At 39.1% G+C, this 71628-nt stretch overlaps 6 protein-coding genes across 14 annotated transcripts in view; 2 read left to right on the forward strand and 4 right to left on the reverse strand.

Annotated features, from left to right (window-relative positions):
• Positions 1-13720: 13720 nt before the first annotated feature.
• On the reverse strand, positions 13721-15961 carry LOC143851250 (uncharacterized). Its single transcript, XM_077360601.1, has 2 exons — positions 14419-15961; positions 13721-14136 (listed from the first exon to the last, which is right to left on the reverse strand). Exons 1-2 carry the CDS (start codon positions 15392-15394, stop codon positions 14099-14101), a joined length of 1014 nt encoding a protein of 337 aa, XP_077216716.1. The 5' UTR covers positions 15395-15961; the 3' UTR covers positions 13721-14098.
• A 152-nt stretch (positions 15962-16113) lies between these two features.
• LOC143851251 (17.8 kDa class I heat shock protein-like) lies at positions 16114-16772 on the reverse strand. The gene has a single exon (XM_077360602.1). The coding sequence runs from the start codon at positions 16678-16680 to the stop codon at positions 16267-16269; it is 414 nt and encodes a 137-aa protein (XP_077216717.1). The 5' UTR covers positions 16681-16772; the 3' UTR covers positions 16114-16266.
• Positions 16773-18845: 2073 nt separating this feature from the next.
• On the forward strand, positions 18846-19574 carry LOC143851418 (18.2 kDa class I heat shock protein-like). Its single transcript, XM_077360846.1, has one exon. It carries the CDS (start codon positions 18931-18933, stop codon positions 19414-19416), a length of 486 nt encoding a protein of 161 aa, XP_077216961.1. The 5' UTR covers positions 18846-18930; the 3' UTR covers positions 19417-19574.
• Positions 19575-27738: 8164 nt separating this feature from the next.
• LOC143851248 (TPR repeat-containing thioredoxin TTL1-like) lies at positions 27739-39929 on the forward strand. 2 transcript variants are annotated; one of them, XM_077360598.1, is made up of 8 exons: positions 27739-28077; positions 28424-30206; positions 35090-35285; positions 35363-35529; positions 35864-36194; positions 38510-38708; positions 38913-39019; positions 39566-39929. In XM_077360598.1, exons 1-8 carry the CDS (start codon positions 28038-28040, stop codon positions 39716-39718), a joined length of 2976 nt encoding a protein of 991 aa, XP_077216713.1. In that variant the 5' UTR covers positions 27739-28037; the 3' UTR covers positions 39719-39929. The 2 variants fall into 2 exon arrangements, with proteins under 2 accessions (XP_077216713.1, XP_077216712.1); XM_077360597.1 differs by having other exon boundaries at positions 27739-30206.
• An 11306-nt stretch (positions 39930-51235) lies between these two features.
• On the reverse strand, positions 51236-53985 carry LOC143851155 (uncharacterized). Of its 2 annotated transcripts, none has more exons than XM_077360498.1 (5): positions 53446-53985; positions 53077-53340; positions 52655-52937; positions 51937-52047; positions 51236-51852 (listed from the first exon to the last, which is right to left on the reverse strand). In XM_077360498.1, exons 1-5 carry the CDS (start codon positions 53758-53760, stop codon positions 51731-51733), a joined length of 1095 nt encoding a protein of 364 aa, XP_077216613.1. In that variant the 5' UTR covers positions 53761-53985; the 3' UTR covers positions 51236-51730. The 2 variants fall into 2 exon arrangements, with proteins under 2 accessions (XP_077216613.1, XP_077216612.1); XM_077360497.1 differs by having other exon boundaries at positions 53023-53340; positions 53446-53980.
• A 12057-nt stretch (positions 53986-66042) lies between these two features.
• LOC143849640 (guanylyl cyclase 1) overlaps positions 66043-71628 on the reverse strand; it is a 21932-nt gene continuing 16346 nt past the window's right edge. For 5 of the 7 annotated variants that reach the window (XM_077358745.1, XM_077358740.1, XM_077358746.1 and 2 more), the window contains exons 9-10: positions 70469-70544; positions 68285-68571 (exon numbers count right to left, since the gene is read on the reverse strand). In XM_077358745.1, the coding sequence (XP_077214860.1) occupies positions 68527-68571; positions 70469-70544 (121 nt within the window). In that variant the 3' untranslated portion in view covers positions 68285-68526. Of the gene's footprint in view, positions 66468-66497; positions 67604-68284; positions 68572-70468; positions 70545-71628 lie in introns of those variants that run through there. The other 2 variants (XM_077358741.1, XM_077358742.1) reach the window with 2 other exon arrangements.

The following is a 71628-nucleotide window of genomic DNA, read 5'->3' on the forward strand; positions in this document are numbered from 1 at the left end:
ATGACAATAAGCCATGAAGAGCCCAACATGCAGAAACAAATGACATGTAAAAGATATGAATGGAATGACTATGAATAGTGGGTCCATGATATTTCTGGAAGGACATATCACGAAGAGCCAATCGGGGAGCATGGGTCCGTAGTATACCTGAATGGTAGACCATGAAGAGCCAAGAAGTAATCGAGGGTCCACGGCAACAAACCGTGAAGAGCCACGCAATGAATCTAAGGTCCATGGCAAGAAACCATGAAGAGCCCAGCAGAAAGGAATCAAGGGTCCACGGCAATACTCCGTGAAGAGCCAAACATTGAATTTGGGGTCCATGACAATAAGCCATGAAGAGCCCAACATGCAGAAACAAATGACATGTAAAAGATATGAATGGAATGACTATGAATAGTGGGTCCATGATATTTCTGGAAGGACATATCACGAAGAGCCAATCGGGGAGCATGGGTCCGTAGTATACCTGAATGGTAGACCATGAAGAGCCAAGAAGTAATCGAGGGTCCACGGCAACAAACCGTGAAGAGCCACGCAATGAATCTAAGGTCCATGGCAAGAAACCATGAAGAGCCCAGCAGAAAGGAATCAAGGGTCCACGGCAATACTCCGTGAAGAGCCAAACATTGAATTTGGGGTCCATGACAATAAGCCATGAAGAGCCCAACATGCAGAAACAAATGACATGTAAAAGATATGAATGGAATGACTATGAATAGTGGGTCCATGATATTTCTGGAAGGACATATCACGAAGAGCCAATCGGGGAGCATGGGTCCGTAGTATACCTGAATGGTAGACCATGAAGAGCCAAGAAGTAATCGAGGGTCCACGGCAACAAACCGTGAAGAGCCACGCAATGAATCTAAGGTCCATGGCAATAAGCCACGAAGAGCCTAGAATGAAATTTGGGGTCCATGACAATAAGCCACGAAGAGCCCAACAAGAATAACAAGTAATGGAGATGAATGAAATGAGCATGGAGAGCGGGTCCATGATATATCCTAAAGGACAGATCACGAAGAGCCATTCAGGGAGCAAGGGTCCATGATGTGCCTGCCTGACAAACCACGAAGAGCCTTGGAAGGACAGTGATATTGCTGAGAATTGATTGATTTCGAATGATGATTTTTTTTTTTAGACTGATTGCCTCTTGCCGAGGAAATTGGGAGTATGAGTTCCTTGCTGAGAATTGGACTCAGATAACTTGCAGGGATTTGGATATTGACCATTTTTTCTGATTTTGCCGGGGATTGAAGGCTGCGCGAGCAAATTCTAGACTCCGCTTGGGAAACTGATTTTCTTAGAGAATTGACCTTTCAGAGAGTGCACTTGTCTGAGAAGTTTGAAGTTTGGCTCGAGATATACTCGTACATCTCTTATCTCAACTTACTGAAGACATTGGCACTGATTGCCTTTGTGCGCTTGACATCTTTTATGACGCAAGTCATAAAAGATGCCCCTAGTATATTGTGTTTCCATGACAGGAGTTTTAAGAAGGCAAGACAATGATGGTTGAAGAAAAGATGTTTCGTTTCATGAAGGCTTGAGGATGCAAAGTTTTTTTTTTTTTTTTTTTTGTATGGAGAGAATAGGACAATAACCATGATGGCTGAGTCTGAAAATCTCTTCTTTCGCATGGCTCACTTTTGGAGGCTTAAGGTCTCGGGTAGGTTTGAACAAGATGTCTCCCGCCCCTTCTGATACCTAAACCAGAATTTACTCTGAATTTTCTTCGCAATTTGGAGGACACGCTCCCATTCTTCTAGCACCCGACAGTTTGGACTTTGCAAGGAAAGGGAACACAAATATGAAGGAGGAATAGATTTCCAAGGACTCGGTCAAAGAAGATTCTTGTTGTTCGGAGGACTCGACTCGCTTTCGACTCACTCTTGGATCTGATGTGTTATTTTTCAAGGGTATGGCTTAGCCACTCTTAGAGTATTTCGAAGACCGTGTCAAGAGGCACTACTCTCCTTTTTCGGTGTTTAGGTCATGGTTATTATCCCTTTTGGATTGCTCGGTTTCAATGCCCCAGTTTAGAGGAATGTTAAAGTAAGCTTGCTGGCACTACTTGGACCCCGAGATTTTACCCTGGTTGAAGACTGTTTCTCCACCTCGATGATTCGCTTTTTTGTTGGAAGTCATTGCCATTGACCAGATTGCCTTTTCAGGTTTTCAATCTGACGGACCGCCTGCCCTAACTTTTGCCTGGTTCGCCCTTTCGGGTTTTCAATCCAGCGGGCCTGCTACCCTAACTTTTGCCTAAGCTGACTTTTCAGTTGTCAACTTAGCGGGTGAATGACCCTAAATTTTGCCTAGACCGCCCTCCCGGGTTTTCAGCCTAGCGGGTCTTCAGACTCCATCGTTTTTTTTTCTTTCATTTCTTTCTGTTTTTGCTTTCAATTGCCTTGAACCTTTGCTCGTTTCACCAGAAGAACTTTATAGGTAGGCTCGGGTTCAAAAGGGGTAGATATCAAAAGTTCAAACGATTTGGACCGAATCTGGTCTTGCCAGACTACCTACGTACCCCAAAAATGGAGGATCAGATCCGCGTAGTTCGTTTTGGGTTTACAATGAATGGTTTATCTTTTTAGCTTCAAAAGTTTGAAAAAGGGGACGATTTAGCTTTTATCCCCAAGGATTTGACCGAACCTAAGTTGATCAGGTTGCCTACGTACCCCCGAAGAGTTGGGGATCAGGTCCGCGTAGTTCGGGTCGAAATGCCCCTGGTTTGCGGGTGTTTGAAAAGAATGTTTGATTCGGTTGAGGCTCAAAGGTGTTTGTAAAAGGATTCTTCAAACTTGGGATTTTTGGCGTTTAAGGCTCTGGCGTCCAAGGATGGCCTTCTGATGTTTTGGCATACAAGCTTCTTGAATGGCTAAGGTTCAATGGCTTTGAACTTTTTTTTTTTTTTAGGAGTCTGGCGGCATTTCCTGGCAAGACTTCATCTGCACTGTGCAAGCTAGACTGATTGAATTCCCACTTTGTCTTTAGGATCTTGCACTGATATTCGGGATTCTACGACTCTGGGTCTTCTCTGAATGCTGAAGATTTTGAAATTTTCAATCTACTTATCGACTCCGCTTCCTGCGATTCTGACTTTCTTGAGAAGTTGACGCGGGGCATGCTCCCTTCTCCTTTCTTCTCTGGATTCTATTTTTTCTTTGTTCATTCCGATTTTTTTTTTTTTGCTTGGATGTGGGGAATGCCCCTACGCCTTGAATGCTTTAACTTGAAATTCCATCGCAATGTATAGCCCAAGTATTCTTTTTGGGGTTCATGCTCTATGCTCATGACTTTGTTGTCCGAAAGTCTTCTCTCAATTTTTCATTCACTGCATTTGATGTTGGGTATCCTTCATTCGAAATTTTTGCTCTTTCGACCTGATGTCTGAAGCTGAGGGTGACTCACGTTGAACAGTGCTAAGGCACGCTTCTGATTTATCCTCATAGGACCAAGCAACACTTCCTTGAACCCTCTAAATAGGTTTATCGACTCTTTGCGCTCTTCGGGAGATTTTGCTAATCCTTATTTCCCGAGTTTCGAATTTCGATAACACTATCCACGGTATCGATTTCATCTTCAAGTGGCTTTGCTCAACACTCTTCCTCTCGTTTGATCATCTTTCAAATCTCGAGGAGAATTTCATCGGCATCCTCGTCCGAGGAGGGTGTCTTAATTTGTTTATTAACATTAGATCCAAGAGTGAACATATACAAGAATACTGACGACACTGGAATCAAATGTTCGTTGCATTGAATGTTTGAAGTACATACAATGATTCTTGACGCGCCACGATAGGCTCTCCATCAAATTCAACAAAAGATTGGATATTGGCTTACAATGAGAGAGACCAATAAACACAACATAGTTAGAATTGATATTGACATGGTTAGACTTACCAACTTTGACAGGAGGGTTGGTATACACACTTCAAAACAAATTTCAAAGATGTGACACTTCATCAGAGGCAACGGATTGGCGCTGAAAGTTCAAGGACAACGTGCCTTCATTAATGATGATGATGATTGGAGAGAGCAATCCTGGAGTTAGAATCTCAGAAGGGAGGGCCTCTCAAATTGTTCTTTAGCACCTGACAATGGCAAGGCTTTCTCTGGTATGATGTTTTCAAGGAGTTCAAGCTCTGACATTTATTTTTATTTTAATTTTTTTTTTCAATCATTTTTCAGCCCAGATGTGGTACAGGTAAAGGTGGCGAGATCCATGAAGGGTTGAAAGGGTAGAGTGGTTCCCATGGTGGGTGTAGAAGGTGCAACATGGTTATGTGCAGGGTTCTCAGAAGCATTTGAGTTCAAGAAGAATGAGGGAATCCCTGTCTACCAGGTAGCGGGCTAGACCAAGCGAGTTTAGAGATGAAAGCTTTTTTGGGGTTGATGGTAGACGAGTCACTAAGACTCCTGTCATGGACATCATAAACACTAGGCTCAATGAGAATTAATCGCATGACAATGTAATGTGCAAGTTGAAGCAAAAGGTAGCACAAACACATCCTCCCCTTGGATAAAAATCCGACAGCATAACAACTGTACATGAAGATGTGGTACGGCAAGTACATGGTTCGTCAACAAGCCTAAAAGGATGATGACCACACTTAAGGTATTTGGAAAAAATTCGGCAGCATAACGGCTATACCAGGAGATGTGGTAAGGTAAGCACATGGTTGTCAACGAACCCAAAAGGAGAATGATTGCGCTCAAGGGTTCTGAAAAAAAATCGGCAGCATAACGGCTATACTAGGAGGGTCTCAGCAACTAAACATGAAGAGTATGGCGTCATGGTCAAGATAAAGCAGGGCTCTCAGCAAGAACACACTCCGATAATGATAATGGCAAGATAGACTCATAATCGACATGCGGAGTACACCTGATCAGGATCAATCAAATGATCAAGCACATGGGAGATAGATCATGGCTAAAAGAGCCAAGCATCTGATGATAATCCATAGAATGGAGAGAGGAATAATTGATTAGATTATGAAGGAAAACTTAACTAGGAAGTAAACCCTAATCTAATAACAAATATGTACACATATATACATCCTAACCAGGGGCACCAACCCTAGTCTAATCTAGCGGAGCTAAGGAGGTCTCGACTCGTGACAGACTGATGAGTGTACTAGGACCGCGCTGTAGCCACGCAAGGTGAGCTACCCTAGTCTACAAATTGGACAAGGCTCCTAACTCTAGGCTTCACATGTGTAAGCAACATATGTTCGTCCTATATGAGTACATATATATAGTGTCCTAGCAAGGGTTCCCTAATTATGGTTCTAAAGGGAGCAACTAATATATATACATAATATAATGAAATGAAAGTAGGGCCCAGGCATTTCTGCAGGGTACTATGCTTATGACCATACCCTTGATGTATAACGCCAGCACACCCAGCATTATACAGAGTATGTTCATTGCTCATCGGCTGCTGTAGAACACCAGCACACCCAGTGTCTACGGCTGCAGCTCTGGCGCATAGCTCGGAAATAGATACAACGGCTCCCATCTGGTGCGCGTCATATCTATTCCCTGAGGCCAATAATGAAAATAATGAAAGAAATAAAGAATATGACAATGCATGATGTGCAGTGTGTGAATCCCTTGTTTTATTTACGCACCTAATTGGTGCCCCTGGATTTCTAACGATAAAGTTCCCATTTAACTTGGTTTTGACCCAAATTTCTTCAAAATTAATAAAAATGGCATTTTTACAGAGTTAGGCAATGTTCCAAGAAATCCCCAGCAGAGTCGCCAGCCTGTGGACCCCGATCCGGGACGGGCGTGAGGGGACGGGCCCCCGCGCGAGTCTCTCTAGATCGTCCACGTGAAGGAGAGCCCCACCAAGGAACTCTCGAAAGAGTGCCCCTCACAGCATGAGCGGCGATGTAAGGGAGATACCTCTCGATTCGAGGACTAGCCCGGATTCGAGACGCACCTCGAACAAAGAAAGAGTCGCCATCCAAGGAAGTGGGCCCTGGATCCCATGCTGTGCTCTGTTGCAACGGATAACCAGAGATATAAAATAGGGTTCGTGCCTGATGACGAATGGGGAAGGGATTAGGCGCCCCCAATTCGCCCAAGTGCTAGCACCTGGTCTCTTATGCCATTTATTATTAATTTTGAAGAGTTTTGGGCGAAAATCATGCGAAATGAGAACGGATATCCCCGAGATAACGTCTAGCTAATCATGCATGTCTCGGAGATGAATAAGAAGCACACACAAAAGAAATGAAAGATATGTCGCCTAAGAATAGTTAGATTATATGTGACATGCCTAATTGGTGTCTAAGTTCTGGTGGACAAGCACATGCATGCTACAGCTAAAGGTATAGGATCTGTACATGAAAATAAGAAAACACATCAAAATACGCAACACACGACTCAACAAGACAAATCCTAAAATTCTAATGTAGGACTTGACTCGGACCAGGATGGCCATCCATCCTAGCTGCACTACGTATCCCGGCCTCGGGAAGAATCAGAGCCAACGTATTTCGGTGTCCTATGCTAAACTACGATGCCTAAAACTCTAGGACCGCTATCCTAGACTCGATCCACTAGACTCGACTGATGTTTAAAGCTTTTTGTGCGATTGCTTAAATTCAAGTGGATTGTAATTTTTAGGACTCTATATGCCCTAACTAATGCAAGTTGATTAGCCTTAAGCTAATGCAGGTGGGCCCTATATCCTATGTGTATCTAGGCTGTGCATTCTAAGGAAAACCATGGGTTGACTATATGCTTCCTAGTCTAGCCATCGGTTCGACTAAATGTCTAACCGATCGACTTGAGGCCTCCTAACTCTAGGGACACTCACACGACAGGACACACCACATCAATACAAATCAAGACCGACTCCTAACTCTAAAACACCCTAAATATCTAGGACAGACTCCTAACTCTAGGGGAAGATCTTTTTGAAAAGGTTTTGAAGTTTTTTGTATTTTTGGGAGGTTTTGAAGTTATGAAAAATGGTGAAAGTTGTGAGAAATATTTACAAAAATGGTGACTGAAAATGGTGAAAGGGTGTAAAAATGGTGACTGAACTCAGGGTGCCAGCAGCACGCCTGAGCTGCCTACGTACCCCTCAGCTAGGGATCAAGCCATCCGTAGTTCGGACCAGAATTCCTAACTACTCTGCACATGACTCAAGATTTTTTTTGAAATTTTGATTTTTAAAATGTTTTTGGATTTTGAATTGTTTTTGAGATGTTTTTGAATTTTCAAGTGTTTTTTGGAATGTTTTTGTTGTTTTCAAGTATTTTTGAAATGTTTTTATTGTTTTTTTTTTTACACCAGAGAATAAAATCCTATCATCATAAGGGTAGGGAGACTCCTGATATCCCGCAAAGGTTGGACAGCATCCTATGCTTTGCGGGGGGGATGAACAGAATAACAACTCTGCAAGGGTTGGACAGCATCCTATACCTTGCAGGAGTGAATAAAATCACGTGATTGGATGAGGGGATGGACAGAATCCTAACCCCTATGATGATAGGACAGACCCCTGAAAGACTGAAGGACTGACTCCTATGCTGAAGACTGACTCTGAAAGATGGAAGGACGGAATCCTAAACTCTCTATGACAGACTCTAAAAAAAGAAGAAATCCACACAAACGGGCCCCACACAAACGGGTCCCACATCAGCGGGCCCCACACACAGCGGGCCCCACATCAGCGGCGGGCCCCACATCAGCGGCGGGCCCCACACATCAGCGGGTCCCACACATCAGCGGGCCCCACATCAGTGGGCCCCACACGTCAGCGGGTCCCACACCAGCGGGTCCCACACCAGCGGGACCCACACACAACGGGTCCCACACCAGCGGGTCCCACACCAGCGGGCCCCACACACATCAGCGGGCCCCACACACAGCGGCGGGCCACACACAGCAGCGGGCCCCACACACAGCGGCGGGCCACACACAGCAGCGGGCCCCACACAGCAGCGGGCCCCACACAGCAGCGGGCCCCACACAGCAGCGGGCCCCACACACAGCGGGCCCCACACATCAGCGGGTCACACATCAGCGGGCCCCACACATCAGCGGGGTGTCTACAATCACAAGCAACTCAAGCCTCCAAATAAAACTCAAGAACAAAAACAAACATTCAAGAGAAACTACTTACATGGACTGCTAATCGAGTTTAAAAAAAAATGATCAAAGCTCGGAAAGATTTGAAATCAGCAGCTTGATCCTCTCTCCTTTCAGATTTGCAGACCTCGGATCTTGGCCGGAGATGGAATCATTGCAGGAGGTAGTAAAAATCGACGGAATCCGATGATACTGACCGAAGAAGGGAGAAATTTGCCGGAGATCCGCCGGATCAATATAAAACCACCGGATCTGAGACGCTTGTGGCGTAGATGGAGATGAAGAAGGTGACTGGTAATGAGAGATGTGCGATCGGATTCCGGCAAGGAATTCGCCGGAGAAGATGACTGGCCGGATCTCTCTCTCTGCCGATTTTCTTTTTTTCTTCTCTCTTGTTTTTTCTTCTGCCTCGTTATTCCTTTTTTTTTCTTTTTTTTTCTCTGGTTTTCTCTTTTTTTTCCACTGTGTTTTTTTTTCTTTTTTTTCCACTGTCTTTCTTTTTCTTTTTTGCTCCTCCCTTTTCTCTCTGGTTCTTCCCCTCTGCGAGAGAACCGAGCTCTCCTCTTGAGTGGGGAGACTCATCATGAGGAGAGCAATCATCATTTATTTTTTGTCCCCCTCTTGTCCCCCCCCATTTCCCATTTCTTTGCAAAATAATAAATAACAAAATAAAAAATAATTTTCAAATGGCATTGGATGCCATGCGAAAACCAAAACCACTCATTACGCCCACTTTAAAAACAAAGAAAATGATGACGGTCCTTATTCTCTCTTTGACCACATAAGCGGGTCCCACAACAGCGGGCCCCACACAAGCGGGTCCCACATCAGCGGGCCCCACATCAGCAGGTCCCACACAAACGGGCCCCACAAAAGCGGGCCCCACAAAAGCGGGTCCCACACAGGCGGGTCCCACACAAACGGGTCCCACACAAACGGGCCCCACATTCTCTTTTGCTCGGATTAATTTCATTCATTTTCCGTCTGACCTCGGGATTTTATTCGAATATGCGGGTTTAGGGCCTTGTCAAAATGGGGTGTCTACAATACTCCGATTATTTAAACAGCCTAGAATGATTCTAGAGTTTAGGGTTGATATTTCATAGCCAAAGATACCACATCTCGTAATTTCTTATTTGTCATGACATTTAGTCACAGAAGCATCGCCCTCTGCATTATTCGGCTCATGTGTGCTTGCTTTTTTAGTCACAACCCACTCACACATTTATTTTTTGAAAGCTTTGAATCGGTGTACTCACATTTCATACGTATGTACGTTGGGAACGTGTTTCCTTGAAGTCTCTCACATTGTCTCTGTCTAGTTAAAATGCACTTGGGAAACTAACCCTAATTCCTACCGGATTATGGGCCACTCTACGGGTCACTCTAGAAATATCTGGGACTCTCTGAGCAGGGACTTTAGTTGGGATTTTAGAGGGATCGATGTTTTGGAGTTTTGTGCTAGTTGTGATGAAATGAGGGGCTGTAAAGTCTTAAAAAGGTTTACATTCTAATTTTTGACCTTGTGAGCCCTACTAAAATGGATCCAAATATTTCTACTCACGACTAGTGTTTTTTTGACATATCAAACATCTAAGTTGGACATAATATTCAATTAACTAAGATTAACATCGAAGGATCCTATATATGGGGGTATTTTCATTAGTTTTCACCAGATAAGGGCATTTTAGTTATTTTCAATGACATAAGGTATTTTAGGATTGATTGCTATGATTGGTTCTATTTTGATCATTTTGTGAGATAATGGAATTGTTGTCATTTTTTATAAGCAGATTTTTCATGTTCTTGTTTTCCTTTTGAAAAGGCTATTTTGGTCATTTTTCATGAGTGCTTTTAGCAATTTTCATGACATTGGAATATTTTAGTGTTTGTTTTTTTAGAAATTTTTCTATTTTGCCTTTTCTCATGTTGACTATTAGATAAGGGTATTTTGGCCATTTTCATGAGATAAGGGCATTTTGGTCAGTTTCCATAACATGGGGTATTTTAGTATTTTTCCTTTTTTTAAATTGTTATTGTTCTTTCCATTATTCCTATGAGATAAGGGCATTTTGGTCATTTTAGATGAGATAATGGCATTTTGGTGGGAAAATGATATATGGGTATTTTATGATTTTTATAAATTATAAATTTTTTCTTATATTTTCCATATTTTCTATTAAATAAGGGTATTTTGGTCATTTTCAATGACATACAAGTTTTTAAGATTTTTTTTCTTTTTTAGGAATTGTTTCCCAATTTTTTATCAGTTTTCCATAAGCTAAGGGTATTTTTCACAAATATATCATGACAAAAACAATTCAGCTTTTGCACTCACAAAGAATCTATTTAAGACAACAGGAGCATTCAACTTTTCATCTGTGACTATGATCAAGGAGAAATCAGATTTTGCACTCACAGAGAATCGATCTATTTAACACAACAGGAGACTTCAAGTACCATTTCATCTGTGAATATGATCGAGGAGAAATTGATGTTGTTAGGCACTCCGCGGAAAAGCAAGGATCTCACATCGGAAAAGTGAATTGATGTGGAAGGGGATATGATGAAGACTAGGGCACCCTCCCCATTAAGAGCTTGCTTTTTAGGGTGAGTTCTATCACATCCCAGCACTGTACCCTCGATGAGGGAGAAAATCCCTCAAAGAAGATCTAGGTAACCTTTGTATACCCTCAAGGACAGAAATTCCACGTTACTTCCGCGTGGAGAGAAAGATTGTCGGGTTCTACCTGAAAGCAAAGATACCCACATTGGGAAAGTGAATTATGTGTAAGGACTTATAAAGACTTGGACACCTCGCCTTAACGACCAACTTTTACGAATGCATGTCAAAGTATTGCTACACTCGAGATCAAGTGGAGCTAGCCACCACTCAAAACAGTATTGCTACAGCTGAAGAAGTGTATATAGAATTTGATCAATGGTTCTGTGAATAACCGAACAAGGTAATGGAAGAAAAGCTTTATTCACTGTATATTTTCGTGTGTACATGGCATATACATTTATATATATTGCAAAGATCTCTAATCCCTTGATCAGGGGATTTCATACAAGGAGAATGGAAATCCATACATGTAATCTTCTATATAAGGTATGGGTGAAGAGGCAATAACTTATACAAGGCATATGTGGAATGGCAATAAGCTATACAAGGTATGTGTGAGCTGCACTTGCCGTTAACACCCCCCCACAAACTCAAGATGCTTTTGAATGCATTTGAAGTTTGGAAACAAGAAAACGTAAACGAGGGGATGAATGAGACTTGGTAAATAAATCAGCAATCTGATGTTCTGATGGTATAAACGGCAACGAAATCGTCTTCCATAACACATGATCGCGAATAAAATGACAATCAACTTCAATATGTTTGGTGCGTTCATGGAAAACATCATTGTGAGCGATTTGAATAGCACTTTTGTTATCATAGAAGAGAGGAGTGGGATCAGAAATAGAAACACCCATGTCATGGAGAAGCCACCGGAGCCAAATAACTTCTGTAGTAGAATGGGCAAGCGCACGATATTCAGCTTCAGTACTGGAGCGAGCAACGACTGTTTGCTTCTTACTTTTCCATGAGAGAAGAGAATCTCCAAGAAAGACACAAAATCCAGTTGTGGACCGTCGATCGGTAAGATCACCGGCATAATCAGCATCAGAGTATGCACGAAGAGTAAGTGGTGACTTGGAAAAGTAAAGGATCCCTTGAAACATCGTGCCCTTGAGGTATCGTAAAATTCTGAGAGCGGCAGTGAAATGAACAGAGCGAGGTGCGGCCATAAACTGACTAACAATTTGAACGGCATGACTGATATCAGGTCGGGTAATGGTGAGATAGTTGAGACTCCCGACCAACTGGCGATACAAAGTAGGATTAGGAAGAAGATTCTCATCAGAAGGTCGAAGCTTCACATTTAATTCAAGAGGAGTGTCTACTACCTTAGCATCAGTAATACCGGCTCGACTAATAATGTCAGATGCATACTTCACTTGCGAAAGAAAATATCCAGTGGGCATGTAATCAATTTCAATCCCAAGAAAGTAACGAAGAGTACCGAGATCTTTCATCTCAAAGCATTTGTGCAAATGATTCTTAACGTCAGTAATGCCGCATAGATCATCACCAGTAATAACCATATCATCAACATATAAAAGTAAAATGACGAGCCCACGAGTTGATCTTTGGATGAACATAGCAGAATCATATGCACTTTGAGAAAAACCATGGTGTAGAATGGCAGTACGAAATTTCTCAAACCAGGAGCGAGGGGCTTGTTTGAGACCATACAAGGCACGGCGAAGTTTGCAAACTTGTCGAGACTTGTGTGAAAGAGCAGGATGAGGCTTCATGTATACTTCTTCATGAAGATCACCATTTAGGAATGCATTCTTAACATCCATTTGATGCAGCGACCAGTGTCGAGTAGAGGCAACAGCAATAAGTGATTGTACAGTTGTCATACGAGCAACAGGGGCAAATGTCTCCTCGTAGTCAATTACGTACTCTTGGGTGAACCCTTTAGCAACAAGGCGTGCTTTGTACCTTTCAATAGATCCATCGGATTTGGTTTTGATCTTATAAACCCATTTACATCCTACAACAGACTTTCCAGGAGGAAGATCTACAAGATCCCAAGTATTAGTATTTTGTAAGGCTGTAAGCTCTTCTATCATAGCTTGCTGCCACTTTGGGTCAGAGGCAGCCTCTCGGTAAGATTGAGGTTCGTGGAGGGACAAAATAGTAGATAAAAAATAATGATAATCCTTAAGCTTGGCTGGAGGATGGTGTTCACGTTGCGGGTAGTGATGCGTATGAACAACATGTGAGGGATCACTTGTAGAGGCAGCATCGTTGGTATTCGGTATAAACTGGTCAATAGCAGAATCAGAAGCTGTAGGATGATTCGGAAGAATAGGAGACTCACAAGAGGTGTCGGAAGGAAAATCAGGAAAGGGGTCTACAGGTTGAGGAGATTCAGAGGATGGATTTGAGGAGAGGGAATAAAATGGTATTTTTTCCCAAAAGACAACATGCCGAGAAATTCTTAATTTTTTTGCTTCAAGATCATAACAACGATATCCTTTTTGTTGAATGCCGTAGCCTAAAACACACACAAATGGCACTCCTTTTACTCAACTTATGTCGCTCTCGTGTAGGAAGATGTACAAAACATGTGGATCCGAACACTCAAAATTCAGAGTAGTCGGGAAGAGAGTGATAAAGACGTTCAAAAGGGGACACACCAGCAGTGATGGATGAGGGAATCCGATTAATGACATAGACTGAAGTTTGAACGGCTTCACCCCTGAACTTACGAGGAACAGAAGATGAGAGAAGTAGTGTTCGGGCCGTCTCAATAATATGACGATGTTTCCGTTCCGCTATACCATTTTGTTCGGGTGTATCAGTGCAAGACAACTGGAGAAGAGTACCTTCATTTTTTAGAAATGCATGAAATGCAGTTGACATGTATTCTCCACCGGAGTCGGAACGAAAAATTTTAATGGATTTGGAAAACTGAGTTTTTATCATAGTAGCAAATTCAATATAAACACATAAAAATTCAGAACGGGACTGCAACAGATAAAGCCAAGTATAACGAGAGTAATCATCAAGAAAAATAACATAGTGCTGACTACCCCCCATAGAGGAGACATTAGTAGGCCCCCAAACATCAGAGTGTACTAAGTCAAATGGAAATAAGGAAACAGAGGTACTTCTAGAAAATGGTAATGCTGGTTGTTTAGCCAGTTTGCAATTAACGCAACATAATTCTTTTTGTACTTGTACTGGTCCTAACAACTTTTTATTGATCATGTAACGGAGATGCGGTGCGGAAACATGACCCAGTCGAGAGTGCCATGACATGAAAGAAGAGGATCCTGGAGTGGAGGCAGCTATAAGCGAGGGACGGAGAGTAGGAGAAAGATGAAGTGCATCCAGGCGAAATAATCGACCAGCTTTACTGCCTGTCCCAACTTGCTTCCCCGTCAAGTGATCCTGTACAATACAACCAGAAGAGGAAAATATGACATCAAAACCATGATCACATAGCTGGCCTACAGAAATTAAATTCATTGAGAGTTGAGGAACAAGAAGAACATCAGGCAAAGAAAGCATGGAAGATGAATTAATCGTCCCAATATGACTACCAGTAATAGTGGATCCATTTGCAGTATAAATGACAGGAGAAGTAATCGGTCGAGGATTTTGGAAAGAGTACATATCATAGGACATGATGAGAAGCACCAAAGTCAAAAAACCAATTATCTGAATAAATACCTGAAGGTACCGAGAGAGCAGAGACAGTAGGAGTGATATTACCAATCTGTGAGATAGCTTGTTGAATCATTTCCTGTACAATATCTGTTGTAAGTTGTCCATGAGTGGAAGAAAGAGCAGATGGAGCCTTCTCAGATGAAGCCGTTGCGGCTAGACGAGTATCATAAGCATTCTCAAAGCGAGTAATCCCCTTCTTTTTGTTGCGCATATTGTTAGAGGTAGGTGAAGGACAATTTTTAACCATATGTCCATATTCTTTGCAGTAGATGCATTGAATTTTGGACATATCTTGATATCCCTGAGTTGATTTTCCCTTTGAGTAATTCCCTCTTGGATGAGATGCGACAGCAAAGACTGAAGCCGGATTAGGAAGAAGACCTTTATGGGTCTCCTCAGCAAGTAATTCTGATAAAGCACTTTCAACAATTGGGAGGGGCGAGCGATGAAGAATAGTGGCACGGATTGTCTCAAAGTCATCTTGAAGAGCCATTAGAAATTGTACTAACCGCATTTCTTCTCGATAGTTGTACCACAATTCTGCATCAGTTGTCCATTTGGGTTCCATAAGAGCTAGTTCATCCCATATTACAGTCATTTGGGAATGAAATTCTGAAACAGATTGGCTCTTCTGATGCCTTAGTGAACGAAGACCTTGTTTCAACTTATACTTCCGAGCAAAATCAGATTGCACATACCGGCGAGACAAAAAATCCCATACATCTTTGGCAGTTTCAAATCTCCCAAATTGCATGCTGATAGATGGGATAACAGTATCAGCGATCCACATAAGGATTTTATTATTATTTATTTCCCAATCATCAAATTTTGGATCATCTTTTGCACGGAGTTTAGTGTCGCCAGTGACATATTTCCAAAGACCTTTCCCTTTCAAAAAACTTCGCATAAGAAAATACCAGTGACTGTAATTTGTTCCATCCAGCTTAATAGAAATTGGTTGGGCGATTTCAGAAGTCATATCTTAAATACAAGGTGGTGTCGATATCAATTTGAAGGGATTAAAGAAATAAGAAAACACCTACCAATATGACTTGAAGTAGGCGAGAAGAATGGGTGAAATCGCAACAGAGGTAAAGTCTTTGCTGTGACTGTTTTCACGATGGAAGGATGCAGAACCAGAGGGCTTTGAATGGAAAACAGAGTATGCAGTGGGAGATTTGAATCCGGCAAGTTCGGTGTTCTCGTAAGGAGCAGTGAAATGATCAATGAGAAATTGGATCGCTCTCTGAGAGGAATCCTTTGTAGATGATCTGATCTGTGGGGTCGCTTGCGGCTGCTGCAAGGAATGGATGGAGAAAGAATAGAACAGATGGATCGAGCTTTAAAGCTCTGATACCATGTGAATAACCGAACAAGGTAATGGAAGAAAAGCTTTCTTCACTGTATATTTTCGTGTGTACATGGCATATACATTTATAATGGTAGAAAAGCTTTCTTCACTGTATATTTTCGTGTGTACATGGCATATACATTTATATATATTGCAAAGATCTCTAATCCCTTGATCAGGGGATTTCATACAAGGAGAATGGAAACCCGTACATGTAATCTTCTATATAAGGTATGGGTGAAGAGGCAATAACTTAATACAAGGCATATGTGGAATGGCAATAAGCTATACAAGGTATGTGTGAGCTGCACTTGCCGTTAACAGGTTCATGTCCTCTTCCTACTATGTTCTTCATTGTTCTGTTTGGATGAAAACGGTGACTTTATTTATCATTATAAGTACATAGATTACATCACACATTAAGCAACACAAACAAGAAACACCACCAGTACAAACACAACTACATCAACACAAAACTCAGCCCATCACAGCTAAACCACTCAACCAGATATCTCAATCGTCTTAACTTGGGGCTTCTTCACTTCTTCCTTTGGAATTATAATGCTGAGAACACCGTTCTCCATTGTTGCCTTGATTTGATCAACCTTTGCATTCTCAGGCAATTGGAACCGCCTTACAAACTTGCCTCTACTCCTCTCGATTCGGTGCCATTTTTCGTCCTTCTCTTCTTTCTCATGTGGCCTTTCTCCACTTATCTTGAGAATTCTTCCTTCTTCTATTTCCACTTTCACGTCTTCTTTCTTAAGTCCGGGAAGATCCACAATGAACACATGAGCTTCGAGAGTCTCCTTCCAATCCACCTGAACATTAGCGTATCCGGATCTTTCAGTGGATGTAAAAGGTTCCAAGATTTCAATGGAGGAGGGGTCGAATAGACGAGAAATGATCGACATCTTAGTAGGAGTAAAACTTAGAGAGAGTGAAAATTTCAGAGTTCAAACACTGGACGTATTGCTTTGTTTTGAGTTGTGCAATGTATATATTTATAATAAGATAGGTTGATCTTGAAGTTTCGGGGCTTTTCTTTCTTATATTTTAGTCTAAAAGCTACAGACTTCTACTACCTTCTCAAAGAAAGAAAGCTAAGCTTTTCCCGTTACGTGGCAATGGACCGCTTGTTTTTGGTGGAACAGTTATCTGCTAATTTTCGTGATATCGACTAGGCAAAAATCACTTTTAGGATGACTCGTAAAAGACAATTTCTTGGCCTAAGGGAAAAACGAAATCAAGACCGTTGATATTGTAGACCATCATGAGGAATATAAGGAACCTAGGTTTGTCCCATCACGGTGTTCTCAATGGCATACGGTTATATATGGTGTAAGTGCGGTTCAGATCAGCGGTTCTAATTACATAAACCCAAAAAAAAAAAAAAATGGACTTAAAAAGTTTATTTCAGGAAAAGAGCATAAAAGTGAGTTTCTTTTATTATTTTCTCACTCATGGCGTGGGATAAACAAGAAGAGGCCAGCCTTGTGGTGCCCCACAAAATCAACAGACCTGATCAGCCTAAACTTGGGCAATTGCTCTGAGTAATCTACATTACTGGAAAGTAATTATGCTTCTAACTTTTGTTTTATGATGAATAATAGGTGTATGAATGATCAAAGTTTAATGAGATAATGGCCACAAGTTTAATTTTGGTCCAATAATCGGTTTTGGACTCACAATCGAGTCCAATAATCAACATTTGACTCAAAATTGCTTCTCAAAATCGAAAACAAACAGGGCCTTAATTTTGAGTCCGATAAACTGCTTTGGACTCAGTCGGTTCTCAAAAACCAAAACAAATACAAAACAAACAGGGCCTTAATCAATATTGAATTTTCATAATAATAAATACAAAACAATTAAGCAAGAAATGGTGCAAACTAAAAAAAAAATGGCATTTAATAAGAATAGGGAAATGAATCAAATGATAATCTCCTCCCCCCCGGGCCCAAGGAGCCATTCTCACATAAACCAATAAGAGGTGGGATTTGATCCGTTTAGAGGGGGATACATTTCCTAAGGCTCTGTTCACTTGCGTTCCCGGGAAAGCAAATCCCTGGAAAACAGCCTATTTTTTCCTGGTGTTCACTTGCTTTCCTGAGAAAGAAACAAGCCTAGGTGAAAAATGTCAAATAATGATATGGAAATTGTCAAAAATGATGTGGAAATGTCTCTTTTCTCACAAGTGTGAGAAACCAAATCCCACTATTTTGGTCGGATTTGGTTTCCCGGAAAAACTAGTGAAAAAGGTGGGCAAGCAGTTTCTCGGTAAACCTTTTCCTGCACACGTGAACAGGCGCGGGAAACCTTTTCCTACACAGTTTTCCTGGATTTCTTTTCTTAATGTCACGTCTGATTCTCAGGAAACCTTTTCTTTTCCTTTCCCGGGAAAACAAGTGAACACAGCCTAAGAATATTGCTAAAAAGAAGGAGCTGTTAGACCGCTTTAGATTTATTGGCCCCACTTCTTTCGGTTCTGCCACTTGTATTCAGTCATATCCGTGCATCCAAATGGAAACTAAATTTCTTCCTAAATTTCTTCCTAGAGCCTCATTTAATGCTTTGTCAAGAAAGTACCGTAGATTTTTTTGGTTTTTGGAGCCATTTATCTTTACCCATGAGATGTTCGGTTAATATGACAATAAGACCACGCGAGTCACTTAATGATGTTTCACTAGTTTTGATTTTACATGCATGCTCTCTCTCTCTCTCTCTCTCTCTCTCTCTCTCTCTCTCGTACAGTCGTACTCATATAATAAGGCCTCGTTACTCTGGGGTGGTTGTGTTTAATGGCCTTGGACGAATTCGAGAAAAAAAAAAAACTGAAAACTTGTTGTCTCTAGGATGATGACGTTAAAGAAGTGGGTAGAAGGTCGTAGAAAGAACTTCCTATCCTATCTTCCCAAAAAGGAAAAATAACAAAAGAGAAAAAGAGTCTCTCTCTGAGCTGTCTTCTCTGGAAACAACACGAAAGAACCTTTCCATCCCCTGTAAACACGTAGCTAAGGTGGTAGAAGCTCGTAGAACGAACTTCATCCTTCCATCCCCTATTTATAAGTCTTTCGGGCACTTCTCATTCACCATTAAAATATATCTCGCCTATACACGTTCTTCAGTTTCAGTCTCTAAAATTCCCAGACTACCAAAAACAAATGTCGATCATTCCTAGCTTCTTCGGTGGTCGAAGAACCAACGTATTTGATCCTGTCTCTCTAGACATATGGGATCCTTTCGAAGGATTTCCTTTTGGTCGATCCACCCTAGCCACATTTCGTCCAAGTCTTCCTCCCGAAACTGCAGCATTTGTTAACCCTAAGATCGATTGGAAAGAAACCCCAGAAACTCATATTTTCATAGCTGATATTCCGGGGGTAAAAAAGGATGAGGTGAGAGTAGAGGTGGAGGAAGGGAATATAGTTAAGATAAGTGGAGAAAGGACTACAGAGATACAAGAGAAGACTGATAAATGGCACCGTGTTGAGACGAGTAGTGGCAAGTTTTTGAGGCGTTTTAGGTTGCCGGAAAATGTTAAGGTGGATCAGGTTAAGGCTAATATGGAGAATGGAGTGCTCACTATTGTGGTGCCTAAGGAAGAAGTGAAGCAGCCTGAGGTCAAATCGATTGATGTTTCCGGTTGAAAGATGTTTGATGAACTTGGAGTATGTGACTTGTTAAAATGAACTCTACTAGTGTGTTTTGTGTTTTTTTTATAAAGAACTTCCTACTATGTATTCTGGTTTTTTTGTGTGAAATGTGTAAGAGCCCGTATTTTGTAATAAAATTACTCGTTTCTGCATTTTTGTTTTTGTTTTTCCCAACTGCAGAGCTGTGTGTGTCTGTGTCTGTGTGTGTCTGAACATAGGGGTAAATTGATTGTTGAAAGGTGACTTGAGTTCTTCTGGAGTAGCTGGTTTATAGGGTATTGATCTATCGAGTGATCGAGATGATTGGCATGAGACGAGAAAGCTAATATGTAAAGCCTTTTAAAGGACTTTGAACAACCCATATCATAGGCATTAATCATATGAATTTATAATTTATATTTAAAAAATAATAATCATTTCATATTCATTAATCTAATGAATTTATACTTTATATATAACAATAAAACTGGGATGAGTACCACTAGAAATCAAATGAATGAAGAGTGTGTGCTATCTAGGCGTATGTCCGTATTAAATAATCAACCCAATGTGGAAATCACTTGTCATTGTTACTTGGAACTCAATCCATTTTGGCCAAGAAAAGCATAATAGTTGATTGCTTGTATGTAGACATGTATTGGCTTTGGCCTCGTGAGGTATGGGACCAAGATCATGTACATCAATCTGAGGGAAGCGTACACACTGCAATTTGTGCCAACTTTTGTTTATCCAGTTGCCTATTATTGCTATGCTTTTTAATAAATAAAAAAGATGTAAAACAGGAGTTCTGCATTTTGCTCTCTCTCTATCTCTGTCTCATTTTTTATGAGATATCCAGTCGGATTTTGCAGTTTTTTCTTCTGCATCTGTTTTCTTTTCATAAGGGCTTTACTCTTGCTGAATGAATCTGTTGATTTGAAATCTCGACATTGCTAATTTCTGTTGATTTTCTTCAAAATTTAAAAGAGGGCTCACAGCTTGTTTCTATTTTTGAAATAGCTCTCCCTTAAGGTGAATTTGCAACTGTTAAAATTAATTCCGGTCGGGACACAATCATCCCCACGGTACAACAGCTCAGCATCATCACTTCCTAAACGCAATCATCCCTAGTATACAACAGAGAAAGAAGATGATACAATAGCTCGACGCATCATCGATTTCTAGTAATTTCTAACGACCAGAAGAACTGCATGATCGTAGAGTTTAGAATTCGACAACTCTAAAAGTAGGGGTGCAACTGGGGTTGAACCCGACGACTTCAGGTCGGGGTCGGGTTGAGTTTTCCCAACTCGGGTTGGGAACCCAACCCAAGCGAAACCTAACAATTTTTATGAAATTTGTTTTTTTGTAAGCTTAAAAACTCAGTTTGGGTCGGGTTCGGGTTCGAAAAAAGGTTCCGCCCCGACCCGACCGAGTTGCACCTCCATCCAAAAGATTAAGCTGGTATGAGTTGGTGTTATTTAATCATTTACACTTCAACACTCCACTCACCTCCGGCACTCTTTTTGGGTTTGGGTTAGCCATACATATGGCACATGTGGGCCATACATATGGCACATGTGGGCCCCTGTTTTGAATTGGTCACGTGGATTTTAATATCGAGGAGTTTAGAATCCCGGAGTATAAAAGAAAAGTGCCCGTTTAAAACACTCATTCAATTAGTAAAGGAACCCCCTTCAATACGCCCATTAAGAGGAAACCTTTTTCCGTGGAATACCGGTTACTTAGGCCCTATTCACTTCTTTTCCCTGGTGCTGTTTTCCCTGGAAAATAGCCTTTTTTTCCCTGACAAGACAGAATTTTTGTGTTCACTTCTTTTCCAGGGAAAGATATTATCAGATGTGGAATTACTTATTTAAAAGTTGAAAATGACATGGAAATTGACTTTTTCCTTATTACTCGAGATTTGGTTTCTGATTAAATATATCGGAAAGAGGCTTTCCAAGGAAAACGAAACCTTTTCCTTGACAGTTTCCCTGGATTCCTTTTCCTTCCGCCATGTCACCTGGAAAGGAAAGGAAAACGAGATCCTTTCCTTTCCTTTCCTTTCCGGGGAAAAGAAGTGAACAGAGCCTTAACGACAGTGGAAACCGCGCGTAAATTCACAATGAAAGTTTCCTCTTAAAGATGGAAACTTACTTCACCACTAAAATTTATCCTTTACGATGAAATTTGATGAATTTCAACATGATAAAAAAAATTATGGCAATGTAGTTTCACCCCCTCAGTACACATTTGCCCTCCTTTTAAATCTCCCAAAAATTAAAGAAAAAAAGATTTGCGCGACACATGCGACTGGTGAAGCCGGGTCGGGTGGTGCGCGCGTGTTTAATATAGCCAAAGTTCACTGGATCCACTCGGCGACTCATGCATGTAGGGCCTGCTTTTTCCTCTTCTAACTCTTTCACAAAGCAAGAGAAGTGAGATGCTATACATACCCAAAGAACTTTTTCTCCACTTTCCAATTTGGGACTAAAAACTTTGGGAGGGAAGTGTGAAACATTAGTAACAATTAAGCACTACAATGACAAGATCAAGATAGAGATAAGATCCATGAGGATAAATGCCTATCCCAAAAGCTGAAATTTTTTGAGGGTGTTATTTAAATACTCCCCTCATATGTAGCCCCCTCTTTTTTCTAAAAGTTTGGCGTTGTGGCCCCTCTTTTGGGTTACACTTGAATTTATTTTTAATATCAAGGAGTTGTTGGGTTTTGAACTATGACCTTGCATGGGGCCCTTTTTTGGGTTACTCTTGAATTTTTAATATCAAGGAGTTACTGGGTTTGAACTCATGACCTGATCATGAAAGGGGTGCAACTCGGGCGGGTCGGGTTCGGGTTGAGGCCAACCCGAACCCGATCTGAGCAACCATTTACTCAACCCGAACCCGACCCGACGAGGTTCAACCTTACCCGAGCACCCCTTTTTGCCAACCCGAACCCGACCCAACCCGAGATTTTAAGCTTAAAAACTAAAAAAAAAAAATATTAAAAATTTCGGGTTGAACTTGGGTCGGGTTGCCCAAGCCCTCAACCCGAACCCGACCCGAACTCAACCCGGGTTGAAAAAACCAACCCGAACTTGACTTGAACTCAACCCAACCCGAGTTTTTTCCGGGTTGAGCCCGCCCGAGTCGCACCCCTCATGAGCACCTGCTTTGAGGCAATGCCTTTGTACCACGTAAAATATTCATGATCACCTGCTGTGAGGATTGGCCTTTACACTACGTGAAATCTTCTCAGATTTCATTATATATCATATATATGAATTCATTAAGCATAGGCCAAGATCTGATTTACTCTTGAAACACCCAACTCCTAGGGACGTTTCTGTCCACTAGCCCTACTTGGGGTAAAATTGGAAAATTAGAATATTACAGGGGTAATAATAAGGTAATTAGACAAGTCACTAAACGATTATCCTAACCCTCCTCCGATCTATAGAAGCCATAATGATGTACTGGAAAATATAGAACATTTTTGTTACTTGACCAAGAAGAAGAGCAATTAATGGAGTAGCAATTAATGCAAAAAGAGCCCACTCTCTTTCATGCCAAATTGGCATAGAATGCAGCATGGAGAGATTTAACCATGAACCTTTTTAGGAAGTATCAAATAATTCACTATTGGAATCGGGGTTCTGGGCATAGAGATTCAACTAACCTATAAAAAGTGGCCCAACCCTTGGGGATACAGTAATGTATCTAAGAAATTATTCCATTTGACGTACTCCCCCTTGATTCGGGAATAGTGACATATATAGAAACTTCTATAGATCGGAGGGTTAGGATCATCCTAGGGAAATGATTTTTTAGGCGAAATCTATTTACGTTATGGCCGGAACAAATGGACGGTTTGGATCATCCTATGGAGTGGGTGGCACCTTTCTTTTTTGAAAAATACAGGTTTATACGGCCACACATCATATACAATGTATGTGAAGCTCATCATTGAAGTGACGATATCTAATGAAGTCATGTTTCTTTCTTTTTCTTTTCTTTTTTAGGGAAATGTTATCAGCACTACTGTATTTTGATGAGGGCACTCCTCACTTTATTCAAAGTACGGTATGGCCCGCACCATTGGATTATCCAAACCGTCCATTAGATGGGCCACAACCTAAATAGGTGTGCCCAAAAATCATTTCCATAGATTTATCCAAACCTTCCAATCTATAGATGGTTAGGATCAACCCTCTATGGAAATGGTTTTTATGGCACAACCTATTTAGGTTGTGGCCCATCTAATGGACGGTTTAGATCATCCTATTGTGCGGGCCATACCGTACTTTTAATAAAGTGAGGAGTGCCCTCATCAAAATACAGTAGTGCTGATAACATTTCCAGTTTTTTATTTGAAAAAACTGCTTTAAGTTGTTGTGGACATTGACAGAGAGATAGAGTGAGAGATTTGTTCTCTTTTGAGACCCACCTCCAAAAATTACTTTAGTAGAGAAGAACAGAGAAAAAAACAAAAATATAAGTATTTCCACCATTTTTTTATTAACTTTTGCATATAAGTTGCTAGTGTTTTTTAACCATGTTGTGTTAAAAAGTCTAGTTTTTTTTTTTTTTTTTTTTTTGGGCATGTTTATAGATTTCTAACTCTTATATCTTTTCTTGATAACCATGATTTCCATCTTGAAGTGTCAAAATAAATTATTATTTTATAACATTTTAGTAATTTAATATTTTTAATTAAGTATTCTCACTTTTAACTATTTTTCTATTTAAGTTGTTAATTTTATACTATCTTTAACATTTCTAAGCTTGTAATCTATCGAGCTTTCAAGCTCCAGGTTTTTTAAGTTTTTATCGAGTCTACTAAGCTCATTTTCGGGCCAGGTCTTGAGTTCGAGTTTTTTCAAGTATTTATCTTACTCTTCGAGTTTACTATATAGGGATTTTTGTTGATTAGTCCCTACATGGCAAAATAATTGCTCATCAGTCCCTAGGAAAAACATATTATCTTAGCAGTCTTAGTTTTAGAAAATATTTGCTAAAAGGTCCCTAAAACTCACTCACTCACTCTAATTTTTTCTGTTAAAAATTCTAAAATGACAAATTTACCCCCTAACCCCTTTAATCCGTTTGAGCGTATTTTGATTTCCCTTCTAGTATTTTCATAAAAAAAACTAGGAAACAAGTAAAAATATTATCTCCTCCAATATTCTCGTCAAAAATCCTTCAACATAAAAATCATTTTAGGAACTAAATAAATTGAAAATCCCTCTAAATTTTTTTTAAATAGGGTCAGTTTGGGTTATCTTTTCTTCATAGATAAATAAACTAAGAAATTTTAGGAATATTTTTCGTTTCAAACTTTTCCAAGAATTTCCTATCTTGGTTGGATTGCAAGAAAATATCTCTGATGGAAAATTATTTCTAAGGAAATTTTTTTCATTCAAAGATTTAAGAGTGGAATTATGTGTGATTAATTTAGAGGGATACCATCATAAACCAAAGGTCCTTAACTAGAAAATTGAATAGGGTTGGTTTACCTTATCTTTTTTTATGTGTAAGAAATAAGAAATTTTTGGAAGAGATACTATTTTTTCTTATTTCCTTTTTTTTTTCCAAAAATGTTGGAAGGGAAATCAAAATACGCTAAAACGGGTTAAAGTGGTTGGCGGTAAATTTGCCATTTTAGAATTTTTAACGGTGAAAATTCACGTAAGTAAGTTTTAAGGACATTTTAGCAAATATTTTCTAAAAGTAGGACTAATCGGATAATATGCTTTTCTTAAGGACTAATAAGCAATTATTTTGCTATGTAGGGACTAATAAGCAAAAATCCCTACTATAATATCCTCAGCTCACTTTGGATTTTGAGTTGAGAGGTTTTATTTTCCATGTTTTTCCGGAGTCTCAGCTAACTCTACTCGGCTCAAAGTATTTGAGTTTTCTGAGTTTTTGAACTATACTTTTAACGTCTTATATGGACTTGTACCAAGAGTAAGATCAACATAAGCTTAATCTCAAGCACGCATTTATGGCAACCGATCACATCAGGTGTCGTTTGTCGGCTACCATTGGAGTCTCTTATCACTCACATGCGTTATCCCCATCAAGGGGACTGTCTTATTAGCTTGCACAATCAATGAGGGTTTCTCTATCAGCTCTCCCCATCAAGGGGACTGTCCTCTTAGCTTGCATTATATATGACTATTAGGGTTTCTCTATAATCAATGTGGAACCTACCATTACCTTCCGAGAGAGTGGGTCCATCTGAAACAATGGTACGTACTACAAAACACCCACTAGTCAAAAGGGCTCAATATAGGGACACCCATATTGTTTTGTGTTTCTTTTAATCAAAATCATGGACAAGAAGCTCCACTTTTGTAGCTGGCATGTTCAAACAACTTAGGAGATGAGGCTACTTTCCAGTCATACTCCCTTTCAAATTACAACTCATGGCTTCCATAGGGCCCTCATCATCAACTTATCATTAATTGCTTCGCAGGTGGACTTATACTAAGAAATTTATCTGCCAATATAGGCAGTCCAACTCCTACCTAGGGATTCAATTTGGAATCAACCCAATCCCGACCCCATTATATGGTAAATTGCACCCCTAGTCATACCACTATCGTATATGATCTAAAATAGTCGAGCACCCCTGTTGCGTAGTAGCCACAAATTTATTTTGTGTTGAAAGTTGAAACCATGAAATCAAAACCTACAGGCCATGTTTGGCATCCGTTATGTTTTTTTTTCCCATGGAATTTTAGTTTATCAAGTAGAGAAATAGGGGTAGAGAGGGTGGGAGAAGGAGAGAATTGAGAGGGCAGGAATGAGGAGAGGGTGAGAAGTGGCTAAAAAATAGGTAAAAAATAAATCTTAATTTGAGAGGAGTTCTTTTCTTTCCTTGCTTTCAGCCTTTTCTTACCTGTCTATTCTATGGAAAATAAATTCATGGTTGCCCAACATTGTCATAAATTATCATGGTGAGATGACTTGTGGTGTTCTCAAGACCCGTGAAGCCATTCCCGAAATTCTGACTTCGATGGATACGCAGCAGCTCCAGGTCCAATCCCTGTCATTGGTATGAATCGGGCTCTACATATCTACAAATTTTCTCAACAGTGCATGACCATAGTAGATCTAAGGCATTTGTTAGGGGGTCCTGCCATGGTTGTGCTACGAGACAAAACCGTGTCTTCATGATTCAACAAGCAATAACTCCATCTATTATGAGGCAATTGCTGTGTTTTTTGGGTCATCCACAAATCCACATATGGGCCATACAAGTTTGGATGTTATAGTTTTGTTATATAGCACCACCAATCATGATGTTTTTAAATGAAACTATACCGATATACAAATAAAAACCATAAATCAAGTAATACTTAATGAAGGGACTCATTGGTTACGGCAAAAATTGGTTCTGAAGTTTTGGTCGGATCTAAAATAGAAGTGTGATAGTAGATCTAAGGCATAAATCTAAGCACCCTCTGTAATCGATTTTTGCCTCCAAATTGGATTAGGGGATTAAATTGACTATTTTAATGAGTTTAATTAATTGGTTTAGTAGTGAACAGGACAAGATATTTTCTAAACAAGTTATGTTATTTGCAAATGGGACATTAAGTTCTTTGAAGCCTTTAAATCACATAGATATCAAAAATTTATAATCACTATTTGAATAGAAGATTATATATGCAAATAAGACTGCATAAGATAGGGATTTGCTAGCCTCCTCTGCAGAAGTATCTTCGCGCTCCATCCTTCGCAAGTGATGACAGCCGCATATGTTGACTTCTGCTTTATTCATTTAATTCATCTACATAGCTGTCATCACTTGCAAATGACGAAGGTGCTTCTGCAAAGGAGGCTAGCAAATCCCCATAAGATAATACACTTAGTGTACTCAAAGAGAGGTCTGAAGTTTATGTATCCGTGCACTAGGGGTGCAACTTGGGTAGGCGCAACCCGACCCGGCCCGAACCCGATCTCTATCCTCTAATTTTATATTGATTTTCCTTGGGTTGTTGTATTTTTCTATTTGGCCTAAGGTGAACCTAAAACGACCCAACCTGATTTCTGGTTAGATGGGTTGGGGTAGGATTGACCATTCTCAACCTGAGGCTCGGGTTTGGTTGGTTGAGGGTTGAGGGTTGAGGGAATGCTATCTCAGGTTGGGTTAGGGTTGGCCTCAACCTGACCTGAATTGCACCCCTAGGGTGCACATTTAGCATCTAGAGAAGCTACACCCATCATGGTTGGAAAAATTAGTGTAGCATTTTAAAGCCCAATGAACTATCCAGCCCATGAATAAGCCCACTCTCCAAGGAGCAAAAGCAAACTAGCAAAGTCATTCGAAACACCAGGCGCATTGTAGTATGAGCCCCAATAGCGGGAGGGCCTGAACTCATTAAAATTGCCAGCCAATCTTTCCTCCCTTTTAGCATGGAGGAAACAAATGATACAAGAAGCAGGGAAACAGAAGAACATGGGGGGACAGGGTTCCAACTCTGCAGCCTCTACCACAATCAAAAGTCGTTTTCCACTAGTGCGCAGTTTAAGCCGTTTGACATTGGTGAAGGATAAGGACTCCCTGTGAAGAAGATAATGGTTTTGCATCAACAGAGACTAGCTACAGCAATAATGACATGCGCTCACATGGCCAGCTTGCATGGATTTTCACCAAAGGCACACCAATCCTTTATTTTTTTTGTCTCTTCTTGTTAATTTCTTCTTTTATCAACTGGGCTCTGTTTTTTTTTTCCTTATAATGGATAGTGAAAATCAGTGAAACGGTTGAAATTTTCCCACTACTTGTATGTATATATTGCATTTGGGTTTTGGTTATTCGTCTAGTTTTCCTCTCTAAATGCAAGTCTATTGGCTTCCCTTTCTCATTTTATGATCTGGGTCTTGTGGTTCTTCTCATACTTCTTTTCTATTCTTCATTTGTGGTTCATCTGTTTGAGAATCGCAATGGGTTTGGATTCTGATAGAGTGGTTTTAAGCTCTAAAAAAGTCCCTGCTTTTTCAGGAAGGAAATTAGGGTGTTCAAATGCAGAGTCAGTTTCTGATAAGAGCGGTCCCCACCACTTTCTTAGAAGAAAGCAGAAGAGTTTGAGCAATGACAGTGCAAATGCAGCTAAGCATTGTACTGCAAGTTCGGTTGGGGAGAAGAATGGAGGAAATTTGCCAATGAGGTCATTGAGAAAAAAAGTTGAGAGTCAGAATTCATGGAATTTAAAATACGGAAAAAGTCGCAGGGGTGTTGTGGGTTCAGCTCTAAAGGAGGATGTGAAGATGGGAGTGAAGAGCAAACACTCTCAGAATGCGAAAATTTCACTAAGTTCAGAAAATTTGCAGATGGGAGTGAAAAGCAAACAGTCTCAGAATGCGAAGATTTCACCAAATTCCGAAAATTTGCTGATGGGAGTGAATAGCAAACACTCTCAGAATGCAAAAATTTCGCCAAGTTCAGAAATTTTGCAGATGGGAGTGAAAAGCAAACACTCTCAGAACGCGAAAATTTCACCAAATTCAGAAAATTTGCTGATGGGAGTGAAGAATAGCAAACACTCTCAGAATGCGCAAATTACGCCAAAATCAGAAATTTTGCATATGGGAGTGAAGAGCAAACACTCTCGGAATGCGAAAATTATGTCAAATTCAGAAAATTTGCAGATGGGAGTTAAGAGCAAACACTCTCAGAATGTGAAAATTCCGCCAAATTCAGAGGTACGTATTGATGTCGAAAAAACTGAAAATTTGCAGATGGGAGTCGAGAGCAAACACTCTCAGAATGTGAAAATTCTGCCAAATTCAAAAGTACGTATTGATATCGAAAAAACTGAAAATTTGCAGATGGGAGTGAAGAGCAAACACTCTCAGAATGTGAAAATGCCAAATTCGGGAGTAGGTATTGATATCGAAAAAACTGAAAATTTGGGCAGAAAAAATAATGCAATTTCATATCCTCATCATATCCATTCCCCTCCTTGTCCTACCGATTCACGAAACCACGTTAACATTCATTCGAGCCCATCGAGTACTTCTTTTTCGAGTGTAGAAAGCCCCAATTCTGTTATCAGAAAACAGGAAAGGGAATCAACTTCTGGGACACTTGATAAATCAAATCCTCATACAAACGTAAATAAGAGAGAAAGATCCACCAACCACCAAATTGGATCCCCAATCTCCGGGAATTCAAACGATGTGCTGAGCCAAGCGCATAGATGTCAATACGGTGAGAGCATTCTTTCATATGGAAACATATACAAGGGGTTCAAAAATGCTGTCCCTTTGACAGATCCGTCACATGATAGAGAAACTCATAGAAGCAACACATTGGTTGGATTTAAAGGTGATGTAGTAGATTGTAAAGAGTCAAAAACAGTGAAGCCAAATAGCCATGTGTTGGGCTTTGGTGGAGGTAACTATGGTCACGGAAATATCGTTAAGGGTGCGATGAATGCAGAAAATCTCATCATAGGAACTAATTGTTCCAATGGTAGAACCAAGATCAGAGACGGACAACTGGCTTTCCCTACTCAAAGTGCGACCCCTGGGGATACGAATGTTGAGAAATTAAAGAATGTTGGCAATGAAGAATTCTGGAGAGGTCACTTCTTTGAGGCCATTTCTCTTTATGATCAAGCGATTGCACTGTGTCCTCGAAATGCCCCTTGCCATAACAATAAGGCTGCTGCATTAGCTGGCCTTGGCCAGTATGTCGAGGCGGTTGAAGAATGCCTTGTGGCTATTGAGTGTGATCCTTCTTACTCTCAAGCTCACTACAGAATTGGGAGCCTTTATGCAAGGTATGATTCAAACACTTTGTTTATGTCTTGAAATTAGTTTCCTCTTTGACAGTTTTTTTTTTCAAGCCAACACATGCTTACTGCAAGATTATGTATTATCGGATTCAGTTAGTAGTAGATGGAATGATGGAATCTTCATAAAACACTAATTTCTAAGTGCCACCTACTGTTTTGGAAGATAACAGATTTTATTGCTAAAAAAATGTACAACACAACTGCATAGCACACTCAAATGGGACAAGGCGTCCCAAAGGGGAACATAACAGATATACAATCAATAGACCCACCCAAAATCGTATATAAAGACACAACAGTACTCCTTTGGTTGGACTAGTATTGACGATAACTAGTTCTAACCAATATGTCCACTTGCTCATTAGTAGACCTCAACATATGCTGGATTTCAGGGCTTTATTTTATTTATTTTTTAATGGTGAAAAAATTTATTAAGAAAAAGAAGTGGAGCTGGTCAATACAAGAAACAGAAGGAAAAGGAACGACGACAAAAATACAGGAAGAAAGTCAAGAACCCTCAAGAGGAAGGAAGTCAAAGAGCTCTAAGGATTCTCTAAAGGCTCCCTTTCTTGCTAACCTATCCAAGTCACTATTGGCCGACCTTCTAACATGGCATAATGAAATAGATACCCCTTCCAACCGATCCTGGCTCTCATCAAACCAATGGGAAAATCTCCAAGGAATAGGGAGATTCTCTTGCAGCCATTTGATGACATTTAGAGAATCACTCTCGACTGTCAGACCATTCATGATGTTCCACTCTGTTCTCCTGATGCCCTGAAGAATCGCTCTGACTTCCACCTCATTGGTGTCCGCAATGCCGATTGGACCTGAGAGGGACCACAATGTAGCTCCGTGTTCCTCTCTTAGGACTCCAATCCCAACCGGACCTGGATTTCTCAAGCTTGATCCATTAAAATTGAGCTTCTTATTACCGAGTTCTGGAGCGTCCTATCCAGGAGGTGGGATTGATATGTGCTCACTACTAAGGCATATCTCTTGCCAGCAATGCCACAACTCGTATGCTGAGACAAACTTAAAGTTTAGGAGAGCTCTCACTCTCACCCAAGCTACTGATAAGTCTATAGCCTTTGTGTACAGGAAATTAGCTCTCTTGGAGAACCCTTTAAAACCCTTGCATTTCGTTCCTTCCACAGGACCCAAATTGTAGCTAGGAGCACTATCTTTCAAAGAATCTTGCCTTTTTCCTCCACGAGGAAAAGAACCAACAGTCCAAAAGATTATAGAACCTAGACAAAAACACCGACACAATACCAAACCTGTCCAGCACCTTGCTCCACACTTCTCTGGCCAACTTACAGTGGAATAGTGGATGAGCATATGATCTACTATTCCGCTAGACTCTATGTGAAGGGCACAGTGGCCCACGATCAACATCTGACGACTCCGGAGATGATCGACCGTAAGGATTCTATCGAGGAAGGTTGTCCGCCCAAAAGCACACACCCAGAGGGGGGGGGGGGGGGGGGGGGGGGGTGGGGGGCGTAGGGATGCTCAAGACTTTGGTCTTATTTGAAGCAAAGATCTCTAATTTCAGTAATAACATCTGCAAGTTTCCAAGGACCTACTAACTTTTTCGTCGGTCATGCAATGACATTTGAAGAATTACCTTCAATGACTAATGGATCATTCATAGAGCTAGCATACCATCTCAATCCCTAAATAAGGGCTCTTGCTTCCGCCTCATTGGTGTCACAGAAAAGGTTAATAAAGTGCGTTTGTCCGAGTCACAAAATATTCCACCAATTTGGCACGACCTGGATTACCTTTAGACTTCCATTAAAATTAAGTTTGATCCATCTACTAGGGGGAGGACGCCACATTGGAATAACTCTATTTTTCATACCTTTTTCCAGTATAATAGTACTCCAATTTCTAAGTATGTCTCCTGTGCTATAGTTAGAGAAATTCTTGTCATTTCTTCCCCAAAGAATGAGTTCTATTTTGATTTCTAACTTTATCCTTTCCATTCGCCTTTTTTTTCTTTGAAAATACGATTATTTCTCTCTTCCATATATACCTAGTCAATACCTAAGGAACCAGGCCCGAAAGTATTTTCCTAATTTATCGAAGGGTCCTCTCCAATGTAGAATAATGTTCACGATTGATTGTTGAAATACCCGAAAGTCTAAAGCATATGATAACAGAATGTCATAGCCGATGAGCAAAAGGACAATGTGCCATAAGGTGATCTAATGCACCAGCTGACAAGGTATATTTTCCTTCTGAAACGATTACATGTGTGAATCTTTTTTGTCTCCATCATCCAAGCAAAGGCTATCACCTGTGTAGGAGCAACTATTTTTCAGTCTTGTGGAGCATATATCTTTTTTATCCTCCTTGATAAAAAGGCGGCCCAGTGCACGAGGCTCCCGCCATTGCGGAATCTAGGGAGGGCTAGATGTATGCAGCCTTACCCCTGCTTTGCAAAGAGGCTGTTTCCGTGACTTGAACCCGTGACCACCAGGTCACAATGGAGCAAACCTTACCATTGCGCCAAGGCTCGCCCTCTTTTATTCTCCTAGATCAAGCTGTAAAAAATAGAACAGAGTGACAAAGAACCTTGAGTATCTGGAATCCACATTCTATGGTCAGGAACAAGGGGTGAACAATAAAGTGTACAAAGGAGACCTAATAACCTGAGCATGTCTATTTCTCAAGTGTGGCCTACTTAATTTTAGAAAAATATGCTTATAGGTCTTAATCAGGTGTAATATGGTTCTTTATGCACTTTATAATATATTAAACTATTATATACAATATACTGAAAAAATATAATATTATTTTTCTATCTTTACAATTTCTAATGTGTTTTGAAGAGTGCACTATATATAGCTAGAAATTCATGGGGGATGCAGTTACATATTTTCTCATATTTTTCTTGAACTTCTTAAAAAAATTTGTTTTCACAATTCTTTCGCTTATAGTACATTTATATGAAATGAGTATGGTTGGTTGCCCTTCTTGTTTCTGCACTAGCTATTTATAGTAAGCAACTACACTATTGTAATTTATGGATTCAATAATGGCATTATTGATACAATAGGGTGCATAGTTATTTTGTGATTATCTATTGATAAGAGAGTTATTTATGTGTTGATACATTAGTTGTAGTTACCTGTAGTATAGTTTGCAATTTTTCATAACTAACAATATTCTATGATTCTGTATAAATAATATTATAATATTTGAGAAAATTGTTGGAAATGATTACAGCAAAGACAACTATAATTGACAAGAATAGCATCCATATCATCTATAGCTTTTTTATCTAAATTTACAAAATGAACAAGGAATACTATTCAGTGTGAAAAACTGCTGTGGAGATGATGTGAGAAAGTTACAGGGGGTTAATGGGAGGTGACTCAAACTACTTTTATGTAAGTTATCTATGATTGTGTTTCATATGATAATTTAGTTGTAGCTACTGATAAATTGTATAGCCTGCATAACTAATCATAATCACAAGCAATTTTTTGTTTCTCTTAGGCCCTGTTCGTTTAAGATTGTGGCAACCGATTGTCACCCCCCCATCCGATATTGGATCCAAAATTAATGTAATTTTGAGTCCAATAATCGGATTGGGGGGTGGCAACCAGTTGTCATAATCCCAAACGAAACAGGGCATTAGATATGAATTTGTCTACATAACATATTGTTACTCTTATGGTTTAGTTAATCACAAGCAGTTTTTTGTTACTCAGGTGTGATTTTGTCTACATAACATATTGTAGTATTTAAGATAAGCTATCATTTAAAGGAATGGCATTAAAAATCCACAACATCTAGTCCTTTTCATTAAATTTACTGCAAGGTATATCACTCTCCAGGTCATTACGCAAGATGCTATTGTTCGCAAAACAGTTGGCAGCCCTGTTGCCTTTCCGGAAGATATGGGAGACTCTCCAATGAAACTCAGCTACGACTGCCTTGATTCTCATGACTATGGTTGAAAACATAATTGTTATTCGTCACTTCTGGTTTTTAAAATTTACCACAAACAGAAAAGAGTATGCAGATCAGTTTCTTCATCTGTTCCACAAAAGAAACATCTCAAAGCCAGCATGTACCTGTCTTTTTTCTTCTTTTTTGGTCTTTCTTCAGGCTGAGTTCTAAGAACAAGGGCCCTCCAAAACATAATCAAGATTCTCAGAGGATTAATTTTCAAAAACAAAAAGATTCTCAGAGGAATAAACTTATTTCAAACGAAGGAGTGCCACCAGATAGAAGCAGATGATTTTCAAATTCAGAATATTGATCTGGAACATCATACTCTTCATCTTGAATGCTCATCACTTTAATAAATACAGGGTAACTACCCACTTCATAGGATATATAATAGGTTGATAACAAATCTATGTAAAGATATTCCACTAGTGAGGCTTCCCACTTCGAACTCCAATCCTCCATTTATAGCAGTTCAAGGAAGCTTGCTGTTAGCACTTATTAGGTTAGTATGCTGAAAAACTAGTCTTAATATGGCATAATGGCGTTACCATCAGGAGAGTCAGGATTTTCTAATTGCATTCCAATCTTGTCTTAGGCAGATGTTACCATCAGGAGAGTCAGCCCAGACCAAGGACTCATCAATGTTTTGATTATTTTGCCATCAAAGAGAAATGAGATCCGTTTCGGTTAGAATTTCCTTGCTCTCCGAAGTAAGGATTTTCTAGATTGATGTAACTATTCCATTGTTCATAACAGCTTAACTGTCATTCTGTTTTCCAATTGTTATTATTTACTTATAGTTCTTTTTGTTATCTAAAACTTCTGTAACATGCTAGGCATCTACTGGTGTAAAATAAGTTCAATACTCCAAGCTATCATGATAACTTGGAAGCTGACAGGTTGGGTCGTGTGGAAGATGCAAAATGGCACTTCAAATTGTCTGGAAAGCAACTTGAATCAGAAGCTATCCAGAATATTCTACATCTTGATACCCATATATCAAATATTAGAAAAGCTCGAAATTCCCAAGATTGGAATTGTGTTTTAGCAGAAAGCACTCTGGCTATCGATGCCGGAGCTGATGCTTCCGACCAGGTAATAATAAAAACTGTCTTTCTCTGTTTATTTTTTGATTATTTGGAGTACATTTTCATTCAAAGTGATTGTGACAGGTCCTGGCTTATAAATCCGAAGCTTTGCTGAGGCTCCACAAGGCAAAAGAAGCTCTTGAACTTTTGACGGCAGCAAGGACATCAAAGGCTGACAAATCAAGAAAGGTTCACCAAGGGGATTCATCCTTACTAATCATTGAAGTACAGGTTCACATGTACTTAGGAAGGTAAATATGTGATTAAATGCATGAGAAATGATAGAATGAAGGGCGCCCTTGCTAAAATCAGCTTCAAGGGCGCCCCTATTGGTTAATTTCTGCAAAGTGTGGTGCCAAAAAAAGTGGATGGTGCCTAAAAAAGTGGAAACCATGTTGACTTTGCAGAAATCAACCAATACGAGCGCCCTTGAAGCTGATTTTTGCAAGGGCGCCTTTCATTCTATCAACCAATAAGGGCGCCCTTGCAAAAATCAGCTTCAAGGGCGCCCTTCATTCTATAATTCCTCTAAATGCACATATGTTGATATTCACTAGTTTTTCTCAAGCTAAAGACAATTTACAGGTTCGAATATGGAGTTATAGCCGCAGAGCGTGCGGTTAACATGGATTGTACACCTGAGTCTTTGATGTGGCTGAGAACAGCCAGGGCAGTTACAGATGCTAGAAGAAATGGCAATGCATTTTTTAAGGCCGGCAAGTATTTGGAGGCATGCACGGCATATGGGCAAGGGCTGGAGTATGCTCCCACAAATAGTGTCTTACTTTCTAATCGAGCCGCATGTAGGTGTAAGCTTGGGCAGTGGGACATGGCTGTTGAAGATTCTAATGCGGCTTTAAAATACCGACCTGACTACCTCAAAGCTCTTCTACGCCGTGCTCACTCCAATGCCAGAGTATTCTCCCTGTTTATTTCTTATAATTTAAGTGGAAATCTAGAACCACATTGCCAATAAGGTGCCTAAGAAAATTGATATGATTGAATTGTATGTTGAAAACCCAGGGGTGATGGCAACCCGAGGGGGGGTGAATTGGGTTTTAAAAACTTTTGCCAAAAATAAATGCGGAAGCTAAAAGACAATGGCAAATATAAACATTCAAGCATATGGAAGATAAAAATACAATGCACAAAGGATAGAGAAGAGATAGAAAGAGTGCACCGGATTTTTAAGTGGTTAGGTCCAAATATCCACACCATGGCCTGCGTCCACTCCACCAAGAATCTTGATAGCTTCACTAATTCGATTCCCTTAACGGATGGGAATCAACCCAATTACAATCCAAAGAAAGCTCCGCGTCTCCAACACTTGCTCTGGAGAAGGCTCTACGTCTCCTACACTCTCCCTGGAGAGATGGCTCTTCGTCTCTTCCACCACTTGCCGTTTACAAGTATAATCAAAAGAAAATGAAAATACAAATGCCTCTTCAAAGGCAAGATGAATCTCTCAAGTGCTCACAAAACAATTCTCAAAGATATACAATGAATTCCTATGCTCAATCCTTAACAAATAGCTCACAAGAGGCTCAAGGAGGTTTCCTCACACTTAGATATGTTCCAATGAAGTTTTGGTGTGTGAAAATCTAGTTTGGAGGGTTAGGAAACTCATATATATAGCCTAGGGTCAAAACTAAGCGTTACAGGGGCAAAGCTGTAATTATGCGCAACTTTTAGAACTAGCCGTTGCACCCCAACGGCTATTTCCAACGCACTAGCGGCGGTTGACCGCGGTGGGCCGGAAGCCCGCCGATGGCAGCAAAAAGCAGTTTTTCAGCCCGTTTTGTAAAATTCATATCTCCCTCGTTTCTTATCGGATTTTAACGTTCTTATAATCTATTCGAATGGAAACAATGAGATCTTTCTATTAAAAATATATTCAAAAACATTTGAAAATGTTTAGGACCAATTATTATCAAATTAAGGTCTGTGGTCACTAAGTGAACTACTAAGTAAGTGCCAATCATTTCTATCTTTCGGGTGTGTTCTCTAGGGCTTGTCCCAAGATACTTATCATGTTTTAGGACCCTAATAAAGTATGTTTAAACCTTGTTAAGTGCTCCTTGGTCCTCTTATAGGTGTTAAGCTAAGGCTTGGGCTTTTACATTCTAAGACTTGACAAACACTCAATTTCTTCAATATCTTCATCTCTTCAAGTCTTCATTGCACCATGGATGATCTATTCCATTCTTTTGGCTTCACAAGGTCTTCTCGAAATGCTCCAAGTCTTCATCTTTCTTTGGCTTCAAATGATCTTCTCCATTTGGTTCATGCCACGATCCATGCAATGTCCTTGACGTTTGTGTTTGATTGTTTGAATCTCCAACACATGCACTTAAACATCAAACACATTAGAAATACAATACAAATCAACTTGTATTTGGAATCATCAAAATATAGAAGATTGCCAAGGTGGGAACCATTGGGCTTACATATGTGAACCAAAACATTTTATAAGTTTTACTTTCATTTTTTTTTAAATGGAAAAGATAATACTGTTGCTTCCACTTTTATAAGTTTTACTTAGAAAGTGAAATCTTCAATTTGAGAAGGTGAACTTCATGCTCTTTTATATGTGAAGATTCTGTTTGTGATTTGAAAATTTTGGCACATTTAATTAAATAAATTAATAATACCTTTGTTGCTTTATTGATGTCAAGGATATTTAGTGGCACATTTTGTTATTTGATAAAGTTTGAGGATTTTAAAATCATGGAAACATATTTTCGGATTAGGTCAAAAGTTGAAGCTTCCATAGTATCTTTCCAATAATACCCTTTTTTAATAATTGAAACAAGTCTGGCTTTTAAAACAAATGTTGTTAATTGGATATCTTATACTCAAATTTTATTACAAACTTAAATGCCAGCTAGCTTTTTCTAATAAGTGTTTCTATTATTCTCAAAAAGCAGATGTATTAGTTTTCCTGAATCAGTGCATTTTCCCCCTATTAGAAAATCTGAAGCTTTCAAAAATTGAAGGTGAACTTTCATGCTCGAATGATAAAGTTATAATTTTTCATTTAAGCTCCGTTTCTTTCAACGTAAAAATGGACGTAAAAAAATTTTTATGTTGTAAAAATGAACGTAAAACAAGTTTTACTTCCGTTTTTACGTCGAAAGAAAGCCTCAAGGTATTATCTTTACTCATCTGTTATCTTCACAACTCTCATTGGTCTACATTTTCCAAGAACTAAAGCTAGTTTTCCTGGGTCAGCTCAAGTTTTGGGAAGAATCTCTCAGAGATTATAAAGTATTGATCCAGGAGATGCCTGGAGATCCTGACATTGCCCAGTCTCTTCTTCAAGTCCAATTGGAGCTCAAGAAGGCCAAAGGGCAGGTTCATAACATGGTCGGAGGACAAGTTACCCATGTGATTAGTTATGCCCAGTTCCTGAAAACAATCAAATCAGCAGGTGAGAAGAGCTCTGATATCATTTCATCAATTCTTTCTTCATAGAGAAAGATAATAGACAGTACACACACACACATATATCTGTGTGTGTGTGTGTGTGATGGATTTAATCTAGTTTGGAACATTTTAAAATGTGTTCTGAGTGCTTGCATGCACAACAGCTATAAAATTGTCATGCGACTTTCTGTTCTCTTTGACCATACAGGTTTTGCGCTGCTACAGTTCTTTGCGAAATCCGATGATACATGCAGACAACTCTCTCCATTGATTACTGAACTGTCTCAAAGATACCCTTCTTGGAACTTTCTTAAGGTGTGTTTCCAATTGTTGTCTTATGCATTCACCTATCTGTATGAAGTTAGATGGATTTGCTAGACTACCCTTCGCCATTGGATCAACAGAATGCCAAAGTAATATGAATTAAGTTTTTCTTTGCCATTGAAAAAAAAATGTAATATGAATTAAGACCTACTTGTAAAACTTGATAGGGTTTGACTTTTGTTCTCTCCACCTTGTTCTTAAAGTTGAATGACCTTTTACTTTCAATCAGCAGTTCCAAAGGCATAGATATGATGAGATGAGTCTCACTGCAAAATAACCAATACCCCAGGATCCACTCACAAAACTCTCCAAGTTTTTCAGCAGAGTCCATCATCTCTGTTTTCCTCTTATTGTCTTCAAAGACTAATTTTGCAGTTTATCCTTTTTGCTTTTCTTTTAAATGGCTAATTATTACTTCTTGTTACACTAAGGCCTGTTCTTTTTAGATTTTGAGTCCAAAACTGATTATTGTGCTAGAAACTAATTATTGGACTCAACTACAAACCCTCTAGATTTGATGCCTGTTCTTTCTTGCAGGTTGATATTGAAGAAAATCCCGACTGGGCAAAATTTGAGAGTATAACATTGGTGCCTATTTTCATCATTTACAAAGATGGCCTCAAATTAAGAGAGCTATGCAAACCTGATTGGGAAATTTTGGAGCATGCTTTAAAGGTTCACAGCATTTGAGTTTGAAACTATTTTGAATAGTAATTATACATAGATTCTGTTTGGCGGTGAAAATACGTACAGTTATTGCATATGATATGTGAATGAAAAAGAGTAGAACTGAATAATGTTTGTATAATAATGGTTTTATGCTCTGTGTATTTTGTAATAAAGGGCCATTCCTTTTTGTAATATTTTTGATATAACAATCATCATATGATGTATTTGACTATTTGCTATATTTAAGATAGGATTGGAACTGAAAGAACTGGCACTTGTGTCTAGTTAGTGCATTTGAATTCTCAATTGCAGCACCTTCCATGAAATTTCCCAGCTTATAATATCTGCAGATATAGCATGTTTGAAGGGGGCAAGCTCCTGGAAGGCTATTGCATGAAATACAGAATTGCATATCTTTGGCTCAGAGTTGAGAATGTAATTGAAGATCCTTTTTTTTTTTTTTTTTATTGGTAAGCTGGGGTTAGGCAAGGACCCCTACCAGAAGTACAACAATTTTGATTGGTAATTGATGATCTTTTCAACAAATTCCACATCTTGAAATTGGGATTGTTTATCAGAAGGAGACTTCAGATACCCAAATCCAAATTGGTGCAATCTTGGTATCGAATTCGAATAATGATGAGACTGAAATGTATTAATACCCATTCAAAAAAGAAAAATGACATTGTAGATACCTTAATTATCGTCTTCCAATAGGTATTTTGATCAATTTTACTAACGATATCCTATTTCTATCATAATTCATGTATTAAACATCTAGGATTAACATTTAGAACCCTTGATCTCACCAACGGTCTGGCCAACGACTTCATTAGAAGAATTAGAACCCGGAAGCCGGAAAGATGTGGAGATTCATTCAACCAAAATTCAGTCATTGTAACCGTTAGGTACCTAACCAATATGCCAAAAGCCCAATAATTGATGGAATATGTTAAGGTTAGGCCCTTTAAACATGCCCATGCCGGGCTGGGTCCCACCTAGTGTTGTAACATTCCACCATGCTTCTGGATCCTTGTTCTCAGTGGCCCATTCCGTGGTGGCTCTTACTCTGGCCTTTTTAGGCAGCCTTTTTCATAGGTTGCCTATTTCTATGGCTGCCGACTATATGGTAACTTCACTCTGACCGTCATCTCGACAGATGACAGTTCACCCTTCCAATGACTCGAATACGTGATGCGGTGGCAACTCTGATAGCAAATGTTACACACTAGCCAATAAGCCCCCAAGCCAATAAACCCCCAGAACTGATGGAATGTGTTAGGCTAGGCCCTTTAAACCTATCCCGTACCTAGACAAGCCCCAACTTGATACCATAACACAAGTGGCCCAATTAGAACAGGAATTTGGGGCTTCGATACATGTTGTATGGATTATTCGAATATTTGTTAGGAGGCTTAATTGAGGATAGAAATTTTGACGTTCTAGCTTTATTTTTGGCCATTAGCATTTTTTATTTTTATTTTATCAGTTTGTTTAAGGTCCAGGTTTCAATCTGAATTTTATACAATGGCCCATCAATATTGGGGCATATGGCAAATCTAGATCATCTTCTAATGAACGATTAAGAGGAATGCTTAGTAGGGTTTGACCTCAATGTAATTTTTTGAAGAGGGGTTTGCTAGGGAGCATTGCAGAAGGCATTTCGCAGACGGGCTGTTGCATTTTGTGGCCCACATAGGCTCACTTTTCAACAGATTTCGTCTTATTCATTTAATACATCCGAGGTGGCTGCTCCCTATCAAATCCCTTGTGAAGAATATAAAATTAATTTTAATTAATAAAAAGAAATGCAAGTGCATATTGAAAGGCAGACATTGCCTCAAAAACAAAGAGCTCGAGTCTCTACATGCAACTCATTTGATAAGACGATCTACCAATCCTACAACTTTGTGACCTCAATGTAATACAGTTAGGCGTGACCCCAATGACATCATTGGTCCCACCTTTGATTGATCTGAACCATCCATTGGTAGGCCTTGCTTTGGATTTCTTATCACACAAAAAATCAACCCTATTGAGGCGCGGTCACTACTCACTACACATCGCACCATCAGTTGATCCAGACCGTCCATTTTATGGCATTGCTTTGGATCTTTTATGTTTCTTTATACATGCGTTCATTTTCAGGCCGTAGATATGGCATGTGTACAATTTGGGGGAGGGGGGAGCCAAATTTGGTATATGTACTACCGTAGTAGTACGACAAATTTTGTATAGTACGAACAAAAAATCTGTTATTATGTCATCTTCTCCGACGTAATCCAAACATAGCTAGAACCAGAGAGAGAGAGAGAAGAGAGAGAATGGATGAAGGGATGCATGGGATGGATGGGATGCATGGGATGCACAACAAAAAGAAGATGATGATGCACATGACATTCTTCTGGAACAATAAGGCCGAGATTCTCTTCTCGGGCTGGCCCGGAACCAGGCCTGGCATGTACGCATTGGCTCTTCTTTTCGTCTTTGCCCTCTCTTTCCTTGTCGAGTGGCTCTCGCACTCCCGATTTATCAAGCCCGGTTCGAACCATGTCGCCGCGGGGCTAGCCCAGACCGTGTTGCACGCGGTCCGGGTCGGACTCTCCTATCTCGTCATGCTTGCAGTCATGTCATTTAATGTTGGTGTCTTCCTTGTTGCTGTTGCAGGACATACTCTAGGGTTCTTTCTTTTCGGGAGCCTGGTTTTTAAGTCTTCCAAGACACATTCCTCTGATCTTCCTCCCTTGACGTGTTGATTTGTTTAGATGGTTGTTGGAGTACTCTTTTTATGGTTTTTCTTGTGTATTTTGTTTCTGTTTCCTTTTTCCTATCTTGAGCATTTTGATTTTGTAGTGGTTTTATATGTATGTTTTTTTAAACCTACATTAAAACGCAAATCTCAGTTGGGGATTGTACTCATAATTGCAATTAAGTGCCGTTATCACAAAGTAAATTTCCGTTTTTAATTGCATTTTAATTTTGGAGATTGAGGCCTAGGTCGTTCCATACTATCAGACTTCATCCTGATCGATCAGATGTGATTCGATGATGACCGGTTGAGGATGATCAAGATTCAACATGATCTAGACCACATGTTAGCAACTAGGCAGTTAAGTTGGGAGTGATCTAGAACATAGGTTTGTGTTCATCATCTCCATCGGATGATCCTAACCATTCAATCTAATACAACGACACCTCATAAAAATCTCTGCGATCCTAATATTTACGATCATCTTAGGGGAATGATTTTTGGTCCAAGTCCTATGTAAGTTGGTTCACAACAAATGAACGATTTGGATCTTCGAACAAAGTTGCACGTTATATGGTTTCCACTAGGGCTGCAACAGGGTCGGGTTTTTCAAAACCCTCCAACCCTGGATCCCATTATCTCGGCCCTGACCCTGAGTCAGGGCCGAAAAACCTCAACCCATTGCCCGCCCTACAGGGCTCAGTGCTGGCCCTGGCCCGCCCTGATTGGCCCAACCCGACCTGAGTCAGGGTCTAAAAAAAGGAACCCTGACCCTATTCGGGCTCAGGGCGGGTCAGGGCCAAACTTGCACCCCTAAACTTTCCACCCTTTTCAAATATCTAAACCTCTAATTGTTGGGCTCCACTATGGATTTGTGTTCAAAGAGAGGAGAGAGACTATTGGCTGTGAGAATAAGTATAGGTGTCGCCTACCTTATTAAACAATTAAATTGTTGGCCCCACTAAGGGGGGAGAGAGAGAGAGAGAGAGAGAGCAATCAGTACGACTATACCGTACGACTATACCGGTGCTGTACAGGTTGTGGCTTCCACAACCGGTACAGGGGGTGATATTATCCTTCAAGGGGGTGAATTTATCACCAAGGGGTGATTTATTAGATGATGTGGACTGGGTTTCTGGGCATTATAATGAGATGAGCCTAGGGGTGTAAACTGATCGAATTCGAAGAGGATATGGCTATATCCGAATTCGATTACAGTATATACTATCCGAATTCGGATTCGAATTCGATTCCGGCGGATATTATTCAATTTCGGATATTATCCATATCCGTTTATCTTGTAAATTCGAACCGTCCATCTTGTCTTTGATGGCTAGGATCTTACCATCCTTGATTTCAAATAAATTCGGATATATGGATACGGATGCGGATATTCGGGATAAACAGATGTACTTCTCGGATTCAGATGTTAAACGGACCGGATGTAACATTTACCAGATTCGCATTTGCTAATAGCCGGATATGTCATAAACAGATTCAGACAATATCCGCTTGAAACGGATTTAGATAATATTCGCTTTAAACGGATTCGGATGCGGATGGTAATCGAATTTTCGAATATCCATTTACACCCCTAGATGAGGAGCCCAAGTCCAACAAAACTTTAATTTGTACCTTCAAAAGAGCCTAAGCCCATATAAACTGACTGACTGTAAGCCAGACCCAATTCAATCTAGACCACTTACTTTGCTTTTTGGCTGGCCCAGCCCAACTTTCAACCCCATTGACACGACCCTCCTTTGAAACTAGACCTAGCAAAAGCGACCCGTGCCCGCGGGTCAACCCAACCCACGCGCAAATTTGTGGGCACGGGTCGGAGTTTTAGTGACCCGTCAAAATCGAACCGCGGGCCACCCAACCCGCAAAAACATGGGTCGGTTCGGTTCAGGTCAACCCGCAGGTTTTTTGGTGGATTTTTTTTTTAATATTTTTATTTTAAAAGAGGGCATTACTAAGCATGAATACACCCCCTATTTTTCAAAATGGACGGTACAGCCCACACCATAGGATGATCCAAACTGTGCATTTGATGGACCGTTGTAAATAAGTTGTGCCCAAAAAGTCATTACCATAGGATGATTCTAACCCTCCGATCTAAATAGGGACTCACAATATGAAAACTTCTATAGATCAGACGGTTGGGATCATCCTATAGCAATAATTTTTGGGGCACAATCTATAGTAGCCCATCAAATGGACTGTTTGGATCATCCTATGGTGTAGGCTGTACCATCCATTTTGAAAATTAGGAGGTGAATTCATACGTAGAAGGGGGTGAATTAATCACCGCCCAAAAAAAAAAACATTGTTTTCGCAAAAAATGAGGGTAACCGACAGGTCGACCGGACCCACCCGCACTGGGTATGGGTCACATGGTTGCTAACCCGTAGGAATGCGGGTCATTTTGACCCGAAACCCGCATGACCCGCACCCGCGGGTAACCCGACCCGACCCACCTGTTTGGCAGGTCTATTTGAAACCCGTACTAATGCTAAATCCCCTTAAATAGAGGAATGCTAAACTGAAGGGCACCCTATGGAAAAGCAGCTGGAAGGACATCCTATTCATCAAAGTAGATTTATAATATAGGAAATGATATATTCACCACTCTTTTTGAGTTGGGACAGCCCTCTATTAGAGTAAAATAGTAATAATAAATACACTAAAGGAGTCTGTCCCAAGTTAAATAACTTGGTTGTGCTGATATCTTTTACCTAAAGTAATTAATTCACTTTAATGCTGTGAATTTAATGGGTCACCCTTGCATCCGGGTTTTGCAAGGGCGTCCTTCAGTTTAGCATTCCGATGAGTATAGATAGTACTAAGCTTCAATGACGGCGTGAAGTCATCACCTCTCTTTACGTTGCTAAATCAGCTATGAAAGGCTATTACAATCCGTATTTAAAAACTCCTTGACTCGACAAGGAACTCATCCAAGTCGACTCCTTTTGCCTTAGCCGCATTCCGCAATGCACCACATCCGCGTTCCGCATTTTGCTCTACAGAGTCAATAAACTTCTTTGACTCTCCCGAGTTATGACCACATCAACCGTGTTCTTGGCCGCGTCCGCACTGAGTCGATCAACAAGAATTTTTCTTGGCCGCGTTCCACATCATATCCGCATTTTTAAACAATGATTACAATTCCCAAAATGCTCTCAGCATCCAATTAAAAAGTGTTAAGACAAGGTGAGTACGCCCTTATTAAGAAATATCAGATCATATATGGTAAGATCTGGCCATGGTGGCAGTGGAGGACGGACGGCTAAATGATGTTTGGACTTGTAGCAATGGCGCGGATGGACGTGAAGATGCAGAGGAAGAAGAAGAAAGGTTGTGTTTCCAGCTGTGGTCGGTTGGGACCTGGATAACGGCTAGATCAGACATATGCCGGAAAACAAAGTTATAAGGCTTGTGCTAAGGGCATGGTTTATCAAAATATAGTTGTGCTCAGTAGCCTAAATTATGTCAACACATGATGAGTCCTTCTTATTCCTCATCAATTTGAAAAATTACTTCAATCCAGACCGTACGATTGGAGTAATCAAATCTGGTTCTTAGATCAGTTCTTTGGTTTGGACAACTAGGATCATCCTATTGGAAAATTTTCAAACTATGTCGTCTGGATGGTGAAGCCCATCAAAATGAAGGGTGTGGGATGCCCGGATCAAGAATTCTCATGCACATTGCATTTTAATTAAGCACCTCTGATGATTCCATTCCCTTTCTTATTTTTGTCTAAGAATTTGAGAAACCTTATTATGTGGGGACTAAATTTTCAACATTCGAATTTGAATTAATAATTGGTTTAGAAACAAAGTAGATATTGACAAAAAGAAGTATGCAAACAGTGCGTAGAGTTCACGATAATCACGTAGCAATTCATGTCCTTTTCCAAATGACAAACCATCCAAGAGATTACTATAATTTTTTTAGGCTTTCAAAGGTCTTTTCAGGTGAATTATACTAATCAAACACCTTCTTCTGGCCATATTAACCTATAATAATAGATCAATACGTCATGAATTACACTGTTCTGTACAAGTGACACAATACACGGCAGTAGAAACTAACTACATAGCCAGTCTCGTATACAAAAACTATCAGTGCATATGAGTTTGTGCAACCCAGGCTGGGGTCTTTATCTTTGTAGAGAAGTAAGTGGGTTAGTTCACCAAACATTGGATTCCACTGTATTCTTTCTTAGCGAAGAAGGCATGAAATTCTACAGCAGGAAGATCTTCCAGCGAGAAATAAAGAGGACGTGTGTGGGCCCACAATCATAGAGGGAGAAAATGCGTCTGTCACGTACGAAAGGATTGCTGTGGTGGGCCTAACTTCTTAAGCATTTAAACCCAAAGGCTCTGGTGCGTGAAGCCCTGACATGCAATCCTCAGAAAATCTTCTCTTCAATCTGAATGGATATGCTTCACCCCTTTTGGGTGACAAAAGAGAAGTAAATAATGGAAAATAAAATTTTCCAATAAAAAAATTCAATGGAAATTAAAACACTAGGGTCTAGTCGACTTTGAAACATAAATTGCGTGTGAATTTCGGAATCAGGGATGGGCATCTTATTTTGATTCCCTTGTAAACGGAATGGAAAATATATTAAAAAATCTAATAAGACTTTTATCCCAACCTGTGCAGAATCAAAACACCACCTCACCTCTTGGGGCAAAGAAAGAAAAAACAGAAGATTCTTGAAATTTTTTTTTCCTCCTTTAATTTCGCTATGGTGTCATTTCCGCCTCCTGATTCCATTCATTTTAAAAATTAAAAAAAACTCCCTATTCAGGCGGAATGTGAATAAGATACCGATTCCATGTACTGATTCCGATATTCAAAAAACATCCAATGCATTAATTATCACCGGCTCACTATGAAACTCGTTACAGAGAAGGGGTTGCTATCTAACTTACAGCGGTTTTCGGAAAAAAAAAAAAAAGTGTCATTGCTTGGATGGTGAGGCCGATTAAAAATCAAATTTTGTGAATGAATCCCACCTAAACACCCTCTGTTAAGATTAAATAACGCAATCTCCAACGGCTTAAGATTTTGGGTAATTGGTCGTTTCACACCCTCTAGAGCTATGAAGAGAATATAATTATATTGTGTTGCATATTATTTCTTTGAAAAATACTGGCTTCAAAAGTTCTCGGTATGAATGGTCACACATGGGACAATTCTATATCACTGATAGTTCGAATCTCTTGTTGGCAGTTTGATCTCTCCTAGTTCAAGTTTATGCATCGATTTTAGCACGGTGGTTGACCCTCGCCCACATTAAAGTTAGTATATTTTGATTATGGTCGAAAGCTGACGATGACTAGTTGCAACCAGTTTTGGGTGGACATGAGAATTGTACCCAACACCTTCCAATTCAGCAGATTTTATCTTATTCATTTAATTTAGCTCAGGTGTCTGTTCTCTCATGCAGAAGTAAAATTAGAAAGTATGTAAAAAAACGTATTTAATATGTTTAAAACTGTTAAAACAAAGTTTTGCTAATTATGCTCAGAACACTTTAGAAACTATGTTAGCTGATAGCTTGCAAAGTTGGCTTAAAGTCCAATTTGCATACGTGATCACGAAAGAATCTTATTTGCAGATAAGGACAAATTTTGGTGGTATCCAACTAGGCCCCCGTGACTCAATAGTTTTTCTACCTCAAATAGTAGAGGGGAACAGGACTAACCTTCCTTTGTTTTGCTTTGTAAGTAATAGATGTGATCGCATTTTAAGGAAGGAAAAGTTGGGGCGAAATGTAGCGAGAGAATCCAATAAACTAACAAGTCTTTTTGCCCATTTCATTCCCTTTGTAAGAGCATCTTTTCTTTTTCTTTATCTTTACAACGTATTGTTGCTGTGCTTTTGGGCGGCACCTTACCGAAATTAAGGTAGTATGCGGCCACGAATGTTGAGAATATGACGACTAGGGGTGGCAATGGATCCCAAGTCCACCTATATCTCGTTGGATCCTTTTTGGAACGCTCTTCGTAACTTACTTTCTAAGACTAGGCCACCATCCATTTCAAATCGGACTGTTGATCATCTCCAGTGTCCTACTTACTTTCTTAAGACTAGGTCGTCACACCCTATGTCTACTTACGTCCTACAGTGTTAGGACTAAGGGTTAGTAACCGGAAGAGAGAAGAAACTTGAGAGAAAGAGAGAAGAATGGTCGTTGAAAGTTGAAACAAAATGCAGGGGAATGAAATGTTCTTTGTGGTTTTGAGTAAATTTTTAAATATTACGAAAATTCCTCTAATAAATATACATAAATGAAAGAAATATCAAGGGTATTTCTGTCGTTGACGCCATTTGGATCTAGGACCCTCCATCAAATTTTTTGGATACATCTAGGTGACGATCCATAAATATTTTCGGATCTTAATTAGGATATGGATCCAATGGAAACAATCTGATATCCAATGGACATGATCAGAACCAACTGTTGTGCCCAAATCCTATCTATTAACGTTCGGATCCTTCAGAAAGGACCAGAGGATCCACCGGACAGTCAGGGTCTATTAACACCCAAAGCGACACAGGCATCTATTCTTCACTCATTACATGTACATATGGTATAGTAAATTTGAAGTCGGTTATATTTGTTCTATACTTTACATAGAACTTATTGGTTATTTTAGGAAAGAGTCTGATAGGGTCCCCTAATACAATCCATGTCTTCACATGTATCCAATCCCTATTTCAAAGATATTGTAAAGACTTCTCATAAGATCCATCCACAACCTATTATGATTTCCTTCAGTAGCTAGTAGCCTTTTTTGTAACTCTCTTTTCTTTTTACAACAATTCTATTCGATAACATCGGATTACAGGTGAACTTCCAGAGATAAAAATTGCCCAATATAAAAGAAAGCGATCACCCAAATCATTAGCACTTCTAAGAATAAGAGTAAATTAAAGAGCAAACTGTACAAAAATATATTTTTAACCACCACCATGAAGTAAACTAGTCTCCACAGTCCGTTGTTAATACTTTTGACCCACAAAATTGTGTTGAATAACATTTTCCACTTCTATCTGCTCTCAATATGTCTAAAGAAAATGGTCGAATCATGGTTGAGAGCATGGATCAACTTCTGGCCAGGCTGTGGCCCGCAAAAAGAAGATAATGTCACCTAAATAATTCCTAAAAACGTCTAAAATACCTGCCTTGTTAAGTTTGGTAAGAGAGCTAAGTTAATGACGGGGTTTCCATCTCAATGATACCTTACTTTTGGGGACGATACCTTTCATTCCCAATTTTTATAAATGATGATGGTATTGCTCGCTGACTATCCTGAGAAACATTGATAGTGAAGAATCTGACTGAGATGCTACTCTTGATCTAATGTTCCAAACCATTCTTAGAAGTTATGAATTATAAGACTAATCTCGATCAAATATTTATTCTTAACAAATGAAATAAAAAAAGAGAGAGAAATCGTATATTCAACCCCCTTTTCCACTTTGGCAAGTAGTTTATTTATGACTGCTCTGTTACAAGAGGGGGCTGTCAAAAGTTTATAGAGGGAGCAAATATATCATGGCTATTAAAAATAGAGCAATTATTTAAACACGTTAGTGTTAAAATCAGTAGCCAATATCATCTTCCATCTCATTGATAAGAAAGGATAATCAAAAGACACAATATGCATGGACCATTAGTTTAGGGCATTGTAAAACTATCAGAGGAAAAACAATTAAAAAAAGAGATTTAATAGGCAATTTTGCATAAAGCTGTTATGGGGCAGATTTTCGCATGATGACAAACTACAGAGTCTGCGGAAAGTTTGCCTATGTGACTGTTGTCTCTTTTCTTTCAGATAGCTTATCTGAGCAGCTGCTTCAAAAACTCATGTAATCACATTTTTTGAGTGATTCAAAACATTTATTTGGAAGACCCTCCATGGATAAGGTGTGTACCAAAAATGAGCCCATGAAGATCATCATAACTCACCCATGTCTGTCCATTTTCCCCTCCACCTTTGATTGGGTTAGGATGATCTTCTTATAGGGCTTCTTCTTATAGGGCTGCTTTTTGGTACACCATTTCCATGGAAAGGCCTTTCAAATGAATGCTCTGGATCACCTCAAAAATTTGAGCCCCAATAGTTTTTGAAGCAGCTGCCTAGATAAGCTATCTTAGCTGCACAAGAACACTATTATCTTCACGAAATCACCTGGCAATTAAAAACCTTCGATTAGAAAAATGAAATTAAGTAAACTCCTGACATCCGCACAATCAAACTTTGTTAAAGGCACGATCTCCTCCTTTCTTTACATAATGAGTTACGAGTTCGTCCCCATTATCAAAACACAATCGCTCGACAACCATTAAGCATCTGGGAATTGATTTATTTAAATAATAACTTTTGTCAACTTCAAGAGCGATTATTAAAAGAGTTTTTGACCGGGTATAGAACATTGACCAGGCACTCAGTAACTTCACTGATACCTACTTGGAAGTGGGACCATGTTTCGACCAAATAAAATCAACTATTTAAAACCTGCCACGTGTATTAAGTTCCGTGCAAATTGAACTAACGATTATATTGGGCCCCGCGCCACGACGAACCCAGCTTTAAATACATCACGCCCGACACAAAAGAGATTCCTTTTCGGGCAGCTAGCTGACCGGCACGCCGAATAACCCCGATACATGCTTCCCCCTCGGGCAGCGGCTTGCCAGTTAATAAATAGTTAAATACAATAAATTGAAAAAAACCAGATTAAAAAAAACCAAAACAGCTTTCAACTCCAATAAGAAATACCACTGGTGATATTAAAGAACACGGCTTCTATTTCCATTTTACATAGAACAAATACAATCTGAAAACATCCAAAAAGCTTTTACTTCTTACTATGTGGTCTTCATCATCATCATACAAAAAAACCCAAAAATTACAGACATCTTTCTTATTCTTCAGGCAATAGTGGTGGTGGGTTAACTAGGGTTTTCCCTGTTTAATATCGGTATTTGAAAAAATATCAAGGCAGAACAGAGGAAAAACAACTCCCAATCAGAGACTTATTACCAAAACAGCCTTCACCATCATTTGATTTAATCATATTCCAACTTCCTCCCCAAAACAGGATTTTCTTATTTCCATTTCTTCACTAACGCTACCGAAAAAACATGATACTTCATGTTTTTTCCTACCTAAATCGAATATAGAATTCCTAAAACTGAGCATTTTTTTTTTCTTTCCCCAAAACCTAATTCATAAATGATCAGTGAACTGAAGGGGTTGTTAGTAGGTCCATTCCGGAGGGAGGCGGATTTCCTGATTAGATGGGGGTGGAGGCTGGTGAGGGCGGAGATTGTTGCGCTTCTGTGGAGATTGAAGGGCGATGGTTGGAGCTAACATGGCTTCTGCACATACGAAACAAGTTTATGTTATGGAATTGGGCTTTGAGGAAAAATAAAAAGGAACCCAGTTGGGGGAAGTGAGGTTACCATGATCGTGAATAAAGCTTCCATGAAAGCGTGGCTGGGCATTTCCCATTTCGTCAAGATTCAAGTTGAGTGCCTGCACCACTCTGGCAGGAAGCAGAACGGTCGAACAAGCTGCCAATAAAGAAGTTAAAAGGAAAATCAAAATCAGATGTACAGTAAAAATGTAAAATAAAGAAAACAGGAATCCTAACAATAAAAGCCTTGGCGAAAATAGAAAATTCGTGACAAGGGCACACGTTTGGCCAGCCATAGTATTTTTTTTCATGTTAAACTGATGTCTTCGTGTGGTGAGGGAGGTGGATTAGGTTATAAAAATTAGGAAACAAAATTCAGGAAACTAGTGGGGTGAGAGAGGTGGCTAAAATTCAGGAAACAAAACTGTGTACTTAAACTTTGATCAGACGTGCCCTAAAAGAAAAACAAAGTGAGGGCTAGATGTGCCGAAGCCATTGAGTTGGTTGGGGAAAAAAAGAACTTGAAATGTCCAAAGTTTGTTCAGTCTTTGGAAGGTAGTAGTCTCGGCTGAGGCAGTAAAAACCCATAAATTTGGTACGATGAAAACACTAAGCCAGAAGTTTCAGAAGCTAAAATCCGAAGAAAAAACACAAGCCAGAAGTTTCAGAAGCTAAAATCCAAAAATAGAGATGATCTTCGATTTTAATTAAGTGCCGACCGGAAAGGAAGAAAAATCTCTATTAAAGGACAGAAAAATTATTACCTGGTTTCTTGCGGACGTCAGTGGGATTACCAACTCTCCTAGGCAAGAAAAACCCAGTTCCAGCTGACTCTTTTCTTGAACCAGAACCTCCAAGAAAAAGTGCTCTCATACCCGAACCCGAACCCACTTGATTCTGGTTTTGCAGGGGGGGCCAAGCAGATGAAGCCACACCCAAAGGACGCCCGCACCTTCCATTTCCGAACCCACCACCCCTCACTTTCCCTTGTCTTCCCCAAACACCAGATCCCTGTTGCTGATTTTTAACCATCTGTTGCTGTTTAAACTGCAAAAAAACAAGAAACCCAATAAGAAATCTTTCTTATTTTCCCTATTTAGAGCAGAAAGAAAAAAATCCATCTAGTATTTACTTTATTAGCCTGAAGTTCTTGCTGAGAATATGTTTGATTAGAGTAGAAACCCACAGAAGGAGGCTTCACAATAGCAGGACTAGTGGGTTTTCCAGGGTACCCTAAAAGCCCACGCCCATGAAATCTGGGCCCTTGATCTTTCATCTCCATCTTCACAACCTGACCTGCTGCCGCATAAAGCAACTCCCAAGCATCATTTTTCTCCTCCAATGGAGTCGTTGGTGGAGATGAGACCAACGAAGGACCATTCGAGCTCCCTCGGCTCGACCCCAGGCTCGTGCATAGCGTAGATTGAGGTGAACCCGCAAGAACCCTCGTCTTCAAAATACCCAAAACAAAAACAAAACCCCCAAAATCAGACTCGGAAGAAGGGAAAAAAAAAAACAAATAACAAAACCCATCTGGATTTTTCTTTATTCTCACCTTGTGGTTCTGATTTCTCAACGTAGAGTGGCTTTTGTTTTTATCCTCATCTTGTAGCATGGAGTGAGCCATCTTTAGGGTTAACCCAGCCATGTAATCATCCTCATCACTCTCGTTTTCAGTTGAGCCTACCACAGATTCCACAGGAGAGCTAAGATTTGACCCGTATGAGTCGAACTCGTATGGAAACTCGTAGGGGAAACAAACCCTCATTTTATTTTCATCTCCTCCACAGTTCTTCTTCTCCATCAGAATACCCTCGGCCAAAAACTCAGAAGGAAGCCAAAACTCCCCGTCGTCTAAATCCTCAGCCATCTCAAACCCAAATAAAGAAGGATTGAGAGAGAGAGAGAGAGAGAGAGAGAGAGGGAGAGGTTGCTGTGTTGGGAAGAAACAATAATGAGATTAGTTTGCTGGATTGGCAGAAACAGGGCCCCAAGAAAAGGGGATAGGGATTGAGAGGTTTGAAGGGTGTAGAATGTCCAAGACAAGTGCTTTATATTGAGGAGTTTCAAAGGGGTGTGGGATTTTTTTTTCCTTTTCTTTTTGCTTTTCTTTTGAAAAGAAAAAGAGGGAGAGAAAAAACGCTTAATAAAAAATTGCAACAACTGGCTCCCGCCTCTTCTGCTTAGTGGTTGGAGCAGACATTTGTCCTTCTATGCAACTTACCTGCCATCTGTTGGGATAACAGAAGACCCCCTGTGTTATAACTTCATTTCACTTCACCGTCCTACTCTTTTACTACAAGCATAGCAAAAACTAAAAAGGAAAGTGATATATTCGCCCCATTTTTTTTTATGACTACTCTTTTACACTTGAATGGGGCTGTCTCAATTAAAAAAGGGGGAGAATATACAAAAAAAGTCTACCCCGCGACAAATTATTTGGGTTAGGGTTGGGTCGTGCACTATAAAAAAATAATCGGTTTGGGTTACTGTAACGGTTTGGGTTTGGACTTCTTTTTCAAACTCCTTTGTTTTGGGCTCCAGTTGCCTCCAACTACAAGTATGTTTCACTATCATAGATAGAAGAAATGGGAAGGTCTAAGCGTCTAAATGGCCGTGTACCTTCAAAAATAATAAAAATTCAAAAAACTTTACTATATCCAATGACTTCGAATGAATTCTAATACTATCTTTCAACTTATGAGATTTAACTTCAATAGTAAAAAAGGCTGCTGATGTTGGCACTACCATGTTTTGGATATTGTACAGATTCAACGTGTCTATAAATATTTAAACAGATGCCAAAAGATTATTACAGTTCCTAAAATGCTCCCGAAAGCTAATCAGGTGCCACTTGTATGTGACCAGTGTCCCTTTGTTCCCGTCTTAATCAGATGATCGATCCCAAGTTAACCACTTGATTATTAGGCATCACTAGGACTCTGCCATGAAAAATGGAACCATTGTTATTGCTATGATTTAATTTTATTAAGAAGACGCATCTTCGGCATGCGCTCGTCTCAGGATGGTTCCCGCCCTAAAGATGACATGTCAAACCTAAGATTGATGGATAGGATTGAATCCTAAAGGTGATCGTCAGTGTTCTTGGTCTCATTCAATAATAATTATAAATTTAGAAATGATTTGTGTGTGAATATCAAGATAAAATTTAGGGATGAATCGCGAGAGAATGGTTTCGGATATGCAGGTATGGAGCTTCATACCAATCGCCCATAAATAGGTTCATATTATAGTTACAAAAGCATTTCCATGATTAAGATTTTCTCGTATTTTCCGAATAAAAAATGTAATTGAAAAATAATTCATCAAATTAGTTGTAAATTATTTATAAATCCTATGAAAAATAATTCATTATAAAGAAAACTTTGCTCACATCCTAATGTAGCAAAAACATGCACTTACCCATCCTTCCTTGCCTTCTGATGTTTCTTATTTAGAAAACCATGGACATCTTCACAGGAAAAGAATATTAATATCCTGTGCCTTATCTAATTCATTTAAAAAAAAATAAAAAAAATACGTGCTTTTATAACTATGTTTTCATGAGGTAAATGCCAAGAGCCAAATTTCAGAGCATACTTTACTGCTCTTTACACAGACAATCGTTGTTAAGCTGTGATCATAAAGCTCGAACATGCGTCCTGTCCTAGCATAAATGTGTGCTCAAGACCGTTGATTAGGTGAATCCCTATTAGTTGACCCACATGATCTTAATCCCATGCTACATAGCCCATAGGCTCCCCATCTGGAAGATCAATGCCGAAAAAATTCAACGGTTCAACTTCTTTTGGCAAGCTCTTGAAGGTAATTTAATATTATAGGTTCTTATATCATCCCATAATGGTGGGAGCAGTTTCTAATCAATGTATTGGACTAGTTTCTAGTCAATGTATTCGATTATGTACACAGGGAGATGCATGGTTTTCTGGTTGAGAATTTATATGGTGGCGGACCGTCAAACAACAAGGGTGGAGAGAGAGAAAACTCTCCCCCCTTGATTTTTGATCCAGGTCAAACTCTTTTTTTTTACTTTCCTCTTATCAAAAATCAAGGGGGTTTTCTTCTTTAAATATATCTGGTCGGGTCCTGCCTAACCCGAGCTTACTTACCAAAAAAAAAAATCAAGGGGGTTGATATTTTCCCTCTCCGCCATTTATATGTAAAGGGCAGCCACCATATAATTTCTCTGGTTCTAGAGCCGCCATGCTTTTTTTTCTGTCTTTTTGTTGTTGTTGTGTGTATGTGACCAAAAGGGCAGTGATAAATAGACCCCGATATATCTTAAATCGACCCCCATAGGGCAGTGCAGAGAGAGAGAGGGTTGATTTAAGATATTAGGGGATCGATTTATTACTGACCTGACCAAGAACCTTGATTAATTTTATGAGATAGTTAGGTTTTCTTTTTTCTTTTTTATATAGATAAATTTTCTTTTTTAGGATATTTAATTTGATGCCATTTGTAAAGTATTTACATATACCTAAAGTTTATTATATTAATGTTTTTCAAATATTTTTTCCATGCTTGAAATATTTACATATATATAAATGATGCTATAATATAATATTTGGATTCCATAAATATAGGTTCTTCCTATATAACTTATTTAATAGCCAGAAAGAAAGTAACATTGATAAGGTATTTTTAGCTATAGAGAAACTAGCATTTACATCTAAGATTTTTAATGTGTATGCTATGCATAAATGGACATAGATATATGGAAATTTATATTTATAAGGGTTTAAATAACGAGGGGCTTACCTAATAAGTGCACTCAAATTTTTTCATATGTAGGCTAGATATACGTGGTGTGAATAGAAAAATGCATGCACTTTTAGAAAACTTTTTTAAAAGTCTTCCCAAACATTTTCTAAAGTTTTAGCACTTTTGTCTCCAAATTTATTTATTTTTTTTAAATATGTTCCACATTAATAAGGTCAGTGGCCGAGCCAGGATTTATACATAAAGGAGGGGCACGTTAAGGACGGGCAAAATTGAGTTGGGCCTATTAAGGAGTTTAGCCCAACTCGCCCAACTCAACAGGGGCAGCTGCCCCCCCCCCCCCTGCTACATTGCTTTGCCCCTGAATATGGTGTAGTTTTTTAACTATTGAAGAGAATGATTACAGTAGAAACCAGAGCAAAAATAACATAGGCTTTCCTTGATCCATCATCATTGATACAACTTAATAGACTGGGCTAAACCACTGCTCCAATAAGTGTCATTGCCAGGAAATTTGTTGGTGAGCACATTGTATGCCCAATATGTACGAAAAGTTGCCGCTGAGAAAGACAAGAGACATGAACAACAATCATGATATCTATCTTCCATGTTGAATGTTTTATGTATTTTGCTACCCTATTGACATTGTCTAAATCACATTCGACTGCACATGTATCAAGTTAAAAGAAAAGGAGAGTGAAAGACATTCTAATTCCACGAAGCCTTCTAAGGAGTTGAAAGAAATTAGTGCCAAGCTTAAAAAGATATAGCAAGACGAGTGCGAAGATATTGAATTGAGGACTGTTCGCACTACTTAATTTCGTCGTTTAGATAATGCCATGTTTAAGTTACGGAATGCGAATCACATCGAAACCGTGAGGAAGTTGTAGAAGATTCATATGTCAAAGAGCATGACCAATCGAATTAATCTTAATTGAAAATTGTATGGGCTAAAACTGTATGAACTCAAGAATCTCAGAGAACCCATGACGGTTTTCAATGCGGTTATGAACCAACTTTACAAGATTGATGAAGTGATAGAAGAAGATAAAGCCTCAGTACATCTAGGCAATATTTCCAAACTATATAAAATACTCATGTTATCTTTGCACTTGTACTTTATTTACCATTTTCTGTGTAGATTGTGTATAAGCTCACTGGATATACATTTTTTTTAACACATACATATTCATAGCTTCTTGATTAAGGGTGATCAGAATCCTTTTTTTTACTTGAGAGTTTTGGAATGCTAGTTGCAAATGAAAAGTCTGTAAGGGCCCCGTTTGGATGTAGAGAAGATTTTGATTTGGATTTCTCACATTTGCAGCCCTTTTTGCATTGTAATTTGGATCTGATCAAATTCTTGGATTTTCAAATCAGCAACTAAATGATATTTCCAAATAAGCTGTGCAAGTGCAAATAAGAAATTGGAAATCCACAGATCTTGCAGTTTCTTTCACCTTCTTTGTTTCGTAATCTCTCCCCCTCCAATAGGAAGTGCCCCTTCCCTCTCTCTCCCTCAACATGAGCTGCGAATCTAATCATTTTGGATTCAAAACTCAATTCCAAATCCAAATACAATATATGAGGTATCCCGACGAGCCCTAAATGCATCTTAAACACAGGAACCCGCCCAAAAATGTAAACCACTAGGCAAATAGTAATTTTCAGAATCAATGATGATGATCAATTCTAGGGTGAACTTGTTGATGACAAGTGGACATCTATCTACAATCAAGATCGAGTACAGAACTTGTTGAATGGTCCGATTGGAACAAATAATTATATAAAACCTTTAAAAAAAAATAATCAAAGGTTTAACTAGGGGTGGCAAACCGGTTCGGTTCTCGGTTCTCGGTTCATTTTTTTTCGGTTCTCGGTTCTCGGTTCCATGAACCGTAAGAACCGAACCGAATCGTAGTACACAGTAGGACCGAACCGAACCGGACCGAAAATAATCGGTTCGGTCCGGTTCGGTTCTTCGGTTCTAATGGCTAATTATTAATTATTAATTATAATTTATAAAAACTTTTAATTAAAGTTATAATATAAGTTACTTTCTTATTATAAGAATAGTATTAACTATTACTTATTAATATTATAAGTAATTTATATTATTAAGTATATATATAATAGAATATAAAAATATTATATATATATATTCAAAGTTCGGTTCTTCGGTTCCAGAACCGAACCGAGAACATTAGACCCGGAACCGAACCGAAATTTTTCGGTTCTTCATCAGTGGAACCGAACCGGACCAAAAATATTTTTTTACAGTTCGGTTCCGGTTCGGTTCTTCGGTTCCGGTTCGGTTCTTCGGTTCTGGTTCGGTTCTGGCCACCCCTAGGTTTAACACTAGAGTGATCATCAGACCAAGGTGGGGGCACAAGGGAGCCCTAGAGTGCATGTTAGGAACGAGCCTAACAGCCATAGACTATTTGACAGCCGATATTTCGACGATAATCTTACTAGAATCGAGATTTAATCGATAATAAACGAAACGAGAAAACGGCCGGTAACGAGATTTTCAGTCAAAGCCTGGAAAGTGGAAACAGAAGCAGCTCATCCGTCCGTATCAACCATTTCAGATTTTGAAATCCCGTTCGTTCAGAATCTGAATCTTGATGATGTGTCACTTAACAGATTCTCCAAACAACCGTCATTCGTTCCTTAAAATTCAAACTTTCGCCGTCTATTTAAACGGCGTGTCGCTATCAATGTGCCGGCGATAGACAGCAGAAAGTAGAAACCACGCTCTTCCGTTACCCGGACGCAAACCCACTATTAAAAGCAGTTAAAAAATTCTACGCGCCAAAAAAGAAAAAAATTAAATAGAAGGAAAGAAGTGGTGGGGACGTGTTCTCACCTGCCGAAAGGAACAGAACGGCCCAACACACAGAGGGAAAAAAAGGCAGAAGGGCGGACGTAAAGCAATTTCAAAATTGGATTTGATACAGGTAAAGGAGAGAAGATTTTATGGTATTTTAATCCCCTTGTTTTTTGGGTGCCTTCCACCCCTCTCTTTATTGGGTTTTTGCAAAACAAGTCTGCTTTATTTGCCAAAAACTACTCTTCTGCTTCGACAGTTTCCAAAATAAGTACCACTTTTGTGTGAATTTTTCAAATCTGGTCATGCCATCAGTCTGCGACCAACATACTCATGGTAGCTTTTTTTAACTCACTGAAAAATATCGAAGTGTCCTAACTCCAGAACACGTGAAGGGGCAGAAACTTACCTTGTAAAAATACTGGAATACCCATGACAATAAATAAATAATAAGTTTTTAATCAAGATCAAGGTTGTCAGAGTGGGAATCGAAAGCGGGAATCGAAGGCTCCAAGGAAGAATTCTACTCAAGGTTGCCAGAGCGGGAATCGAAAACGGGAATCAAAGACTCCCAGGAAAGAATCCTGCTTCCTTGATTAGGGCTGGCAATTTCACCCGGAAAAGAGGGGATCCACCCCGCCCCGCCCCGCTTGGGGAGGGATTCCCCGATTTGAGTGGGGAAGGGGAAGAGGATTTAAAAAATTCCCCGGTGCAGGGAAGGGGATGGAGTTCGCCCCGCCCCGCATTAATGCCATTTTTTTAAGTGTTTTTTTTTGGGGGAAAACTACTAGAAACCCCTTGGATCAAAACATATCTACAAGATTCCCCCAAAATTTTCATAATTTCCATTAGTACAGTTTTGTCCCTAAAATAGCTTTTTATGTTTTCTTTTACCCATAATCCATTGGGCATTGTCCCTCATTATATTAGTATATTACCCTTAGAAATCCCTAAAATCTCTCCATCGAACCATCACTGTAAGGCAACATTAAATTCTTTGAAAATCTCTCTCCCCCAAATAAAGGCAACATCTCTTTGATGAGTGATGATATTTTATATGGTGTGCGCTCGTATAGTCCATTTTTTTTCAAAAAGTAATGTATGGGCTACACCATAGGATGATCCAAACCGTCCAATTGATAGGCTACAATTTAAAAATACTTTACAGGCCACACCATAGATCATCCAAACCGTCCATTTGATGGGCCACAACGTAAATAGATTGCGGCCCAAAAATCATTTCCATAGGATGATTGCAACCCTCCGATCTATAGAAAGTACCATAATATGCAATTCCTCTATAGATCAGAGGGTTGGGATTATCCTATGGAAATGATTTTTGGGCCACAACCTATTTACGTTGTGGCCCATCGAATAGACAGTTTGGATTATCCTACAATGTGCCCATCAAGTGGAAGGTTTGGATCATCCTATGCCTATGGTAGTATGGTGTGCCCATCAAATGGACGGTTTGGATCTTCTTATGGTGTGGCACACACAATACTTTTTGGCAAGTGGGATTGGGAATTAGGGATCTGCTAGGGACTATTGATCAATTAAATGAATTTGAGAGCAACCACCTTTGTCCCCATGTTAATAAAATGAATAAGACAAAATCTTAGCCTATGTGGCTACTCTCACATGCAACAGCCAAGCCGCAACATGCCTGAAGTGATTGTCCCTAGCAAATCTTTAGTTTTAAACCTAACATTTAACAAAGTAAAGTGATTGTCCCCGAAAGATGAGGGGCGGGGAAGGGGAGGGGATAGGGAATAGATATTCCCCATGGGGAGGGGAAGGGAAGGGGGAAGGAGTGGGGGACTCCAACATCCGGCCCCGACCCGCCCCGTTGCTATCCCTATCCTTGATCAAGATTCAAGAGTGGGAATATCATTTCTATATGTACTAGTTTTCTTATGTATGGGTGTAAAAATGGGCCCGGCCCATCAATAGGTGGCATGTAAAATTGTGGGGCCCACCATGCGCTTGGGCTTGGGTGGAAATCGTGGGAGGCAAAATTGTGGGCCCCACCCTATACATGGGTTTGATTCGTTTGAATTGAGTTGGTGGGACCCACCCTATCAAAACATATCAGTGTGAACATTAGGAGTATTTTGGACTTTTACGAGGCACTTTTCATATTTACCCATATAAGGAGTCTTTTGTGAGTAAAAAAAATCTACCATGGTTATTTTGGTCACAAATTAATGGCATGACCTTATTTCCAATAGTTTTTTCACACTTGATGACTCTATTTGCAAAGTGCCAAGCTAGAACAGGTTTTTTTTTTTTTTTTTTTTGCAGTTAAAGCAAAGTGGGGGAGACTTCTTTTGCAAAAACACCATCTTGAACATGACAATTCCTTACTTCTAAACATAGAGAAGCGGAGTGGAAATATCAACTCTCTTTTCAAAAAAGAAAAAGAGAAAGCGGGAAAAGCGTTGTGTCCGTGTCTGCCGGCCAGTCGGCACTACCCTCTTCTGCTGGATTTTTTAAAATAAATTTGGTACCCGCCAAAATGAAAAATTTCAACGGTCGTAATCGTGATGTGGACTTCGGAGCTTTTCTCCCGTCGTTCGAAATTCGAACTACTTTCCTCAATATTTCCCGCCCCGGAGTCTATACCCTCGAGAATTATTCAAAAAATAAGGCCACTGTTCAACTGAGGGGCCCTGACACCCCGATTCATCCAGGATCCGAATCTCAATGGGTGGGATATGGTCAGAACCTCTAGGTCTCAATGTTTTTCCAAGTTGGGTACATACACTAGCCTAATTTAGTTGAATGGGACCCACCTAAAGAAAATCTGTCCGAGCGTAGGTAAGTTCGAATTAACATGGTGGTCATAGAATCACCCCCTTTTAAGATAAATTCACCTCTTCTTAAGCCCACAAGCCCACAACTCTCTCTCTCTCTATAGTCTATACACCGTGGCAGGCCGTACGCACCTCAAAACTTTCTTTATCTCTTTCAACATAACTCTTTGGTGGGCCCCCTACTGTATTTTAAAAAAATATGTGCGCCTATATGCGGAGGCATTATAACACATTTAAAAAAATAAATAAAAAACACTTGGGTCCACCTTATTTGAAGATCCAAACTGTTCATTTGATGGGCCACAATGTAAATAGGACTTGCCCATAAAGTATCTCCATACGAGGATCATAGCTCTCTGATCTATAGGCCGAAGGCTCAATATAACAAATCGAAGAGTTAAGATCATCCCACGGGTTATCTATTAAGGATGGGACGATAACCATTTCTATCGCCTAAGAATGTTCTACAAGATCATCTGTCTTGATTTAAACTGTGCCAATTAAAAAGGAAAACTTAAGAATTATTTCTAAGATACAAATGATTGGGCCCACCCATATGACATGAAAATAATCCAAATAGGTCATCTAGTAGACCCTTCACAGAGATCCCTTACATGAAAAATCACTCAAACCAAATTATTCCAAATTACGAAGCGTATAATATAACTTTTTGTTAGTTAAATATACACATTTTGTGCCATTTTTCTAATTATCTTTTGGTTGTCTACAGATCAAATCGCTAGAAATGTTTGAGATGAGCAATTTTTAAGCTATGATCTCGTCATTCTGGGACCCAATGAATCACTAGTTTGATATCAGAATGGCACATGGTGGGCCCAATTGATCACTCTACTAATTTATTTCTCTCTTTTTATTTCAATTTCAAAAGAAATCATGGAAGCTTGTTGGTGTGGGTCTAGCTAGGATTTTGATGGGGTCACAATGTGAATGTGTGTTGCTCTAATTATTTAGGGTTTTGAGTGAAGCTTAAGCTTGCATTATACCTTCCGCACTTTTCATTATACCTTCCACACCTTTTGCTTTTGCCTTTTTAGTAGTGAGGTACAAGAGATAAAAAGAAAAAGCAGAGAAAGGAAGGTCACCTTCTTCCATGCCCTAGCCTTATTTCAGATTTCCTCCTCTTTTTATAATTAGGATTTTGTGGACCCACAAAATAAATTTTAAATTGGGCAACAGTATATTTTCCCCCTTTTATTTCCCTAGCCACCCCCTTTAGTAGTCCTAAATTCACTATTTGGGGAGGTGGCTTGGGGAAGAAACGGGGGCGAATGCCGAATATATCACTTCTCTTTTAGATTTGAAGACTGCCAAATATCTCTAGGAACTCTCCTTTTATGACTGGGATGATCTTGTGGTGGTTATCATGGTCCACAAGAACTTCTTCACTAGTAGGGCTATTTCTCTCCCCACCCCACCCTTTTTTTTTCCTTTTGTTGGGGTACATAAGTTGGAATTGAACTACGACTTCAACGTTGAGATACAAAGCCTCAACCATCGAGCTACAGACCTAACCCCATGGGGTGTTATTTCCATTCAGGGTGGCCCCCTGTATCACTTATTTTGATATCTCACCAACTATTGATTTTATTGTAGTACTCTTCAGTCATAATTTGGAAGCCAAGAGGGAAGAAGAACACACACGCGCACACACACAAAATCTCAACATTCAAATTTACTATGGAGGGAATGATCATGTGTACAAAGTCCACACAAAAGCTTGGTGTATAAACTACCTGCCTGATAAATGGCCCAATTCATTGTTTCAAAATGAAGAATGATCTCAATGGGAAAATGAACAGTGGGAAAATAATTAGAAACCTTTGGTAAAATGGTTGGCCATCACCTAGCAGATAAAGTACATTACATAGTCTGTTTTAGATATTGACAACTTCCCTATTCACTTTTCCAGTTTAATTAGAGAACAGAGGTTTGTTAGAAATCCAGCCAGAAAGCTTCGCAAATTGGAGGTATAAAATCAACTAATGGGAGTTAGTTTTGGTGCATGGTGCATCCATTATAAGGTCAGATTAAAAGATAAATGATTTAGATCATTGATTATGTGGGCCCTACTTATACTTTTGCCGCTCATATTTTTTAAAGAAACAATAAGAGCATGCATCATATAACGAACCCATTACCATAAACAATTACACTTAGATAGTAATCATGTCGAATTAACACATAATTTGGAAAAGTATTTTCTATTATCAAATGACAAAAAGGCTTTTTTAGAAATTATTTCTAGAAGGTCACTAAATACTATGCTAAACTTTGTATTTTTGTTATTAAAATACAATTGGGGGTCTAATAATTAAAATTCCTAGCGGACACATTTTATCAAGGTATTAGAAAATATTAATTATCAAATAGCTAGTGTCTGTCACTCCTGCCTCTTACCCCTAGCCACGTTGCACTTCCTTCATGCAACTCATTTGTCCTCGCCCCACTCAGATTTCTAGTGCGCCGAGTTTCATACCAGCCTATATGGCAAGAAGAAAATCAAAAGGTATTCCCGTTAAAAAAAAAGAAAGTTTAGAGTCTAATGAATGCTGAAAATATGTTTTAAGAAACAAAATGTTTGTCTAAATCAGAATTCTCGATGACTAACTTGAATATTTTTAATAGCTTAGAGGTTTATTTGTAAAAATCCCTTAAAAATATACTGATTTGAAGATTATATTATTTGATAAATTTGATTTTTGGAGTGTTCTAATGATATGATAATTTTGATAGGTGAGCATGTGCTCTAGTTGGACGGTGGAGATTGTTTTTGGTGTGCAGGCTTTGGTAAATAATTTGAGAGTACATACCATCAGGTAATTGTTACATGGAAAATGCTAAAAAGACGGTCATGGTTTGGCTTGTTCCTCATAGACGGCACTCTCTGAGCCCCGTTTGTTCCATCTCTAAGATGGAAACTATTAAAATGAAAAGTCCAAGATCTATTGTTCTTCTTTAACAAGGTTCATGCATGTGTTCTTTTCTTTTCTTTTTTTCGAATGACAAGGAATCCTTCATCTCTTTATAAAAGGAACCACGTAATAGGGGAACCTTGTTTAGTGTGTGTGTGTGTGTGTGAGAGAGAGAGAGAGAGAGAGAGAGAGAGAGAGAGAGAGAGAGAGTATGGCCACGAACTCCCCAACAAGTGATACTAGGTTATGTACTGTGCATATAAAACATAAATACAAAACGTATTTGAGAGAATCTGAGGCCATGCAATGGAGTCTTCACCTTATGGGACAAGGTTTAAGTGCTTCCACCTCTTCATCTGTATATTTAAACTGCTGTTACTATCATATGGTCACCATATCTAAGAATAGATGCACATGGCTTTGAGTTGTTGCACCACCACCTAATATATAAATCTCTGATACATAAATAGATAATAGAGAGGGGGCGCATGTTGTGGGGAGTATGGGCTGGATGGAGTGACATGTTGCATTGATTCACGGGAAAGCAAAGGCATGTATGGATGTTGTCTTTTTCCCTTTAATAGGTGGAGAAAATGGGGGCAAACCAAGTGTGGAGAATCTTGAGATTGACCATGTGCCCCCCACTATAAAACTCTTTGACCAAAATAAACCTCTGACTATATATTATCATTATATTATCATTATCAAAGCAATGTTTGATGATGAGTGAGATTTTACTCTCAAGCTACAGTAGAAAGTGGGTTATTTAATTCCAATTTTAACTCTTTGTTGAAATGCTTTTGTGGGGTCGTTTTGTTAGGAGACAAGTATTTCTCTAGCATCATTGTATATACTATCATGACAATGTTACAGTTTGTTTTTTTTCTGCTAACTTCTCACCATTACAGTGAAGTAAAAGTTAATTTCTATTGAGGATTGAACCCTGAAACACTTCTGAATCTCATTTTCACTTGGTCCAGATCAGACATGTGATAAGATGCAAGGCCTCACCATCTGCTTTTGCTATTCACTTGATAACGCAATCTTCGGCTGTGGGAATTTTTAGATTGATTGAATTGCTAAGTGGAAGTCTACAAGGAAATGAGCTCGAAGCCACATGAAATACAAAAATCACTGTGGAAAAGACCAAATCATTGGTCATTTTCACTTTTTTTTTTTTTTTCTCTAAATGAAATCCTGCTTTGGAAGTGGTTATCCCTGAGTACCAAAAATCAAGGGCTTTCATTGGACGCGCCTGTTCACAGTGAATTTGTATGCTTTAGAAGATTAGAGAAGCAGTATGCATCATAAGCTATACATATCAGAATTTATAACATGTTATAGGGAAGAAAGAGGAAGAAGATAAGTTAATTGGAGAAAACCCAAACCTGTCATTAATAGATGTAAACCTTCAACTTCATTGAGTAATAATTCAAGAAAACAATTATTTTTTAATTATTTACTAAATCCACAACACCCCTTCATTTTAGAAATATTTCAATACGGTATGAAGTATATTAGGAAGGTTCCTAACACTCTTCCTCCCTCAATTTTAACCTTTGAACTCTGGGAAAGTGTTCCTCCAAGGTCTAAATATTCTCCCATGCTGTATCTTCCACTAACAAGTTTGGGGTTTGGCAGGGACCCCTACCGGTTTATTTGATAAAGGCCTACTGAAGAAATACTTCTATGATGGCTCAATTATCTCGCTTGATCATCTGTTGATTCAAGATAGTGTATTGCTGAAATTGAATTTTTTCCATTTCTATTGATAACTAGTAATTAACTTTGAGATTTGACATGATCCTCAAACTTATGCTTCAGGCACGACACATAAAAATATGAATTACTTTAGAGGAGCATTTAGCTCTAGGATATTGGTAGAGCATTTAATAATCCGAATGGTCATTCATTTGGCTCTGGTAGGTTGATGGGGCGACAACATTGAGAACTCATAATGGCCATCACGGGTTCTAAAAGTTGTCTTTACTATGTTCGTTCAATGAACACATTATTTTGGTGTGACTTCAAGCCAACTTACAAAATTCTTCAAGTAATTGTCAATTTTAATGCCCCTATATGTAAGAGCTATGTCTTAATTAAGTGTAAGGCATACGCTAACATGAAAACAGGAGATTTCAAATAAAAAATATCGGCCTTCAAACATGATGATTAGTGAAAGTATAGAAAAAATAAACTAAAACAAGGATGGATGTTAGGGTCAGGTGAAATAATTTAACAGAACTAGTCCGCCCTTCTTCTAATAACAAATTAACAACTACACTTAACATAACAAAGAGACCAACTAGCAAGAATCTCTTGTCTTGATGAACGAAAAACAACATAACCTTGCACAAGTGGTACATGCTATTGGTGATAAAGGCCATTAATCTGATAGGTCATCACAGGGCAACCCAGTTAGTCCAAGTCATCTAACACAGATCTCATTAGCAAGATTAAGGCATGCAATAATCAACCACTAAAAACCATTTTAAAAGATGTCTTTTGCATCGTACTTAATAAAGTCTATAATCATCTGATTAGAGCTGGAAATAGGCCGGAATTTTGTTTACGAACAATATCCATGGACCAGATCACCATACACGTGGCATTTTCGATCCAAATGATGACTGCTTTCCATAGTGAAAACAATGCTTGTCACAAAACATTTTTTCCAAAGGCTTCTTTTGATGCCCATTTTTAAGTCGAAAAAATGAGCTTAGAATTTGTTTTGAGCCCATTTTACATCGAAATAAATAAAGGCTACTGATGTTGGCACTCCATGTTTTAATAATTGCACAAACTCAGCTAGTTCTTTTCTTTTTTAAACATCTGTCAGTTGTTATTAGGGTTCCCAAAAAGCTCTCAAAAGCCAATTAAGAAAGAAAAGACAAGCCGAGTTTGTGCAGTTACTAAAAAATGGTGGTGCCAATATCAGTAGCCTAGATAAAACAACAACAATGATCCATAACTATGGATGACAGATCTACTATCCACGAACATTGCACTAGGCCCCATAAAAAAAAAGAGAAACAACTTAGAAGAATGCTAATTACAGGTATGGGACATTCATGATTAAGCCCACTCACAACATTCATTGACGAACATGTGGCGCAAGATAAGTATGTGTAAGTTCAGATGTTCATTTGTTATTTTTGCCATAAAAGTACAGAGCTCAAGTTCAGAGACCCACATTATTCGAAAAGAAAAATGAATGAACTGATATGTAAATGATGCATAAAACTTGAACAAAATACAACAGATGATCACATACCAACGATCAATACAGATTGACAGTGAATTGAGACGGAGTGTTAGAGCAAGAACTTGTTTCCACCCTCCTTTCTATTCAATGAGATCTGCAGCAGACAATCCAAAGGGTAAATCTTATAATTAATCATTTTTCCTACATATAGATGATTTTCAAGCACTCCATAAAACTTCACTTAGGCTTTGTTTCTTCGACGTAAAAGGGCATAAAACCAATTTTAAACCCATTTTTAACTGCAAAAATGGGCATAAAATTTATTTCATTCTCCTGACTTGCTTTAATAAAATAGTTATGGTTTCAGCAAATGAAAGGGGCTCGAAATTTAAAAAAAAATCCCTATAATCTATCAGTTTCCAGAGCATGTCACACAGGAAATTACCTATGAAAAGAGTCTTCAATATAAAACCACCAAACTGGGGAGAGAACAGTTTTAACAACAAATAGAAGTGTTTTCATATGCTATTCTAGATTCTTAGTTACATATTTTGCAATTGTGTTCCTTAATGCTAACATCTAGACACATGTTGCACAGAAAGATGCTAGTAACTGCAAGGTTTTAAATTATGGCTTCGGTTATGGTCAGCACAAAAACGGAAACATTTTGATTTTGGTTAGAAATTTCGGTGGAAATATTGTAAAATCACAGAAACGTAAGGAAACATATGCAAATGATAAAATTTTAAGATGAAACTTCGAAAAATGTTAGAATAAGCACAAATACATACTTAAAAACCATCACAAGCAATAAAGTCATCCATGACGGTTTAATCACATCAAACACCTAGTGACATACATTGTCGCACATGTCTGGAACACTAAAGTCAATAAAGAAGTACAATGTAATGAAGTATGAGAAAGCACATTGAGCAGTCATCCCTCCAAGGACCACAGCTTTATGTTAGTACCACATAGAGTTATAAGGTGGGATTGGTCCCATGCCGATCTTACATCCCATGAATAATATACGATTACTTTGTGTGCAGTCCAATGATGCTACCCACCAAATATCATTATCCACATTAATGAAATAAAAAGAAATGCAAAGTAAAATGACTCACAAAAAAACATTTCATCTTTCTATTCTTAGTTAGAGACTCATCATTTGTATGATGCATAGTTTTTGAAATTTGAAATTATCATGACTTCACATTGAAAAGAAAAGTGGGCTCACTTTAGATTCAACTAGGATGGGCTCACATAGCATGTTGACAAAGATAAAAAAAAATCTTAAATATTTTTCTACCTTTGCAATTGGTATTGGCACCACTATTTCCAAACATTTTAGGATTTTCCAAAACAGAGTTTTCCAGAAAAAATCCATGGAAAAGCAGGAAAAACCATATTTCTTCGATTTGCAGGGTTTTTTCGATTTACGACAGATTAGGGCCGGTTTCCTTTTGTTTTTGAGGAAAAACAGTTTTTTTTTTTTTTTGAGAAAAACAATTTTATACATCATAAATCGAAACAACTTTATATTTTTGTAGTGTCAATCATTTCGGTGAAATTTCAGCAATTTCGGTCAAATTTCAAATTTTCAACCGAATTAATGAAGTGAAACGAATCCATTGAGATTCCATTTCCGTGGGGATGGAAATGGAAACATTTCGGTCATCTCGTGCCGGTTTCAATGAAAATTTAAAACCATGGTCATATGTTTTGAAAAACATCAGTTGTGAATTTTCTGTTATGCAAACTGATGTAGTATTTACTTCTGACAATTCTGATCTTAGAGGGCAGCATTGCAAGTTTCAAGCTCTACTTCCACATAAGAGAAATCGACAAAAATTTCCTTGTGTGGCTGCATGCATGTGGGCATATGGCACCAAGTACGCCACTATGGTAATATGCATGTACAGCATTGCATCTCATTATGAATAACCTGGAGCATACAATTGTTTCCACAATAAAGATGATACTTTAATTAAATTTAGGCTCTCTAATGAAATGACTTGTAATAATGGAAATATCATGCATGGTGAAATTACCAAGAGAATATCCTCATCTGTACCAAAAGATTTACGAGCGTCTTCTAGGCATTCCAAGGAGACTCTCTCATATTTCCTACAAAATCGTTCCAGTCAATATATTTACTACTAGACAATTGGATATGCAACATGTACTCCATTAATAAAGAAGAGTCATGTCTACACCACCCTCAAGATTTCTTCAAATGCAGAAATTATAAGCCATGCTAAACATGAGTATAAGAGAATTTGAAACATGCAATGCTAACATAATGATCAATTATAAGGAAGATCTAATACTCAGATAATAGCCAAAACCATTTCACTAGATATACATTTCACTTACAACGAGGTGAACGAATTTTCTTTTCCAATAGTAATCTTGTTGCATATGAATCTTAATATTCATTCAGTTTACAGATCAATAGTTGTAGAGGTTTTCTAGACAATAGTGAGAAATATTTGGTGCAATTTCTAGTCCCTTTAAAGTTTGAGACAGCTTGAAAACTGCTGGCTACCATAGAACAAAACCAAAGATTACCATCCAAAAACTCGCTGGAGCTGGTGATGGGAATGGTTATGATGCTTTCAGTTTACCAACCCACTTCCTACTGGAATTCAATTATCATAGCAGAAGGAAGCAAACATGGGTCTTTTGATTCCAATGGTGACCATTCAAAAGAAGAAGAAAAATCGATTCCAATGGCAACCCAGATGGTTTAGTTTCGCCCCTGATCTTCTTCAACCCATATCTGTGAAGAACTCTTGGTCCTATTGGATGCCCTAATCGTGAAGATCATGCATGTTTTAGTTCAATGTTTAAAAACTCATTTCCGGATACGAACTCTAACACGAAAAAACCAAGTTGACTCGCTCGGGTGAGTAATGATTGATGCAGCAAGTTTTTCATTGAATTGGGGAGTTTTTAAACAGTGGTTTAGACACGATAAAGATGCTATTAGCGCTTTCTGCATTTTCCTGTTCGCATCTGGTTTATTTTTAATAATTTTTCCCTTACAGATTAGAACCAAATACCCTGCCCTGCCCTCCATTCCATGCATCATTATCGTGGTTTTGGAAGAAAATAAGAAACAACACCAGAAGCTTCATCTTTGAACTAAGGCCCAATTTTCATAGATTCAGCTGTTTAATATTTTTCAAACACCAAGGAGAAATTTCAG

This window comes from Tasmannia lanceolata, unplaced genomic scaffold, assembly GCF_043159265.1.
Source record: "Tasmannia lanceolata isolate RefF3 unplaced genomic scaffold, GAP_Taslan_0.1 ptg000018l, whole genome shotgun sequence".
In the NCBI taxonomy this organism is placed as follows: Eukaryota; Viridiplantae; Streptophyta; class Magnoliopsida; order Canellales; family Winteraceae; genus Tasmannia; species Tasmannia lanceolata.

Coding starts and splice junctions, on each gene's coding strand:
- LOC143851250 (XM_077360601.1), bottom strand. CDS start 15,394: ATGACTTCTGAAATCGCCCAACCAATTTCTATTAAGCTGGATGGAACA. Junction 14,137..14,418: donor TGCTCTCTCGGTACCTTCAG/GTATTTATTCAG, acceptor TGTATTGTACAG/GATCACTTGACGGGGAAGCA.
- LOC143851418 (XM_077360846.1), top strand. CDS start 18,931: ATGTCGATCATTCCTAGCTTCTTCGGTGGTCGAAGAACCAACGTATTT.
- LOC143851155 (XM_077360497.1), bottom strand. CDS start 53,760: ATGGCTGAGGATTTAGACGACGGGGAGTTTTGGCTTCCTTCTGAGTTT. Junction 53,341..53,445: donor TGAGAAATCAGAACCACAAG/GTGAGAATAAAG, acceptor GGTATTTTGAAG/ACGAGGGTTCTTGCGGGTTC. Junction 52,048..52,654: donor TGACGTCCGCAAGAAACCAG/GTAATAATTTTT, acceptor CTTTATTGGCAG/CTTGTTCGACCGTTCTGCTT.
- LOC143851248 (XM_077360597.1), top strand. CDS start 28,291: ATGATCTGGGTCTTGTGGTTCTTCTCATACTTCTTTTCTATTCTTCAT. Junction 38,709..38,912: donor GAAAACAATCAAATCAGCAG/GTGAGAAGAGCT, acceptor TTGACCATACAG/GTTTTGCGCTGCTACAGTTC. Junction 39,020..39,565: donor CTTCTTGGAACTTTCTTAAG/GTGTGTTTCCAA, acceptor TCTTTCTTGCAG/GTTGATATTGAAGAAAATCC.
- LOC143851251 (XM_077360602.1), bottom strand. CDS start 16,680: ATGTCGATCATTTCTCGTCTATTCGACCCCTCCTCCATTGAAATCTTG.